Below are 65978 nucleotides of genomic sequence, written 5' to 3' on the forward strand. Positions count from 1 at the left end.
AGCGCAGGCCTGGGACTCGGAAAAGAGCGAGCAAGGCGGCCACAGCGGGTAGGACCCAACGGCGAGAACCCCGGAGTTCCCGGTAGAGCCCGGCCCCGCAAGCCCGCGCCTCGGCCTGCCGGCCCCGCCCCACACAGGGCCGGCCCCGCCCCGCCCCCGCCCCGCCCCGCCCCGCCTCCAGGCCCCGCCCCGACGCAAGGCCTCGCGGCGTCTCCCCAGCCACAGGCCCCGCCCCGCCCCGCCCCGCCCCGCCCCGCCTCCAGGCCCCGCCCCGACGCAAGGCCTCGCGGCACCTCCCCAGACACAGGCCCCGCCCCGGCCCCGCCCAGCCCCCAGGCCCCGCCCCGTCACAAGGCCCCGCAGCGTCTCCGGAGCCGCAGGCGCAGGCCCAGCCGAGCCGGCCGCCAAGCGGGTGCGGGTGTGGGTGCGGGCGCAGCGGCCATCGACCGCGCGGTCGCGCACCGGACACCGTGCGCACCGTTCCGGAGGCGCCCGGCGAGTGGTGAGTCGTCCCTGGCCCGAGCGCAGCAGCTTGGCCGCCCGCTCGGCCGCTGGGCCGGCCGCCCCCGCGCGGGCCCTGCGCAGCCGAGCGGCGTCGCGGTGGGTCAGTCGGTAGGTCCCGCCGGGGCGCACGGCCCGCTCGGCCGAGCGCGGCGGCGGGCGGCGGGGCGGCGGGGCGGCCGGGGGGGGGACGGGGGGCGGGGGCGGCAGCGACGGGACCCGCGTCCTGAGCGCCCCCCGACCGGGCAGCGGGGCCCAGCCGCCCTAGGTGCGGGTTCCGTGGCTGCCGCCCCCACCCGCCTCGCCGTCTCGCCTGCTTTGTTCCCCCGCACGCCCTCTGGTCGCTTCCATCCCCCACACACCCCCGCACCCCGCTGTTCCTGGCGTACCCCCCTGGCAGGCACCCCGATAGCCGATCCAGGCCTGCTGCCCCCCACCTTGGGAGCGGGGGACAGTCGGGTCTGCTTTTGGACAAGGGTCAGGGCTCTCGCTGCTCACAGATGGCCCGGGGATTTCCTGGGATAGAAATAGCCGCCGGCTCGGCCCCTTAAAGCTGCTTAAGGGGAGGATGGCGAAGGGGAGGGTCTGGGCACACCCCCACACCTCCCTGACCGCGCCCCCAGCCCCGACCCGGCTGAGCTCTGACCCGGGAGACGCCAGCATCCGTCATAAACGTCCTGCAGCTGCTCCTAAGAAACAACCGAAACCGAAAATCCTGAAGCTGACGAAGTCATCGTCTTGCCCGTCCCCTCCTCCACTTTTGGGGTCGTCTTAGAACGGCCCTTCCGAAGCCCCACGCCTAGCTAACGGGTCCCCACTGGCGCTCCTTGTCCTTCTGCTTGCGGGTTGCCAATGGCCCTGGGGGCAAAAGTCGTGAATGCCCCCCTTTGTGTCCTGGTTCCCTGCAGCAGGTGGGGCGGGGCCGCGGTGGCTGGTTCCGGGGACTTGTCACTGCAGGGCTGACTTCTCTTTCTCTCCTCTAGGGGGAGACTGCAGAATTTGAGGCCATGCCCCATGAAAAGAGTTTCTTGGTGTCTGGGGACAGCTATCCTCCCCCCAACCCTGGATATCCTGGGGGACCCCAGCCCTCCATGCCTCCCTACCCTGGGGCCCCTTACCCACAAGCCCCGTTCCAGTCTTCTCCATATGGGCAGCCAGGGTACCCCCAGGGCCCCAGCTCCTACCCCCAAGGGGGCTACCCTCAGGGCCCCTACCCCCAAGGGGGCTACCCTCAGGGCCCCTACCCTCAAGGGGGCTACCCTCAGGGGCCATATCCGCAGAGCCCCTTTCCACCCAACCCCTATGGACAACCACAGGCCTTCCCGGCACAGGACCCAGGCTGTGAGTAGTAGGGCGGAAGTGGGGGTGGGGGACAGGGGCTCCAGGCGCCCTTCCGTGTTGCTGACCCAGCCCACTCTGCTCCTCAGCACCTCAGCATGGAAACTACCATGAAGAGGGTCCCCCGTCCTACTACGACAACCAGGACTTCCCTGCCACCAACTGGGATGACAAGAGCATCCGCCAGGCCTTCATCCGGAAGGTGGGCGAAAGAGGCTGGGAGAGGGGGAGCAGGGACCCCGCTGGGCGAGGCTTTGAGCTGGCTCCCACCCTAGGTGTTCCTGGTGCTGACCCTGCAGCTGTCTGTGACGCTGTCCACTGTGGCCGTGTTCACCTTCGTTGGGAAGGTGAAGGGCTTCGTCCGGGAGAACGTGTGGACGTACTATGTGTCCTATGCGGTCTTCTTCATCTCGCTCATTGTTCTCAGCTGCTGTGGAGACTTCCGGCGAAAGCATCCCTGGAACCTCATTGCCCTGGTAACCCCAGCCCCTGCCCCCCCCAGCCCCTGTGTCGTCGCCTCCTGGCTCGCACGCACGCTCGCTCACTCGCTCGCTCGCTCGCTCCTCCCGCGGGAGGTGGGGGTGGGGTGGGCGCGGCCCGCCCCACGAGGCCCGTCTCCCCGCAGTCGATCCTGACCGTCAGCCTGTCCTACATGGTGGGCATGATCGCCAGTTTCTACAACACTGAGGCGGTCATCATGGCCGTCGGCATCACGACCACCGTGTGCTTCACGGTGGTCATCTTCTCCATGCAGGTGAGGGGCCCCTGAAGGCTGGGCTGCCGGCCCCGAGGGCCCAGGCGCCTCCCAGGGGCCCGGCACCCAGGGCCTCCCGTCCCTGTGCCCGCAGACCCGCTACGACTTCACCTCGTGCATGGGCGTGCTGCTGGTGAGCCTGGTGGTGCTGGTCGTCTTCGCCGTCCTCTGCATCTTCATCCGGAACCGCATCCTGGAGATCGTGTACGCCTCGCTGGGCGCCTTGCTCTTCACCTGTGTGAGTGGGCTGCTGGGCGGCGGGGCCAGGGCGGGCGCAGGGGCGCGGGCGTTGGGCCCGTCCCTCACCGGCGCGGCCCGTCCCTCCAGTTCCTGGCAGTGGACACCCAGCTGCTGCTGGGGAACAAGCAGCTGTCCCTGAGCCCGGAGGAGTACGTGTTTGCCGCGCTGAACCTGTACACGGACATCATCAACATCTTTCTCTACATCCTCACCATCATCGGCCGCGCCAAGGAGTAGCTCGCGCTCGGCCCCGCTCAGGTGGCGTGGCCGGCCTGGGCCCTGCGCCTGCTGTGGCAGTGCCGTCACACCTCCCCTCGCGCCCCCCTGGGCACGGCCCGGGACCGAGGGGCCCCTCTCCGACCCTGCTGTGCGCACACCGCAGATACTTCTGTTCGGACCCGCTGCGGCCGGCGTGGCCCCTTCTCGCCCTCCGGCCCCGCCAAAGGGCAGTGGGGTCCGGTTTCCAGGCACCCCCCTGCCCACTCACTGTTGCATGAGCCCTGTCTGCCAGCCCACCCCAGGGTCTGGGGGCAACACCAGGTCCCAGGGGAGAGGGGTCGAGCCAAGAGGTGAGGGTGCACGTCTCCCCTCCTGTTCCAGCCCCCCTCCCCAGCCTGGCATAGAGTTCCCCCTCCCCCCTCCCCCCTCCTTCACCCTGGAGTGCTTCCCTCTGGGGGCCTGAGGGGTGAGGGCCTTGTCCCTGTGCTGAGCCCTGAGGGCATAGAGGATGAGACTATTTTGGGGGGGAGAGGAGGCCTTCCTCTCGTCTTGCTGTCTTTAAAATTCCAATAAATGGGACCTTGTGCTCTCTGCGTTGTGACCCCTCTCCTGGCCACTTTTTCTGGGGCCTGGGAGGAGGCTCTGGGCATCAGCAGGGTAAAGGGAGTGGGAGCAGGTTAGCCTGCTGGGAGGGGGTCAAGGACAGGGGGGCAGCTAGGCCTCTTCCATGCGCTCCACCGCCCTCCCTGCCGCCGTCCCGCCCTTCCATAAGGAACCGCGAGGACGGAACAGGGACCCGAAGGCCTTGGAGCTTCAGGACGTGCCTGCTTCATACGGTGGTAAATGGCCTGACTTGGTCTGCCACTCACGCCTGGGGACCGCACAGCATGGCACCATCTTGCCCTGGGTCTGGGGACAGCGTAGGGCACCGACCCACCCCAGAGCAGACTCCTCTACTTGACTCTGCCCAGTAGTGAGCACCTGACATGCTACCCGGGCCCAGCTCGGACACAGCCCTGCAGACCCTTCTGCCCTCCCCATGAGAAGCCTGCGGACCAGAGCCTCTGGAGGGAAGCTGGACAGAGACTCTGAGGGCTTGGTCATTTGGGTCCCTCTAGCACCTTCCGCCAGCCTCACCTCAGTCCCAGCCTGTTCTGCGTGCCCTGGCCTCTTGCTGCCTCACCCTCCCTGGCTCTAGGGGTGCATTCAGAGGCCAGCCAGCTGTCCATATCCTCACCCTCCCCACAGAGGGGCTCCTGCATTGTCCAGGGCCCAGCTCTGTCGGAGGACCTCCCCGCCCTTGGCTCACTGCGGCCTTCCCTCTGCGGGACCCTCCATCTAGTGTGGCTTGAGAACCCTCTCCTAGGGCCCCTCGTCCCGCCCCCATTAACCCAACCCTGTAACTGCCCTATCACCCCAGCATCGGTGAAGGGACTCACACACACCCTGCGGGCCAGCATCCCTGCCAAGGTCTACAGACGCCTGTGCTGTGACCCACCTGCCTCCTCCTCCCAGCAAACCTGCCCCTGCACGTCCTCTCCATCGGTGGTCTCCACCCTGGCCGCCCAGGCCAGAACCAGGGCTGTCCGCTCTCTTCCTGCCCGCCTTACCCTGCACAGAAAGCCTCACGCTCACCTATGCGCTCTTACCCGCCAGGCCTCTGCCTGCTAGGTGTATTAACAAGCACGGATCCCACCACCCGCCTGCTTCAAACCCGCCGACAGTTGCCAGTGGATGAAGTGCACGTTCCTTGCCTGGCACACGGGCCCTGCCATCTGCCCACTGGCTGCTTAGCTGGCCTCCCACTGTCCCCTCACCGCTCAACTCCTGGGCCTGACCTTGCAGAGCCTAAGACCCAGGCAGGTCCCACTGCCCGGGGCATGGATACACGCACCCCAGACCCTTCCTGGAGTCCAGCTCGCCTTGTGCCGTGGCTGTCTGTGGCACTGTGTCCCTTCTCACTGCTGTGTCCACCTGCTAACCACGAGGCAGGCAATGCAGCTCCCCTCCCCTCCCCTCCCCTCCCCTCCGTGGCTGGCTCCTTGGGCAGGTGCAGCTCCCTGCCCAGGACTCCCTGCCCTGCCTGCGCTCTAAGCATGCAGGAATCTACTCGGTGTGAGCTCACAGACCCATCAGGGTTCCATGCAGAGCAGGAGCCCCAGAGTGTTCACGTGGCGAAGGAGAACAGCGGCTGAGGTGGAGGAAGCCAGGAATAGTCACTGAGTGCAGCTCACAAGGACGGTGTTTTCTCAAGGAGCTCCAGGAACACGGGCTCTCCGCGAAGCTAGCCCTTGGGGGAGGCTCCCTGAGGACGGCTAGGGTCTGGAGGTGTGGTGCTGGGGTGCAGGGGCACGGACGAGGGCCAGGAGGCCAGGGGATGGAGAGAAGAGGCGTCTGCTGCCAGAGGGAAGGAGCCTGTAGATAAAGGCCAAGGCCCTGGAGCTAAAGGGGACTCCAGATGAACCCAGCCACAGAATGTGCAGGAGAAGGTGTGAGGCGCGAACAGGTGAGGCAAGCGGGGAAGGCGCCAAAGAGCTGTGCCGGAGAGGAGCTGGAGCGGCCACAGCGGGGCCCGGGGTGCAGGCGTCAGGAGGCGGCCTGCAGGGCACAGAGGGACCAGGCTGGGCCCAGGGCAAGGCTGGTGGAGCATCTTTTCCCTTCTTTCTTTCTTTCTCGCTCTCTTTCTTCTTTTTTTGAAGTATTTATTTTCTTTGCAAGAGAGAGAGAGACAGAGACAGAGAGTGGGCGGGGCAGGGCAGAGAATCTCACGCAGACTCCTCGCTGATGATGGAGCCCGACAAGGGGCTCGATCCCATGACCCTGAGATCACGACCTGAGCCGAAACCAAGAGTCAGACGCTTCACCGACTGTGCCGCCCCCGTGCCCCTGGCTGGGCATTTCTGCCAGCGGAACTTGGCCTGCTCACTGCTGCGTCCGCCCAGGTTAGAGGAGGGGCAGCTACGCTCCGACTGGGTGGAGAAGCATGTAGAAGCCTCGCCCGCTGATTTGGGGAGCAATTGCGAGTGAAGCCTCGTGGCTTTTCCAGGTGAGGAAGGAAACAGCCTCCAACATCTGGGGGCTGGCCTGGTCCTCTCAGCAGAGCCCTAGTGTTGCTAGGAGAGGGCCCGGCACTCAGATCCAGGCGTTGGTGTTCTCCTGGCTAGATTACAAACAATTTTATACAGCACCAGCATCAGACAAGGCCGCTTGATGACTGGGATGGGTCAAGGCAGAAACAAGTCCCCTCCATGATCATGTGTGGACATAGACAAGATACGGGCAGCGTCCAGGCGTCAAGGAGACCAGCGGTTCACCGTGCTGCTTACTGACAGCATTACCGTCTCTGGTCTGTCCTCTTTCCAAAGAAGAGGTGTTGAGACACCCAGTCACAGGACACCCCCTTTCCTGAAAACATGCAATCCAGAGTGAAATCCTGCTTCCTTAGCCTTCCCCACTTCACCCAAGTGAGCCAACCCCCCAATACACCCTTTCTAGCACCAGTCCTGTGACTTCCCTGGCTCCCCGTCGCCTGAGGTCCCCTCACCGCAGTGAGGGAGGAGCCCAGCCTGCACACCTGCACTGTGTCCAGTGGGCTTCCACCGGAGGGCACTGAATGGCTACCAACTATACTAAGGCCAAAGCGGGTTAATGTAGTCTTCAACCAAAATGTTTATCTCCGTCGGCCACCGTTAAATCCATCCTCATTTCCAAGATGATAAGACACCAAGGGTCACACCTCCCTCACATTCCTTGCCAAGCAACACTGCCGGTGACTATGGAGAGCCATACTGAGGGGCTGGTGCAGGACCCTGGCTTGCTGAACCCCCAGGCCAGCACCCCATCCAGGGCCAGGCACACCACAGGTGTCAAATGTGGAGTGAATGAACGAACTTCATGTCCCAGGACCAGGGACAGAGTGTGTTTAGACTTCAGGACTTTGGCTCAGCATCAACGTGAGTGGGAAGTCATTTCAGGAGTGTGGACAGCAAAACTCAAAGCCCAGGAGAATGCACGGAGGCACATCTGGGGAAACCAAGTGGAAGAGAGAGCGGACACACGGAGAGTCATGAGTGGTCAGGGCCAGGAGTGGAAAACCGAGGATGGGCAGCTCCAAAGTCTGCGATCATCCAGAGAAGAGCCTGGGAGCGGTTTGAGCAAAGGCAGGAAGATCAGGATGGACTGCCCTGACGGTGCAGGAGGGGAGAGCCCTGAACAGAGAGATGTACCATGTTCATGGATCAGAAGACTTAATAATGTCAAGATGTCAATCGTTTCCAAATTGATGTAGAAATTCAACACAATCCCAATCAAAATCCCAGCAGGCTTTATTGTAGAAATTGACAAACATTTGAAAATATGTATGGAAATGCAAAAGATGTAGAAAAATCAAAACAATTTTGAAAAAAGAACAAAGGTGGAGAAGCTGCACCCCTTATTTCATGACTTACTGTAAAGCAACAATAATCATACGGAGGAGAACATAGGTCAGTGAACAGAACAGGGAATCCAGAAACAAACCTAGGCACACGTTTTTTAAACAAATGGTAATGGAAAAATTGGATACCACTACTAAAGAAAAAGAAAGAACCTCGACCCTTACCTCACATCACACACAAAAATTAGCTTGAAGCGGATCATAGACCCAAATGTAAGAGCTGAATTTATAAAAACTTTCAGATGAAGACCTAGGTGAACATCTTCATGACCCTAGAGGAAGCAGATTTCTCAGATAAGACACGAAAAACATGAACCACTAAAAAAAATCTTTGATAAACTTAAAAGCTTTTGTTCTTTAAAAGATACTGCTAAGGAAATGAAAAGGTAAGCCACAACTTGGAGAAAGTATTTGCAATACACGTGTTTGGCAAAGGCTTGCGTCCAGACCAGAAAAGTGCTTCTGCAATTTCATAATTAGAAGACGCTCAGCCTAGTTTCAAAAATGGTCAACAGACTTTAGGAAGCCCATAAAAGGAGATACACAATGGCCAATAAACACACAAGACTGTTTTCTTTCTCTTTTTTTAAGATTTTATTTATTTATTCTACAAAGAGAGAGAGAGAGCACAAGCAGGGGGAGCAGCAGAGGCAGAGGGAGACGCAGGCTCCCCACCGAGCAGGGAGCCCAATGCAAGATTCGATCCCAGGACCCTGGGACCATGACCTGAGCCGAAGGCAGGCCCTTCACCGACCGGGCCAGCCAGGCGCCCCACACATAACTATTTTCAACATCGTGTGTCATCAAGGAAACGCAAGTGAACCTACAAGATACCAGAGTCTACGTGCACTGGAACAGCTGAAACGAAGATTTACAGTAACAAACACCGGCAAGGGCGTAGGGCCGCTGGCGGGAAGGCAGAATGGTACAACCATTTCAGAAAACAACTTGGCAGTTTCTTCGAATGTTAAACAGATACTTACCCTATGATCTACCAATTCCACTCCTAGACTTGTATCTGAAGATTTGTATGGGGTCGTTCCTAGCAGCTTTATTCATAATAGCCAGACATGGAAACGACTGAAACGCCTGTTAGCAGATGAGCAGATAAACCCGTTGTGATAGTCATGTGATGGAATAAGCAACGTGCTAATCCCACATGTAGCCACGTGAATGGATCTCAAAACTGCTGTGCTGAGCAAAAAATAAAATAAAATATTTTTTAATTATAAAAAATTTTTATTTTAAGTCAACTCCATGCACAGTGTCAAGCCCAACACCGGGCTTGAATTCATGACCCCAAGATCATGACCTGAGCTGAGATCAAGAGTTAAAAGTTTAACCGACTGAGCCACCCAGGCACCCCCCAAAATAAAATCTTAAAAAAAATAAATGAATGTGGGGCTCCTGGGTGGCTCAGATGGTTAAGCGTCTGCCTTCGGCTCAGGTCATGACCCCAGGGTCCTGGGATCGAGTCCTGCGTCAGGCTCCCTGCTCAGCGGGGAGCCTGCTTCTCCCTCTCCCTCTGCCTGCTGCTCCCCCTGCTTGTGCTCTCTCACTCTCTCTGTCAAGTAAATAAATAAAATGTTAAAAAGAAGAAAAGAATTTAAATAAATAAATAAATGTGAAAAAATAAAAAATAAAATAAAATATGAATGTGGGCAAAAGGTTAACAAAACCTTCCTGTCCTGCTGGAGTCTGACCTTTGGCTAACGTCCAGCTATGCTCCTCTGGTGACCAGGTCAAGGCAGAGCACCCACAGCTAGGCAACGCCGCTTACGGTAGCAAGTGCCCATACTGCCGAGCTGCATGTGGACAGGGGGTACACGGCGACGGGGAGCGCCGGAGAGGAAGCCCTAACTGAGCTCCTGGAGGACAATGACACTCCAAACAGGGCCCTGGAAGCTTCCTGTGCGGAATCGTCATGAGACACGGTGACGCCCATGAGGCATAAGCTTTGGAGACCGGGGACCTGTTGCCCTGCTCGGTGTGGACCTCAGCTCCTTGCACGTAGGTCACCTGCAGGTCCGGGGACATAGCTTGCCGGCTCCGTGGCTCCTTCAGATGAGCTGTGGCGCTGGCCGGTTACATTTCCCACCCTCTGAGCAGCCACCAAGGTGGCCTTCGGTTATCTTGTGGTCGAGACTGGGTGTCTCACGGACGAAAAAGACCCCTCGGTGGACACTGCAATGGGCGTGCCACGGAAGAGGAGCAGAAATGGCCACGAAACATATAAGGACAGGTCCAACCTCATCAGTTATCGAGGGAATGCAAGTCCCGTTCTAAAGCAGGGCCTGGCACAGAACATGCTCTCGATAAGTGTTTGTTGATTGACTGAATGACATCAAGACCGCGATGAGATACCAGCGAACATCCCTCGGTCGGAAAAAACGAACATGTCTGACAACAGCAGGTGATGGAGGGGACGCCCAGCAGCAGCACCGGGTCCACTGCAAGCGGGTCAGTAAATCCAGTTGGCATTCTCCTGTGAAGGGGAGAACCCATGCTTCTACAGCCCAGGATGCTGCCCGAGACACACTTGCCGGCGTGCACGCCTGTGGGCATGTGTGCGAATGCTCACAGTGTCTTCGTTCACGGCCGCAGAAGCCGGTAGACGCCCCCGATGTCTGCCAGTGGGATTGTGCTGTTCCCGCAGAAGACAAGTGTCGCCCGACCTTGTTCTCGGACCACAAGGTGGTACAATTTAAAAATTAACAGTAGGGGCGCCTGAGTAGTGCAGTCGTTAAGCGTCTGCCTTCGGCTCAGGGCATGATCCTGGTGTTCTGGGATCGAGCCCCACATCAGGCTCCTACGCTGGGAGCCTGCTTCTTCCTCTCCCACTCTCCCTGCTTGTGTTCCCTCTCTCACTGTCTCTCTGTAAAATAAATAAATAAATAAATAAATAAATAAATAAATAAAGATTAACAGTAAGGTAATAAAAAATGCATTTGGAAACCAGAATACTGTTTGCTGGGGCCCACTGAAGGTGTGGTGTTTCTCAGCAGGGACACTCCCTCGTCTGGGTGGGATGATTGTGGTGCCCGCCGCCCAGCACGCGCAGGGAGGCTTAGCGCCTCTGCACCGATACCCAAGTCCTTGTGAGGACAGAAAAGGCCCACACAGAGTTCCAGCCCCTGGTGAGAGCCACGGCCCCGCCACGGCCCCGCCACGGCCCCGCCACTCGACAGGATGAGATCCATGTTTCGATAGGACCTCAAGGCCTCTGCTGCCCCCCCCCACTTGCCTCCCACTTGTCCCCACTGCACACATGCTGGCAGCCCCTCACTCCCTCTGCTCCGGGTCCTGGCACGGTCCCCCTCCCTGTGCCCACCTGACATGCCTTTAACCTGGATGGCTCCTCCTTCCCCAAGAGGTCGTGAGAAGTCATTCCTCTGGAAGGCTCCCCTGACCCCCACCAGCCAGGCCCACATGCCCTCTGCCCCGACTTCTTTTCTTTTTTAAGATTGTTTATTTATTTATTTGACAGAAAGAGAGCCAGTGAGAGAGGGAACACAGGCTGGGGGAGTGGGAGAGGGAGAAGCAGGCTCCCAGCGGAGGAGCCTGATGCGGGGCTCGATCCAGAACGCTGGAATCACGCCCTGAGCCGAAGGCAGACGCTTAACGACTGAACCCCCAGGTGCCCTATCTCTGCCCCGACTTCTCCCGCAGAGCCCTTGCCCACCGCGTGGTAGCTGCCTGTCCGTTGGTCCGTGCGTCCGACTGCACTGTAATTCTCTGTAGCGTGCGGGGTACGACCGTTGCCACCGCGATGCCCAGATGACGTTCGGCACATGACTGGCGGTCGCTGTGCGGCAGAGCGAGTTACAGAGCGCGCGGCTCTCGCTGAGTCCCATGTGGAGGTGCATGTGGGAGTGAGGAAGACCCTCGGAGGGTCTGGGACACCCAGAGAAGACAAAGCAGCCTTCCCACAGGTGACTCGCTCCCGGACGCCAACCTTCCAGGATGAGTTTTTTACCTTGTGTGAAAGAAGATGGTGGTTTTCTTTCTGTGTCCCCGTTCGAACTCACAGCGCTACGGCCCCGGTGGAGAGCCGTGTCGCCTCCCGCTGAACCCCCAGGAGCCTCTCAATCCCTCGCCTCCCCATCTCCTGTCTTGAGCCAGACGTACGCATGACGACCTCACTCCCAGCTTACAGCCCTCCAAGAGCCGCCTGTGGCCTGCGCTAGTCCAAGTCCCACCGGGCCAGCCCTGCCTCAGACCTTACGGCGCCAGGCGCCTCGCTCTGTGCGCTCACTGGGTGGCCGCAGGATGGCTTTCCCAAGGCTGGCCGCACTGTCCCCTGAAGACAGGGAGCTGAGGGCCTGTGTCCCCAGCCCGTGCCACGAGAGCTGCTCAGTGCAGGGTGCTTGGCATGAGACGTGACCGAGAGGAGGCCTGGGGCACTGGAGGGGACCCCAGTTGCTCTGACGCTCACTCCCACCGGCGTCTGACCAAGCACCGGTCTGGCCTACCCCTGGGTGTGCCATTTCTAACAGCACTCCCAAGTACCTGTTGTCCGTCTCCCCTTGTCCATCTGCCCAACCGCCCCTCCACCGTGCCCCTGGGAAGGTCCCACTCACCAAGCCTCTGTGCCCCTCCTTTCCTTCCTTGTCCCGACTTCTGCGCCCCCCCGCCCCTTCCCACCCAGGCCTCCTCCCTCCGAGACCCAGCTCTGGGGTAGGCACCTCCCCTCAGGATTTCATTCTCCTTCAGGTGCCCCTACCTGTACGTCCCCAAAGCAAGGCCCAGGAGGCTCCCCTCAGCCTGCGTGCTCTGGGAACGGACAAGACCACTTTGCTGGATCACGCACCCCTCCTGTCTTGCCCACACTGTGTGCCTAGGGTTTCGAGCACATCTGCACGCAGCTGGGACATGCCCAGGTCATGGGCTGCTGGATGGACAGATAAGCAGACCCGGGAGGCAGGATGAAGGGGGCTGGGGCACAGGGGAGGAATCGACAGCTTGCGGCGGTTAACTGACCACCCGGAGCCATGTGGCAGGTGGGGTGGGGGCTGAACAGCCAGTAAAACCCAAAGACTGGTGAGAAACACAGGGCGAGAGGCAGAGCACCCAGACCTTCCTCAGACACCGATGGCAAGAGCCTAGCACACATGCCAGCGGCGCGGCCCACTGGCGCACGGCGCTGAGGGGTTAAGAGGTGCTGACGCTACAGCGGGAGTGGTGTTTCCTGGAAGCTGGGGGGGGGGGGGCGCTGGGCAGGGGCGGGGCTGCCGCCTGTGCTGCGCCTGGTTGGGTTGGGGAAGTTGTGACAGCAGGCAGGGTCAGCACCCAGTGACAGTGACGCAGGGGCACGGCCGGCCTCTGAGGCCAGGGCGTTTGGTGGTCTGTTCAGCGGGGTGCGATGTTGGCTGTTTTCACATTTCTCTTGGACGTATTTGCACATAAACCAACAAAACCTGCCTTATGCTCAGACTGTTCCCAGACGTGTCGATCCCTCCGAAACGAATGCACCCCTGACCACTTGTTGAGGTTTCTCTCGTCCAACCAGCTGCTTGACACCACGACAAACTAAGGGTCCCAACTGCACCGCCGCTCACCTGCGTCTGAAATCGTAGCGCGACATTCGTCAACGTGAGGCCCAGGGACCCAGGCAGGCTGAAGACGGGTTCCGGGGGCCCTACGGTGCCCGTCCGACAGCGGCCCCACGCTGTGGCTGAAGAGGCTGACGGGAAGACGTCTTAGGGCGTAAGCAGGTGTCCAGCCCCCCCCCCCCCCCCCCAGCAAATGCGCTTAGATCGAGGAAGATCATGTCGGGAAACCCAGGCCTCCACGGGACATTCGCAGGAGACGGGGTTTGAGGAGGTCTGTAGTTTTGATGCAGCGGAAGGAGGGACAAGAGAAGACGACAACCTCTAAAACCAGGCAGAAAAGGCAGCAGAAGAAGACGCTTCCCCAGGGGCAAGCCTGGCAGGAGTCCAGGCTGGGGACAGGCAGACCGGGAAAGCTGACCCCGAGACCAGAGCCCAGACGCCCACCTTGGGACTAGGAGGCAAGCGCGGGAGCCAGGGTGGCCCCTGGGCCCGGGGAAGGGAGATGTGGGCGCTGCAGAGGGGCCGGGCTCTCTCTCGTCCTTTGCCGATCCTGGTATCTGACACTAGGTCTGGTGACCTTCTCCGGACAACCCAGTGTGTGTCTGTCTTGAGACCGTCCGGCCCCCGCACACGATGAGAGCCGCCTGTCCTCCGGCAGCACCAGGCTCAGGTAGATGGAGTCTGGGGCCGTGACCAGGCATCGAGGGACGTGTGCAAGCTCTGATCTCAGCACCGACCCTCAGAGATCATCAGTCCCTCAAGACGAAGCGAGGGTGGGTGTGATGGGCCCCAGCCCACAGAGGAGATGGCCCGGCCTGCGGTGACCACACACTCCCAGGGCCGCCCGGCCAAGAGAAGGCAAGCTCCGACGGGGCCTAAGACCAGGCCTCCACGGCTGACCACGTCCCTCTGTGTTCTTGGAGATTCCTGGTGAAAATTCCTTCTGAAGGATCTAGTTCCATTGTGCTAAGCGAAATAAGGGCCGGGGCAAAGGCCGATTCAGCCATTCACTCAGGAACCCGGTCTGCCCTGGGCTGGGGGGCCAGACTGCGGGTGGGCAGGCTCATGGGCCGTGGCCCCGAGGAGACAGGTGGGGGGTAGGGAAGCACCAGTGGGAGGGGCTGGGTTCCGTAAAGCCCATGGGGAGCTGCTGAGGGGCTGGAGGTGCAGGAGATGAGGGGCTGGCACAGGTCAGACTCTTCCTGGGGGCTGAGGGAGCAAGGCGGGGTCCGTGCACGCGGAACAGAGTATGCTTACCTGTCCCGGGACACCACCCGGACTCTTCTCTCTGAGCAGAGCCGACATCCCGTGGGGGGTCCACTGTGGGAGCGGCTGCACCAGAAGGGGTGAGGCTGGAGGCAGGAAGAACAGGCCAGACACCAGGCTGCCCGCACCAAGCCCCCAGCCTGAAAGCTGGGAAGGTAGGAAGACCGGAGTGGCCACGGGGACCCAGGGGCCCGGGGTAGAGAGCAGGCGCAGGACACAGTGGGCTGTAGGAGGGGGTGACTCGTACCGTCACAGAGACCGTTACCACAGTGCTTGGCATACAGTGACCACCCACGAAGAGCGGCCACGGCCCTTTCATTGTCTGGAGTGAAGGAGAGGGGAAGGAAGGCAGGCGTCCATGCCGGCATCCAGGCGGACACCGGCGGACTGGGCAAATCCCACCCGGAGCTCCTCATCAGCCGCAGGATGTGACGGACGTTGCGAACGGCCACAGCAGGCAGTGTGGACACGAGGGCACAGCCAGGACGGCCAGGACGGGCACTGGCCAGGGGCACCGTGGCTCCTTCCAGCTCCTGCCCGAGGGGCAGCACACAACAGCCTGTCCGTGTGGACAGAGGCAGAAGGGGTGTGGACAGAGTTCCAGGTTAAAGGTCCCTGTTCTTTGACAAGGTTTTGCCTTGAAAACGTGGCTTTCACAAGGAAACTTACAAAGAATCCCAAGCCAAGGAGGGAGCAAAGTTTCCCAGAGGCTCGCAAGCTGAGTCTGAGCTGAATCTCAGGAGGAAGATGTGAATGGGGACAAAGTGCAGAGCCCATGACCTGAGGCCAGAGGTGGGAGCGCCTGGCTCAGCACAAGCAAGTGGGGACAGTGTGTGCGCAGTGACCCCCTAAAGAGCCTAGGAGGGACGCTGACCGGAGCCTGCGTGGGGTCGGAAGTGACGGCTGGGGTCCTATTGCTCAGACGGAAGAGCAGGGAGAGAGCAGAGGAGGCAGCGCATCACCTCTCCCTCCCCAGACTCCCGCGGCCCAAAGGCCTCATCCCAGGGAGTGTGGATAAAGCTTTGGGCGAAGCTCTTGCTCTCCGCAAACATTTGCTCTCTATAAAATCCGGGCCCCAGAGATTTGGGCACCAAAAGGTGCTTCGTACACGACAGAACAGCAACCACAGCAAGATAAGAAAATTGGAAGAGCGTCCGCCTTCGGCTCAGGTCCTGATCTCAGGGTCCTGGGATCGAGCCCCACGTCGGGCTCCCTGCTCAGCGGGGAGCCTGCATCTCCCTCTGCCTCCTGCTCCCCCTGCTTGTGTTCCCTCTCTCTTTCTGACAAATAAATAAAATCTTAAAAAGAAATTGGAATGAAGATGAGAGAGGCGGGAGCAGGTGAGCGCAGAGCCGGGAGAGGAGCCTGGGCTCACCAAGTCCTCTGCCCCAGCTGTGCTCAAAGGAGAGGCTTAGGGCAGAGGCGCGGCGCCCGGGACGGACCGGGCGGTGGGGCCGCAGTCTGGGAAGGGGATGGGACGCCAGCGCCCCTCGGCAGCACACACCCAAGCCTGACGCAAGACCTCTGTGAAGCTCCACTTCCTCCCTCCCGAGCTGGCGTAACCAGCGGCTCCACGCTCTTACCAGAAGCCTGGGGGCTGTCCCCGGTTTTGCCCACGCCCAAATCCATCTGTCCAGTGCTCACTAAACCTTCCTCAGCTCTGCCCAGGCTCCCCACCTCCACGGCACCGCCCGTGGCCACTTGGGTGACCACAGTGGCCCCCTTCCTGCCTGCTCGGCAGCTCTTTCCCCACCGACCCATCCCCGCACTGCCTTCCTGACAGCCTGTCCAGGACTGCGCAAGGCCCTAGGATGAAGACCCGCCTCGGGGCCACGGCCGGGACCTGCCCCTCCCCCACACTCCGCCCCTTCGTCTCGGGCCCCACCTGCAGCCCCTTCTGTGGGGCACCCTGCCCTGCAGGGCCAGAGAGCTCTTCCCACCCCAACCCCTCGTCCACCAGCGTCCACCTCCCCACCGGGCAAGGCCCCGAAGGCAGGGACAGCACCTGAGCATGACCAGTGCTAAATCCCCAGTTTCTTTTTTTTTCCTGTTCTATTTTTTAAATGTTTTATTTTAATCCCAGTGTGGTGAACGCACAGCGTGCTCCCAGCTTCGGGCCTACAATACCGGGACTCCCACGCAGGGCCTGCCGCACAGCCGGGCTCAGCAGTTCGGGGAGGACAGGAGCCCCAGTACCCAATACAGATGGGCCAGTCAGGTTTCTCGTGTGTGAAGAGACTTATTTTAAGGAACCGTCACATATAATTATGGGGGGCCGACAAGTCCAAATCCACAGAGCAGGCCAGCGGCCTGGACACTCAGGCAGGCTCTCGGGGATGGCCCTGAGGCCAACGTCCTCCTTCCCTGGAAAACCTCAGCTTTCTGCTCTTAAGGCCTTCAACTGATCAGACGAGGTCTGTCCACATGATTGAAGGTAACTTCCTTGACTTAAAATCAACGATTGTAGATGTTAACCGCCCTACAAAGTTCTTTCACAGCAATGTGCGAGCGAGTGTGTGACAAGCACCTGGGCACCACAGCCCGGCCACGCCGAGCCATCGACTCAAGCAGCCCAGACGCATCAACCCATGGAGAGGCCAACGGTGAGGCAGGGCTGGCTGGTACAGGCGACCGGGAAGGCCATGAGAGGCTCGTTCTCCCACGCCGGAGGATGTCCTATAAACAGCAGACGGTGGTGAAGAGACGTCGGGCCAGGCCTCCGGGGCCGGGGTCACTCAGCAGGATTACAGTCTGGGGTGTCGGAGGGGGTGGGGGCAGGCCCCATTGTGAGGTCCAGGTAGAATGCTCACCTCAGGCTGACTCCAAGCCCATCCTCACCCCCGCCTGCCTACCAGGAGCGCGCCCTCCGCCTTAGACCTGGGCTTCACTGTCCTCTCTGTCTGAGAACAGACGCCTGCAGAGCCAGTGGAGACCCCTGGGATGCTGGCGCACTTGACTCCCAAGGTCAGGCCCCCCAAGATCTCTGTGTTGATAGCTCTTAAAAAGGGAGCGTGGTGAGGACTCACAGGACTGAACTCTCGGAACCTGACAACCTGACGAGGGGCATGTCTTGGGTTCTCGAAGGACCACAGTCAGGAAAATTCAAGGAGTCGGAGAACGGAAGTGTGGGCACAGAGGGCTGCCCTGGGGGAGTTGGAATAGGGGACCCTAAGTCACCAGAAATGGAAAGTCCAAGCCCTAGGGAGCCAGGTGCTTGGACAAGGGAGCCCCAGGATCGGCAGTCAGAGAAAGGCTTTGAGCACCTCGGTTGGAAGAAAGTCTGCCCAGTGTCCAGCTATCCAAGGTAGAATGTCCCCAGGACGAGGCTGACAGGCTAAATCCACGGGTGTCCAGCCTCCCAAGGAAAGGGCACCCTGGCCAGGAAGGTGGGCGATGAGCTTTCACTCAACAGCTATTCACGAGTCACCGACCTGCCAGGCACGTGGGCCCTTTGCTGGCTGCTGGGGAGGTGCCCGACCCCCAGCCTCACTGTAGAGGGAGCCGAGCTGCACAGAGCCGGGTAAGCGCTACGGTAGAGACACGGCCGCAGGGAAGCCTAGAGAGCAGAGATGGGCTTGCTGGGTGGCAGGAGGCTGGACAGAGCAGGCATCCGCAGAGCAAAGGGGGCCCAATAGAGGAAGGGTCAGTGCACTCCAGGCCAGGGCAGGACCTGGGCACAGCCTGGAGGCATGGAGAGCAGAGAGGGCAAGGAGGAGGGCACAGCTCTGACCTCACAATACCCAGAGCCCCCTGGGCCAGGCTTGCGAGTCGCAAACTCTGGCGCCCTCCTCCAACCCGGGCAAGGCCCGGGGCCCTGGGCAGCCTCCAGGTGCAGTGCCCTCCCTCGGGCCCCTGTCCCGCTGCCCCGGGGCATGTCTCTACTCACCAATTATGAGGGCCTTCGGCATCAGATCGAGAGGCTGGTGAGGGAGAACGAGGAGCTGAAGAAGCTGGTGCGGCTCATTCGGGAGAATCACGAGCTCAAGTCGGCGATCAAGACACAAGCAGGTGGCCTGGGCATCAGCGGGTTCAGCTCGGGGCTTGGCGAGGCAGCGGCCAGCCCTTCTCAACGCCCGGGAAACTGTAAGACGGCGGGAAGGGAGGGTGGGGTCTCGGGAAGCCCCGGAGAGAGGGCACAGTTCCTACCTGCTGGGACGGTGGCCCCAGCAGATGAGGGGAGGCCAGGTGAGCACACAGACCACAGGGATGGAAGCCCCACCCACCCCGATGGTCGCAGCCCGGCCGCTCCTCTCCCCTCAGCCGGACTTCCAAGCAGCCCCAAAGACAGAGAATTTCCTAGCTCTGGAATCCAAATGAGCCACCCTGCCAGGTCCAATGTGTCACGCCCCCTCGGCCTCCCTCCCCCTCCCCCACCCTCCCCCTCAGCACCCCCATTCCTCTGCACCTAGAGGTGGCCAGGAGGCAAACGACAGCCCAAGTCCAGGGGCCAGGGTCAGAGGCCAGGACTGAAGCTGGGGTCTGGGAGGCATGAGTGTGTGACCGAGCCCTGCGGCCACAGAACACCTACAGGCTGGGGTGACTCAGAAAAAGCCAAGAAGCAGCAGGTGTTTGCAGAAAAGCCACTGAAGTGGTGATGTGTGGGGACTGAACCAGGACGGCTCCCGGAGGCCAGCAGGCCAGGGACGCTGCACAGCTGCGTGCGGTGATAGGAACAGGGAGGTGCGGGAAGGCTGGAAAGCAGGGGGCAGAAACCGGTTGGCACTGAAGATAACAGAGGGCGACTGGCGGTGGCCACGCCACTGCTGACAGCGCGTGGGGGAAAGTCACACAGGGCTAGCAGGTGATAAAATTCTGTGGTTGTCACACCACACCCTCCGCTCCCTACAGCGCCCTCCCTGTGCCAGAGAAGCCCTGTGCCCTCCGTTCCCGTCATAGGCCCTGCACCCCGCCCTCCTGAGGGCCCTTCTGGCAACAGGCCGGCCTGGAGCTGCCCTCCTTCCCTGAAAGGAGGACTCCGCTCTTTGACTGTCTCAGCCAACTGGGCCTCTGCATGAGTGTGAGTGTGGTTGTATCCCTGAGTGTGAGGTTGTATCCCTGAGTGTGAGGTTGTATCTGTGAGTGTGTGAGTGTGGTTGTATCCCTGAGTGTGAGGTTGTATCCGTGTGAGGTTGTATCTGTGAGTGTGTGAGGTTGTATTCGTGAGTGTGAGTGTGAGTGTGATTGTATCCGTGAGTGTGAGTGAGTGTGGTTGTATCTGAGTGTGAGTGTGAGTGTGAGGTTGTGTCCGTGAGTGTGAGTGTGAGTGTGAGGTTGTATCCGTGAGTGTGAGTGTGTGTGGTTGTATCCGTGAGTGTGAGTGTGAGGTTGTATCCATGAGTGTGAGTGTGAGTGTGAGGTTGTATCCATGAGTGTGAGTGTGGTTGTATCTGAGTGTGATTGTGAGTGTGAGTGTGGTTGTATCTGAGTGTGAGAGTGTGAGTGTGGTTGTATCTGAGTGTGAGTGTGAGTGTGAGGTTGTGTCCGTGAGTGTGAGGTTGTGTCCGTGAGTGTGAGTGTGGTTGTATCTGTGAGTGTGAGTGTGCGAGGTTGTGTCTGTCAGTGTGTGTGTGGCTGTATCCGTGTGAGTGTGAGTGTGGTTGTGTCTGAGTGTGAGTGTGAGGTTGTGTCCGTGAGTGTGAGTGTGTGGTTGTATCCGTGAGTTTGAGTGTGAGTGTGAGGTTGTATCCGTGAGTGTGAGTGTGAGTGTGTGGTTGTATCTGAGTGTGTGAGTGTGGTTGTATCTGAGTGTGAGTGTGTGATGTGTCCGTGAGTGTGAGTGTGGTTGTATCTGTGAGTGTGAGTGTGAGTGTGGTTGTATCTGAGTGTATGTGTGAGGTTGTATCCGTGAGTGTGAGTGTGCGAGGTTGTGTCCGTGAGTGTGTGTGAGGTTGTGTCCGTGAGTGTGAGTGTGAGGTTTTATCCGTGAGTGTGAGTGTGGTTGTATCTGTGAGTGTGAGTGTGCAAGGTTGTGTCCGTGAGTGTGTGAGTGTGGCTGTATCCGTGAGTGTGAGTGTGAGGTAATATCCGTGAGAGTGAGGTATCCGTGAGTGTGAGGTTGTATCCGTGTGTGAGTGTGGTTGTATCCGTGAGTGTGAGTGTGAGTGTGGTTGTATCCGTGAGTGTGAGTGTGTGGTTGTATCCGTGAGTGTGAGGTTGTATCCGTGAGTGTGAGGTTGTGTCCGTGAGTGTGTGAGTGTGAGGTTGTATCCGTGAGTGTGAGTGTGAGGTTGTATCCGTGAGTGTGAGGTTGTACCCATGAGTGTGAGTGTGAGTGTGAGGTTGTATCCGTGAGCAGGAGTGTCTGTGCAGTTGTACCTTGAGTGGGGGTGTCAGGGCCAGTGAGCGGTGAACAATGTGGCTGACAAGGTCAGCAGAGGTCAGTTCAGCAAGGACCGCAGGTGACCTCCTAAAGGCAGCCGGCAGGGCCGGGAAGTTTCTGGCAGGGCAACCATGCTTATGCTGCAGAAAGCTCAGTCCTGCTGGGCGGGAAAGGGATCCGCAGGAGGCCAGAGCGAGGCAGGGAGCTGGTGGAGGCCAAGGCTCTTGCACTCATCCAGGTGGGAGGCCATGTGGGAACCAGAGGTAGAGAAATCCCTTGAGTTACTTAAGAAAACGAAGTGGGGGACGTGAGGGACAAAAGAGGATGTTCTGGCAGAAGTGGCTGGGTGACGGGCGCCGTGACCTCCCGAGACTGCAGAAGTCTCCGTCCCCTCGTCCAGCCAGGAAAGATCCCTGCGGGGACCTCACAGGAACCTTCTCTGGCCACTTCCTCGTTCTGCCTGCTCCCTGGCCCGCTCCTTATGACTCGCCTTCCTCGTGGAATCAGGCTTCTGTTCTTGATTTGCTCTTGTGAACTCAACCTCCACTTCCTCTTTCTGGGACCCCCTGTGTTCTGGGTCCTCGTGAACCCTGCAGTTCCCAGCTCTGCACCCCTCCCCGCCAAGGGCCGCAAGAGGACACACAGCCTGGGCTTGTGGGTGCTCACGACAGCGCGGGCCCACTCGGGCTGGGAGCACACACGACGCCTGCGTGCGGCAACTGCTGAGCTGAAGCTCCAGGAGACATCAGGGCCGGAGAGAGAAGATTCAAGAGAGGTCAACGCTGAAGCCACAGGAGGGAGGAGGCCAGCTGGGAAGGGGCAGCAGAGCCAGCACAGGAGAGAAGCAGAGACAAAACCTCAATGAGTAATGTCACGGAGGCCAAGACACAGCTATGAGGGGCAGCACATCAACGGAGTAAAGGCTGCGGAGAGGTCAGGCAACAAAAGTGCTAAAGACGTGGGGGCCTCCGATGACCTGGTGGGAACAAGCTTGGTTAGACTTGAACCCCACCAGACACAAGCGGCCCAGGCCCTGAGGGCAAGAGCCAAGTGTGCCAGAGGGAACGAGACGACAGGGGCTTGGACCTAGTTCCTCAAGTGTGGCCACAAGCAGGCAGCTGCTGGACCACAACTTGCAGCCAAGCTTCTCGAGACGGCAGATACCCGAGTTCGTTACCTTCGGGAGGGAAGACACTGGGGAAGGCGTGGAAGGTGCCGAAGAGAACAGGGGCACTTCCCGGAGGGGAGGAGGGCAGCCCTGCCCCTGTCCTGGAGGCAAGGAAGGCAGGGGGCTGCAGAAGCTCCAGAACCAGGGCTTCCGTCTTCCCTGTAAACTCGACATCCTCTGCGAGCGGAAGACGAGGAAGGTCTGCGACAGAGTGAGCTCGGAAGGAACTGAGAGAGGAGCCCGGCACCTGCATCTGGCTGTTCCTGGCTGTGGCTCATAAAAGCAGCCACCAACCTGCCCCAGCAGCACTCGCCAGGGTGGGGACGGGGAGGTGGCAGGGACGCTCACTCCCGCTCGCGTCGCCCGGCAGGCAGAGCTAAGGGCAAGTTTGGGCACCTCACAGAGGGAAACAGGGACGGCCGAGCTGTTGATGCGGAGAAAAGAAACACGGCAGCGTGCTGGAGGTCAGCAGGGACGTCAAGACCAGGTGCCGGGTGTTCTTCTGAGCCGGGCACGGGCACCACTTCATGGTCAGCGTGGGTCAGCGGAGCAGCGGGAGGTGACGACACCGTGGCTGTGGCCGCATTAACTTCACAGGGAAAAAACAGGTGCCAAGAGGTTCAGGCCTTGGCCCGGTGAACGTGGCAGGTGGGAGGAAGAGCCAGGATGGGATTAGGACTTCAAGGCCTCCTGCTCCCGAGGGCTCGGGCGTGTGCTCAGAGCCGGGCGCTGGGATGCATCAGGATGGAGGGGAAGTCAGGGCTGTGGGAGGAGCGACTAAACGAGGCCACACTGAGTGCTCAGGTGACTAAAGTGGACTGCCCCTGCCCCCACTGGTCCGCCTGGCTCCCAACACAGACGTAGTCAGGACAGGACAGGCCATCAGGCAGGGCAGCCGGGGGTGGGGGCTCTATTGCTCCTCCTCCTGGTACCTCCCCCCACTCCTCCTTCACCTAAGGCCATTCTGTTCCCCAGCCCCCACTGCCTGCTGCCCTCCTCCCTGTCCTCTCTTGGGGGCTGCAGGCTGCCAGAAGTTCCTGAGGCAGGGGGCAGCCTACATCCTTTTCCCAGAAGGGCTTTCACCACCCCTGCTCCCCACCTCCCTGCCCCTGCGCTTCCCCCAAACCAGGGGCTTCCTTCCCGCCTCAAAGTCGGTCCACCCTCTCAGGGTCTCCTCTGACCTTCCCCAACCCCTCGCCCCAGGACCCATCCCTCCATAAGAACCCCAGCCAGCCCCCCAAAACTCTTCTCACACCCCTCAGGACCAGGGTCCCCAGGATGCAAACCCACCCCAGGAGCTGACGCTCAGCATCCTAGATGTGTCCTCCCAGGACCTGTCCCCCTGGAGACCCGTCCTCCTCCTCCTCAGGCACCCCACCGGCGCCCCGGACCCGCCACCCTCAGGGCCGGTCCCCTGTCTCAGGACCTGTCATCATCCCCCCTCGCTCTTTCCCCCTTTCCTGCCGCCACAGCACTGTTGGAACCGTGGGCTGGAGCCCCTGAGCTCACCCGTCTCCCCGCTGTGCTCCCAGCCCCCCTCTCCATCCTCCCGGGTCCGAAGAAACAGCCCCCGGAGCTCTAGCCCCGCCCCCAGGCAAAGCCCCGCCCCCGCCGCTGTCTCCCACGGGAACCTGACTCCTCCCGAGCCCGCCCCTGAGCGCCAGGGGCGGGGTTCGAGGCTGAGGGCCGGGCGGTGGGCGGGCCGGGGGCGGTGTCCGAGGCCCGAGGGTAGGCGGTAGACGGGGGGCTGGTGAGGGGCCTGGGGCAAGACCACCCCCAACCCCGCCGCCATCCCGTCCCCTCCACCTCCCTCCCCCCCAGCCCGGGACCCCAGTGGGGAGGCAGCGCGAAGCAGGGATTGCCGCTGGGAGGAGCAAGTTGGGGGGGGGGCGGTCAGAAGTTCAGTTAAGCAGTTTAATGCACCGTAAAAGTGCATTTGCAAATCTAAGACATTTGCTTGTCTAACTTTAATCGTCCCATGTAACAAAACTTCCTGGACCCTAAATAATTCTTACATGTAAAATAAATACAAACGCAGTGAATCCAAAACTCTTTAAGGTTCTAATACTCTAAACCTGGCAAGATTTCAACTCACAAATCTAAACCAATTAAATATAAATTATAAAAAGACGCAAGGGGGCCTGTGGCTAGCTGGGTGGTGGAGCATGTGACTCTGATCTGGAGGTTGTGAGCTTAAGCCATGACATGAGGTGCGAACAGGGGTCCCCAGCCAGCCTCCGCTTAAGAGATTTCAGTGTCAATAGCATCTGATTTCACTCATATGTAGCATTTAGGAAACAAAACAAATGAGCAAAGGGGAAAAAGAGAGAAAAAGAAAGAGAAAGGCAAACCAAGAAACAGACTGTTAAAGATAGAGAACACCCTGATGGTGACCAGAGGGGGAGGCATCTTAAACAGGGGATAGGGATTAAGGAGCCCACCTGTCGTGATGAGCACAGGGGGGTGTATGGAACCGTCGAATCAGTGTGCTCTACACCTGAGACTAATATGACACCATATGTTAACTAACTGAAATCCAAATTAAAACTAAACAAGATATTTCAGTCCCAGAGCTTTGTATTCTAATACAAAATGTACATGTGATTATTTAATCTTTTTATAATTTGCATTTAATTGATTTTTAAAAAGATTTTATTTATTTATTTGTTTGTTTATTTATTTATTTACTTATTGGAGAGAGAGAGCGAGCACCATGCACCCATGTAGGGAGGAGCAGAGGGGGAGGAGGGGCAGAGGGAAAGAATCTCGAGGGGACTCCTCCCTGAGCAGAGCCCCACACAGGGCTGGATCCCACCACCAGAGACCATGATCTGAGCAGAAACCAAGAGTTTGATGCTTAACTGACTGAGCCACCCTGGGGCCCCTGATTGTTTTTTTTTTTTTTTAACCTAAATGCCTGTGACCCCAGTGAATCATTTTTAAAATAACAGTTTTATTGAGATATAATTCACATACCACACAACTCACCCATTTATAGTCTGTGATTCAGTAGTTTTTCATATATTCACAGGGTTGCACAAACATCACCACAATTTTAGAAACCTTCATCAGCCAGAAAGAAACCCTTTAGCTATGATGCTCCTACCACCTATCCCTCTACAGCTCTCAGCAACCATTTATCTACTTTCTGTCTTTATGGGTTTGCCTACTCTGGGCATTTCTTATAAATGGAATCATATGTATGTGGCTTTTGTGTCTGGTTTCGTTCACCCAGCACAATGTTTTCAAGGTTTATCCATGCTGTAGAGTGAATCAGTACTTTCAGCTGGTTATTAGAATGTGTTGTTGCTGTTTCATGGATGAATACTATTTCGTTAATGGATACACCACATTTTGCTTATCCATTCATCAGTTAATGGACTTTTGGGTGGTTTCCTCTTTTTGGCCATTGTGAATAACACTGCTATAAACACCCATACATGAGTTTTTGGATGGATTTATGTTTCCATTCTTCATGGGTATGTATCTAAGAGTAGAACTGCCGGGTCATATGGTAACTGTACATGTAACTGTTTGAGGAACTGCCAGATTGTTTCCCAAGGTGGCTGCACTATTTTTCATTCCCACCAGCAATGTACGAGTGTTCCAATTTCTCCATATCCTTACCCATACTTATTATCTGATTTTTTTTATTATAGGCATCCGAGTGTGAAGTGGTTCTGATTTGCATTTCCCTGTTGCATAATAATGCTGAGCATCTTTTCTGTGCCAATTGGCCTTTTGTATATCATCCTTGAGAGTGTCTGTTCATGTCCTTTGCCCATTTTTAAGTCGGGCAACTTGTTGTTTTTTTTTTATTATTGAGTTGTAAGAGTTCTTTATAGATTCTGGGTACAGGTCCCTTATCAAATGTATGACTCACAAATACTTTCTCTCATTCCATGGGTTGTCTTTTTACTTTCTTGATGGTATCTTTTGAAGCACAGATGCTTTTAATTTTGATGAAATCCATCTCATCTATTGTTTCTTTTGTTGCTCCCAGTTTTGGGGCCACATCTAAGAATACATGGCCAAATCCAGGGTCATGGAAATTTACCTATGTTTTCTTCTGAGAATTTTACAGTTTTAGTTCTTACATTCAGGCCTTTGGTCCATTTAACTTTTGTATATGGTGCGAGGTAAGCATCCAACTTCATTCTTTTACATGTGGATTCCAGTAGTCTCATCACCATTTTTTGAAAAGATTATTCTTTCCCCCATTGAACAGTCTTGGCCCCCTTGTTGAAAATCAGACCACAGATACATGGGTTTACTTCTGGACTCCCTATTCTACTCCATTGACCTATATGTCCCTCACTATGCCAGTGCCACATAATCTTGATTTCTGCAGCTTTGTACTAAATTTTGAAATCTGAAACTAAGTTCTCCAACTTTCTTCTTCCTCCCTTCCTTCCTTGCTTTCTTCTCTCTCTGTCTTTCTTTCTTAGGTAGTGTAAGAGGGAGAAGTGCAGGGTGGCTAAGTGGCACCTGTAACAATGGCTTCTCTCTTTTAAAATGTGGCTTTGGCCATTCTGGGTCCCTTGCAATTCTTTGTGAATTTTAGGATCAGCTTGTCAGTCTCTACAAAGAAGTCAGTTTGGATTCTGACACGTTGTATTGAATCTGCAGGTGAACTTGGGGAGTATTGTTACCAACAATATTAAATCTTCCAATTCAGGAACATGGGGTGCTTCTCCATTTATTAGATCTTCTTTAATTTCTTCCAAAAATGTTTGTAGTTTTCCTGAGGCGCCTGGGTCGCTCAATCAATTAAGCATCTGCCTTCGGCTTGGGTCATGATCTCAGGGTCCCGGGATGGAGCCCCACATCGGGCTCTCTGTTCAGCGGGAAGTCTGCTTCTTCTTCTGCCCCTCACCTGGCTCATGCTCGCGCTCTCTCTCTCTCAAATAAAAAAATTAATTTTTTTTAAGTAAAGTTTTGGGATATCTTGCCACATATTCTGTAGAGTGTCCCAAGGGCATAGATTTTTTTTTTAAAGATTTATTTATGTGACAGAGAGACAGCCAGCGAGAGAAGGAACACAGCAGGGGAGTGGGAGAGGAAGAAGCAGGCTCCCAGTGAGGAGCCCAATCCAGGACTCTTCCCGGAACGCTGGGATCACGCCCTGAGCCAAAGGCAGACGCTCAACGACTACGCTACCCAGGCGCCCCAACTGAGGGCATAGATTTAAACAAGCCCAGGGACTTCCAAAGGAATGTCAGGATGTTTCTGAGGGTCTTAGGGAGGTTAGATTTAGCAGTACGCATTAAGGACCACTAGAATGTCTGTTTTCAGGGGAAAGAACCAATAATAAAGATTTACATAGGTATCATGGTCAATATCACTCATCTTCAGGGAAACACAGATCAGAACCACAATGAGCTATTACCTCACGCCGGTAGGAATGGCTAAAATTAACAACACAGGAAACAATAGATGTTGGTGAGGATGTGGAGAAAGGGGAGCCCTCTTACACTGTTGGTGGGAATGCAAGCTGGTGCAGCCACTCTGGAAAACAGTGTGGAGGTTCCTCAGAAAGTTAAAAATAGAGCCACCCTATGACCCAGCAGTTGCACTACTAGGTATTTACCCCAAAGATACAAAAACAGTAATTCAAAGGGATACATGTACCCCTATGTTCATAACAGCATTATCTATAATAGTGAAGATATGGAAGCAGCCCAAGTTCCATCGATAGATGAACAGATAAAGAAGATGCAGTGTGTACATACACACACATACATAGCGTGAAATATTACTCAGGCATAAAAAAAGAATGGCGGGGGGCTGGGTGGCTCAGTCATTAGGCGCAGGTCATGATTCCAGTGTCCTGAGATCAAGCACCGCATCGGGCTCCCTGCTCAGCGGGAAGCCTGCTTCTCTCTCTCCCACTCCCCCTGCTTGTGTTCCCTCTCTCGCTGTGTCTCTCTCTGTCAAATAAATAAATAAAACCTTTAAAAAAATTTTTTTAATGAAATCTTGCCTTTTGCAACGATATGGATGGAATTAGAGGGTATTATGCTACGCAAAATTTCACTCATATGTGGAATTTAAGAAACAGGCAAATGGAGGGAAGGAGGGAGGGAGGGAGGGAGGGAGGGAGGGAGGGAGGGAGGGAGAGACAAACCAGGAAACAGTATCTTAACTCTAGAGAACACACTGATGGTTGCCAGAGGGGAGGAGGGGGTGGGGGAAGCAGGTGATGGGGATTAGGGAGGGCACTTGTCCTGACATAATGAGCACCAGGTGACGTGTGCAAGTGCTGAATCACTATATTGTACCCCTGAAACTAATATTACGGTGTATATTAACTACGCTGGAATTAAAATTAAAAAGCTAATAAAAAAAAGACCGATGTAGTAGAATTATTTGTCATTGGGAAAATTGGAATCGATTTGCATGCCCAAGGATTGGAAGAGGCTCCGTGAACAGCCCGAGCCTGGCCGGGGAGCCCGGCAGCCACCCTGAGCACTGTTCTGAGAAGGGTGGTGCTGGAGGCGGTCCAGGGAGAAGACAGGGAGGACCTAGGGACGTGGAGGACAGATAAGGCTGCCCCCTGTTGGTACGTGGCCCTGGAGCTAAGCACGAATTTTACCTTTTTAATGGTTGAAAGAAAATCAAAAGACTACTATTTCTGGACATTCCAAAAGTACAGGAAATTCAAAGAGGAGTGTCTGTGAATGAAGCTCTGTTGCCACGGACCCACGTTGGTCTCCATGTTGTCTGTGGCGGCCCCGCCAGCTCAGCGGCCGGGCTGAGTTGTTACAACAGAGACCCGATGGCCTGTGAAACTGGAAACATTTACCACCAGCCCTTCATGGAAAAGGTTCGTCGACCCGTGATCTATAAAACGCGTGGAGAAAGTCTTCAAGGCAGCACGGAGCTTCGTCGTGACGAACAGTGGGGCAAGAGGGCTACCCGCGTCTTCTAATCTTACGCTCACTTTTCTGCGGCTCAGCCTGTGGGGCTTTAGAACGAGCGTAGCAGTTCCCTGCACCCTCCCCCAGCTTCTGTGCCCCCAGGGGCCTTCTCTCCTACAACAGTGGTCATTCAAGGGCACTGTCCTCAGGAACCCAAGGAAACGGCTGTGAGGCCCCGTCACAGGGACCCATGAGTGTGAAGACGAGTGTCTGGGCCAACCCGCCCTCCTGAACCCACATTTCCTGTTCCCAGAGACACTGCCTGTTCTAGCCCCGGCCTCCCCGAGGGCCCCCACCGGGGGAGGCTAGGCTGTCCCCACAACAACAGCGGGCAGGAGGCCGGGACCCACTCCTCCCCACCAGGGTCTGGATGGGTCAACTCGGCAACCTGGGGGACCAGCCACCTGGAGACCCTCCTCAGTGAGGGTCAGCAGCTCAGTGCTGTGGGCACATGGAGGGGTGGGCAGCTGGGGAAGGTCCCTATGACTCGGGGACGGGTGTGCAGAGAAGTGAGCCTGGAGGAGCAAGGCATCCTCAGAAGACAGAGAGACAAAGGGCCGGACCCTCATGGGGGATCTGTGGAGGTGCCCCCCAGACCCCCCAAAGGTAGAGGGCCATTGTCTGGCCCACCTAAGAGATGAGGCTCAGAGCTGGTCTGCTCATCAGAGGCAGGCAAGCAACTTGGCCTAGGCCCCTTCCTCGCTGGGCCTGCCTGGGGTCTCAGTGCTTTCTCTGTGTCCCCCAGGTGTCTTCCTGCCCCCGTCCCCGGCAGCAGCAAATGAGCCTATCCTGGATGAAGCGGGGATTATGACTCTGGCGCCCCTGGCCGACATGCTAAACAGCCCGCAGCCCAGCCCCGCATCAGGCCCCATCGTGAACCCTCTGACGGGCCCCCTCAACACAGTGCTGCCTGGCCCAGGGTCCATGTCACAGAGCGGCCCGCTCACCAGCCTCCTGACCGGCCCCATGGCAGTGTCCCCAGGGGGCACACTGGCCAGCTCCCTGGGCTTGCCCTCAACTGGCCCCCTGACTCCGAGCGGCCATCTGACCGGCCCCATGGCAGTGTCCCCAGGGGGCACACTGACCAGCTCCCTGGGCCTGCCCTCAACTGGCCCCCTGACTCCGAGCGGCCATCTGACCGGCCTCATGGCAGTGTCCCCGGGGGGCACACTGACCAGCTCCCTGGGCCTGCCCTCAACTGGACCCCTGACTCCGAGCAGCCCCCTGATGGCCCCGATGACAGGCACAGTGGCCGTCTCTCTGAGCAGCCCCCTGCTCACCTCCACGGCTGCTCCGCTAGGTGTTTCTCAGAACCTTCTGGCCAACCCCATGAGCAACCTGGTGCTGTCGGAGGCCCCGAGGGTGCGGCTGTCAGAGCCGCTCCGAGGATGCCCCTCCGGACCCCATCCCTCGGCTGGAGCAGGGCCCGCCACCACCAAAGGTAACTGGCTCAGGGAGAGGGACAACAGCCCCCTTTCCCCCCGCCAGGCCTGTCCTTGGTCCTGCCCTGACCCTCCTTCTCTCCTTTCTGCCCCACCGCGGCACTAGTCCCAATCTCCACTGAGCATCCCCAGCCGACCCAGGACCTGGAGCCCTTCAGCATGTCGTTTGTGGGTTCACCCATCCAGGCCTCCACCCCTATCGGGACCAGGGGCACGCCTGGGCCCATGACCACCTTCTCCTACAGCAGCTCAGATGCCCGGACCCAGCCCAGTGCCCCTCAGGGACAAGTAGTTCCTGCATCTGTCCCTACCACCCCAACTGTCTCTCCAACTGCCACAGTCCTTGTCCCTATCCCCACTCCTGCCCCCCAAGCTACCACCAACTACACCCCCTCGAGCACCACCCACATTGCCCAGGGCCCCCCCCAATCTCCCACCCGGGCACACCACCCTCCCACCCAGCCCTCGCCCACCCCGCACTCCCCTCCACGAAACCCCCACTCCCCGCCCCGAACTTCATCCTCCCCGGCTACAGTCAACGACAGCCGGGGCCCACGTGGCACAGAGACCTCTCGGAAAAGCATCCTCGAGTTGGAACGGAAGCTGGCCCACCGAAAGACCAGCAAGTTCCCTGAGAGCCCCCGAGGTCAGTTACACAAGTTCAGCACGGGGCGGGGGCTCCCCTGATGGCCTTGTAGACCTCCCTGGCACTAGCCTGGGCTGCTGACCATGGCCACCGACCACTCCTTCCACCCCTTGTTGTCCCCAGAGTCAAAGCAGCTAGCCTGGGAGAGGCTGGTGGGGGAGATCGCCTTCCAGCTGGACCGTAGGATCCTGTCCAGCATCTTCCCCGAGCGTGTGCGTCTCTATGGCTTCACTGTCTCCAACATTCCGGAGAAGATCATCCAGGTATGTGGGGCCCATCTCCCACTCAGAGGGCCTGCTCCTTTCACCTGTCAGGGACGGGGAGCATGCTGGCCTTGGAGGAGCTGCTGGGGGATCCCGCACTCCAGCCTGGCCAAGCACACCAGGATCCGAGGCCCCCCTGGGATGAAGGAAGCACGGTGTTCAGTACAAGCGGCCAGGGCGTCTGGCATGAGGAGCCCGTGCCCTTAGCCGCATGCCTCCCCAGGGGACAGGGCAGGGGAAAGTCCTGAGCGTGGTCAGGCTTGCACTCTTCTCCTTTGCCACTGTGATGACCTCCATAGGGCCAGCCCTCACTACCAGGGACCCTCCCCAGACTAGCAGAGCTGATGTCTTCCCCACCTCGTTGGTACCCTCAAGGGTCACTGGGGTGCCACAGGAAGGGCAGGTCCCAGAACCTCTGAGCAGCTGATGGCCTCATGGCCAGGGGCCTCAGGCCCAGGCTCATTCCAGTATATTCTTGGCATGCCATTCCCTGAGCCTGCTTCTGTTGAGGGACACGGAGGACAATGCTTCCCAAAGGTGCTTGGGCACGTCTCCCTTGCCACCATGCATGGGAAGCTCTCCAAGGCAATGGGAGGGGGAGCAGGCATGGGATAAGGGCTGTGCTTGGCGGGATGCCAGAAGTGGCTGTCCAGAATGACAGCATGTGTGCCCCTCCCCCACCAATGCGCCAACTCTGGGTGGGACCCCATGCCTCGGGGTGGGGGAGGTGGGCCGTTTAGGCTTTCTTTGGGAAATAGCCCTCTGTGCACCCAGCCACGTTCTCTCAGGCGTCCTTTCCAGTAGACCATAGACCTGGTGTGCGATCCACAGGCCTAACTTCTGTTCGAGTGCGCCCCTTTGTACCCGGGCTCGCACCTGCCTTTTCTCTTCCTTAGCGTGTCCTTTGGTCGCGTCATCAGAATTATCCACTTTTTCCTTGATTGCTTGCACTTCTCATGTCTCACTGAAGGCTAGAGCAGTAGAGGGCAAGGGAGCTGCCCAGCCCTGCCTCGGTCCTCCCGCCCGGGCCCACACGTGTGGGCTCTCGGGACTGCCACTCGGACCCTCCCCAGCCCACGGCACAGTGACAGCCTGGGCACCTCTCTTCTTCCGGACTGTCTCTGCTCCTTTGGGCCCTTCACTCCTCACCGTGAATTTTAGGGTCATGAGTCAAGTTCCAGGACAAACCTGGTTCAAAGGTGCAGTTTTGCTGGGAAGTTTCCTTCAGTGTCGGTCGTTCTACGCACCTGCCGTTTCTGCGGCTCGCATATGCGGCGCCCGCTGTGGTCGTGTTTGGTGTGACGACCCCCGACTCACATCCGGGGACCTGGGCCGCCACTGCTGTGTCCCGAGCATACACCGGCCATGGCTGTTTGAACACTGGCAAACCACGAGGAGAAGCACAATGTTATGTGTCTAAAACGTCACATCCGACGCGCAAGGGGCGAAGAAGACATTTAATCACAAGCACAAGTCGAGCTCCCACGTGAAGTTGGGTAGGAAATGGTGGAAGGGGTTCCCGACTGTTGGAGAACGCCCGTTGAGACGGGAGCTGATGAAGACGCGGGGCCACCGCTGTGGGGGTCGGCGCGAGAATAACGGCCTAGGCCGCGGAACGAACAGTCACGGCACCAAGCGGCCTAGAGAGGAGGCAGGAAGGTGAGAGCAGCGGTTTCTTCCGGCATCTGGGGAAGTCGAGGAGCTGGACACCCTCAGCCAGGGCCCCGGCTGCCGTCTTGGGACCCGGGCCGGGGGTGCTGTGGCCTTCACCAAACACTCATCTGCCCATTCTGCTCCCCCGCCACCATTCCAGAGCCACCGGCCCCTCACCTGCCATCGGCAATGACCCGTGCTGCCTAGGGCCACACCCTTGCCGCCCAAGCTCCTGAGAAGCGGGTCTGCGGGAGCCCACCCGCACAGAAGTCGCCTTCGGGGCCGGCAGACACCGCCTGGCTCGCCCTCTGCAGAGCCCGCTGCAGGCTGAGGTCTGGTGCCACGTGAGGAGCATAGAGACCATCCTGCTCTCAAGGCCACCCGCGCCCCGTGGCCCGTTTGCGGGTTCCTATCAGCACGCACCCCCGCTTTGCCCAGATTTCTATGTCCTTCCTCAGAACCTCTTGTGCTTCTGCACGTTGAACCCCAGCATCGGCTGTTGCTAGAATCCCTCAGTTCTATCCAGACCCACTAAACCGGCTCCAACCTGGTGTCCAAACCGGGCTCGTTGGCTTCACAAATGCTGTGCGGGTTGGCCGCTGAAAAGCTTTCCTAGAGCCCCACTGCTGAATGAGGGCTCGTGGACAATCTCCACGGAATCCGGCCATCTTCTTTAAAAGTTCACGGTTACCTGCGCCATCTTTTTTTTCTTTTAAGATTTTGTTTATTTATTTGATAGAAAGAGAAGGAGAGCACAAGTAGGCAGAGGGGCAGGCAGAGGGAGAGGGAGAAGCAGGCTCCCCGCCGAGCAGGGAGCCCTATGTGGGGCTCGATCCTAGGACTCTGGGATCATGACCTGAGCCGAAGGCAGACGCCTAACTGACTGAGCCACCAGGGCACCCCCAGCTGTGCCACCTTTTAAGCTCTGATTCCGATCCTAAACCACTCTGCATCCCCGGGGGTTTTAATGCCCTGAGATGCTGTTTGCGGTTATTTACGACGTCCGTAACATCGCTACTGTTGCGGAGAACATGCCCAGCTGCTGTGACAGACCTGCAGCCAGGTGTCCACTTCTCCCACAGGCTGTGGGACCCTGCTGTCCAACCCCCAGCGGCAACAGGGTCCAGGGGTCCGGGACTCGGCCCAGGGGCAGAACTCACAGTCTCGGTCTCGTCCCATTGGCTCGGGCTTAGTGACGTCAGGCCTTGCTGCCGGGGGGCGGGAGCGCGGTCCCCTGGCATTCACTCCTATTATGGGGCATTCAGTGCATGCCAAGTTCATACCAAATAGACAGTCTCTGCCCTCGAGGAGCTCACCCACTCCCCGGAGGCCTGCAGTAAATAAGAAAAGCCATAAATATTCATGCTAGAGGTTTAGGGGGTGATACATGCTATGAGGGGCAGGAGACTTTGAGGGTGAGAGCTGGCACTCAGTTGGCCTTGCTGTCTCCCCCCACACACCCACCTATACTCTGGCCAACTCCAACCTCCTGGGAAAGCCCCTCCCTCCTCTATTCCTTTGAAACACAATTCTGCTCAATGTGAGAGCCCACTGATGTGACCTGTAGAAATGGGAGCCCCTTGTGTTGGTGCAGACCAGCACAGACACTGTGCTCAGCACCCCCTAGAGACATTTCTTTTCATCTTCAGAACAGCTGTCAGGAGGTCTGGTTTCCTGCGCGTCATAGCAGGGAAACTGAGGCTCAGATCCAGTATGGTGATAGGAGCGGCCATTGAAACTGGCTCTCCGTGGGGGCCCCTTGCTCTGTGCTCTGCCTCCCGGCACCTTCCATGCCACGCATGCTGTTCCTTGTCCTGGAAGTTCCTTGCCCCTGTTGTCCTCATCCATCAGACATCAGCTCTGTCCCCTCCCTCCAGAATGCCCCCCAGGCCGCCTGGTTGCTCTCCGTGGCAGCACTCACAGTCCTGTCCTCCTGCTAAGCCTTATCTCCCCTGTGAACTCAGAGGACTGCTCACGCTTGAATCCCATCACCTGCTACAGTGCCCTGCACAGGGGAGGGCTGAGAACATCCGTGGGAGGATGGACAAGACGCCCACCCTCTCTTGCCAGCTTCTGTCCATCCTCTTATATGGTCAGCATGGTCTTTTAAAGCCACAGCGCCAATGGACCAGAGATCTCGGACCCTTTAGGACAGAGCCCTCCGCCTTGCTCTGCTCAGCCCTGCCTGCTTCCCAGTGCCTGCAAGGTGCGGCAGGGACTCACGCCCATGGCTCCCTGGCTTCAATGGGGTGCCTTCCTGCTCCTCCCCACTCATTCCCCTCGCCTGCCCCTCCACTCTCAAGGGGTCACCTCTTTGGGGCAGCCTTGGCCTTGTCTCTCAGTGTAAATGGACCCGTGCCCCTCTCTGCTGTCCACCACCCTGGCAGGGTAGGTGCAGTGAGCTCCATGCACCCAGTGTGGCACAAAGCAGGAGCTCAGCCACAGCCCCAGAGTGAGCAGACGATGGGTCCTGACATCCCCACAGGGGGCCGAGACTTACAGCTATCGACCCGCCACGCTCTGCGCCATTCAGCATGGAGACCTGCAGGTTCACCTGCTTACCCACACATGTTGGCCGAGCTCTGCAGTCTGGCTGATGTGGGCACAGGAACCGGCAAATGGAGGGAGAAGGCTTAGGGGCCAAGAGGAACCTAGAATCAAGGAGACAGGCTTGTTCTAGTGTTGACTGTGCACCCAAAGTCCTGAGCATAGGGCCCTAGGTGCCTCTCCCAGAGGTCAGGGGTCACCTAGCTGAGCCCAGCCATGAGTCCAATGCTCTGTTCGCATGACCAGAGGAGAGGACAGAGGATTTTCCTGGAGAAGGTGAGGCTGAGCAGCTGGTTCTGGAGGCTTCAGAACCAGGCTGGTGGGCACCCAGGGAATGGTTGGAAGGGGTGAGCACGGCCAGATCAGGCCCCAAGAGGTGGAGCAGTGGGAAGTGCGGGAGGGCTCAGGCAGGGAGAGACCCCCTCCAACTACTTCAGACCTGTCAGCCCGTGGGTCTGGGCACAGCTGCACCTCTGACAGCTACATCATTCACAGGACTCAGTGCAAATGAAAATACAGGGCTCCTTGTCCAAAATCATAAAGAACTTCAAGATGGCTACAGCAGAGCCTTAGCGGGGTGTGGGCCCTTCACAGGGGGCCTTGAGTGAATGTGCAGGTCACATGCCCAAGAGGCAATGGCAGGAGTGCAGAGGAGGCGCTGACTTCCTGCTTCCTGGTGAGACGCTGTGGGATGCAGTCACTGCCTGGCTGGGGGGACAGGCAATGAAGAAGTGGGTGGAGGGGCGCCTGGGTGGCACAGCGGTTAGGCGTCTGCCTTCGGCTCAGGGCGTGATCCCGGCGATCTGGGATCGAGCCCCACATCAGGCTCCTCCGCTATGAGCCTGCTTCTTCCTCTCCCACTCCCCCTGCTTGTGTTCCCTCTCTCGCTGGCTGTCTCTATCTCTGTCAAATAAATAAATAAAATCTTTAAAAAAAAAAAAAAAGAAGTGGGTGGAGACCCACCTGTTGCTGCCAGACCCCAGGTACCAGGAGGGGTCACCACAGGAGCAGCAGGACCCCCAGTGCTGAGACCGAGGGTGCTTGGCTCAGGGCCTGGGGTGGTCAGTTCAGCACGAGGGGAGGACAGGGCCTCTCTGAAGGAGGGGCGTGGGTGCTGGGTGTTGAAGATGGAGCTCAGCGTGACAGAGAGGGGACCTGGAGAGAGGGCGGAGGTCTCAGGGCAGGGAGCCAGGAGGGGGCCTGGGAAAGCCCCTGAGTGGTATGGGCCGGGCACCCCCGTGGCCATCAGGGACCCCTCCTCTTTCCTTCACCTCCAGACTCCCAGCCATGCACTGTCAGCATTTCCTAGCCTCAGCTCAGCCAAGTCCCTGCTGGCAGGTGGAGCAGGCAACAAGGAGGGGGTCTGGGGAACTCTCCCCTCCAGCTCAACCCGCTAGGACCTCCAGGACACCTCTCCCTGCACCCCCCCCCCACGCACAGCCACACCCCTCCACCACATTTGTCCCTCTCTCGCCTTCGTGCCAGTGCAGGGCGGAGGGACCCTGATGGCGGCTCTCCCCGCAGGCTTCCCTGAACCCCAGCGACCACAAGCTGGACGAGGAGCTGTGCCAGACGCTCACACAGCGCTACGTGAGCATCATGAACCGGCTGCAGAGCCTGGGCTACAACGGGCGGGTGCACCCGGCGCTGACCGAGCAGCTGGTGAATGCCTACGGCATCCTGCGCGAGAGGCCGGAGCTGGCAGCGTCCGAGGGCGGCTCCTACACCATGGATTTCCTGCAGCGCGTGCTGGTGGAGACGGTGCACCCCAGCATGCTCACCGACGCGCTGCTGCTGCTCTCCTGCCTCAGCCAGCTAGCGCATGACGACGGCAAGCCCATGTTCATCTGGTGACACTGGCTCGCGCCAGCCCAGGTCCACCCCGCCGTGCACCCTGGTGCAAAGCCATTAAAGCTTCCCACAGACGCTAGCCCCTGGGCCCGGGCCAGAACTCGGGTAGTGCTGTGTCCTCTGGGGTATCCGGCCAGCTCCCCACTCCCCTGCACCCCTTTAACCCTGCCTGCTCTGGGGCTCCATGCCCACCCCAGGGCTCTTGGTGAAAGCCCCAAGGCCAAAGCTTGCCAGCAGTTTGGCTAAGGGAGTGTGTTCAAAGGTCTCAAGGCTTCCCTCACCTGGCAGTGGGAGCAGCAGGAACCCCCGAGACTTGGAGACTTGGAGGGGAAGAGCAAGAAGCTCGGTGCCAGCAGCCTTAGTGGTGTGCCTGGGGCTGAAGCCTGGGTGCAGAGTGCAAGGCAGAAGTGGGGAGGAGACAGGATGTGGATATGGGAATCCTTCCCTCGTACTAGGCCAGGAGCGGGAGGAGCGAAGCAGGAGAGGGGGCAGGGAGGGCTTTGGACCCTCTGTTGAGGGCAAGAGGATGTTAGACGGAGGGGAGGGAACCAGGAGAAAGTAGCCTCACCCAAACCTGAGCCAAGGGGCAGCCCAGGGAGATGTGGCCAATTCCTAAGGCACTGCTGGCCCAGCACGAAGAGGCCAGCTTCACAGGGCTCTGAGGCTGAGCTGGAGAGGGCAGCACCTACCTGCTGCAGGGACCGGGCAAGGCCAAATGGGAAAGGGGTGGAGTGGGGGTGGGGGCTGTAAGACAGGACACCGGGAGGGGTAACCTGTAGACAGAGGGGGAAGGGCCTGTGGACAGTGCAGGAAACCAAGCAGTGTAGGCAGGATGCTAGTCCTTTCGAGGGTGTGTGTGCGAGACGAGAGAAGGGCAGTGGGGGCAGCCCACAGAGTGGCCTCTGGCCCACAAAGGGAACAGGAGAGGACCTGTCTGAGGAAGGGAAGGAGGCTGGAGCTGCAATGGGAGGCAGAAGGTGGGCTGAGGAGGTGGGAACGAGGACCTCAGCAGAGGAAGCTCCTGGAGAACCAGCAGGAGGAATCAGGTCAGCAACCAGCGGGGAATGCAGGGAAGGAGGGGGCTGGGCAGGGGGGGGGAGCAGGAGCTCCCTGCCTCTCTGCCCTCCCCCATCCCAGGCCTGCTACTTCTGGGATCCAGCCAGACCCCTGGGAATGGCAGGGAAGGACTCCACATACAGATAAGTCGAGATCTATAGATAGAAATATAGCTCTGTCTGCTACAGAGAGAAGGCCCGGCATCAAGATGCACCAGGAACAGGGAACACAGCCAGCACCAGCTCTTGGTTTCCAAAGGAGCTCAGGGATTCCTGCAGAACTGGGAGTGGGGGAGGCTGAAGCCCCCCTCCAGCTCCCTGCCAGTAGGGTTAATGGCAGCCCTGACTCAAACTACAAGGCAATTTAAGAGGCAACCAGGACAGCTGTGGGGTCTGGTTCACAGCTCAGATTGGAAAGGTGGGGGCCCAGGCAGCACCTGAGGGAGCCGAGGCAGCACAGTCCGGGGAACCAACGGAGCAGGTGCGAAAGGGCTCCCGCCATGGGGGGCTGGTTTCCACGTGGCTCACGTGCCCCGGGGGCGGGGGGGGGGGGGGGCGGCACAAAGCCCAACCAACGGTCCCTTACCCCCAGATTGGAAGCTCCTTGGGGTAGGGTCACAGAGCCGTCACCACGGGGGTCAGGCCTCTGGGGGAAGCTCTGCGGAGCGCTGGTTAGGCCGCTGGGAGTCCCCCGTCCCTCCTCTGGGGATGTCTTTGAACTCAGTTGCTGGACACTGCAACCCAGACAGACGGGTGGGGGTGGGGTAGACCCTGCAGTCTGGGCAACGGGAGGGCCCTGGCAATTAGGCCGCTGACTTGCGGGGAGAAGGGAGGGAGCTGGACACAGTACGCGCCGCACTCCCTTCACCAGCTAAAAAGGATCTTTCTCCACTTGGTGCAAGCTGCACCCCAGGCCCCCGCGGGCAGGTCTAGGGGTTCTCCCTGCAGCCTTGGGGGAGGGCGGGATGGGGCGAGGAAGATCTGAGGCGTGGCTGCGAAACCAGAGTCTCTTTCGCTTTCCCTTTTGTTCTCCCCAACGGCCGCCAAGACTCCGCGCGGGTGAGGAGAGCGCGGCTTCCCGGGCGCGCTGGTTTCCGCCTGCGCCCCCACTGTCCCGGAGCACAGCACCTTCCCGGCTCTGCGCACAGACTGCGCCACGTAGCCTTGACCCGCGACTCCCCTGCAGCTCCCGCGGACTCACCGACAAATCGATTCGCACGCCGGAAGCGACTGAGTCGCCCGGGCGTCCCGAGGCCAAGAAGCCCCGCGCGCCATGCAATCCACTCCCGACTGGCCCCCAACGCCCGGTGCCCTACGGCCCTCTCCTTTCCCGCACCCTGTATTGCACGCCCTCCACCGCCTGGCCCGAGCCCTGCTCTTTCCGGCTTACTGGGCCCTGGACCAGCTGCTGGGCTGCTGGGCGCCGGTGGCGCGCCCGAACTGCCGGAAAGCGCTGAGAGCAGCAGCGGGCGCCGTGGCGGCGCTGCTGCTGCTGCTCCTGGTCGGCCTGCCCCTGGCACTGCCGGGCCTGCTGCTCTGGCTGCCCCTGCAGGCTTGGCGCCGCCCCTTCTGCTACCGGCCCCCTCCGCAGTGCTGGGCGCCCCCAGCGCCCTGGCGCCCCCCAGCTGAGCCCGCGCGCTGCTTTGGCTTCCTCAGCGCCAACCTGTGCCTGCTCCCCGACGGGCTAGCGCGCTTCAACAACTTGCGGCACAGCCAGCGGCGGGCCGAGGCTGTGGGCGGCGTGCTGCTCGCCGGCCTGCGGCCCTCGCGCTATGGGACTACGGGCTGCAGTTCGCCAGGGCAGGGGACGCCGGATGGGGTGCTGACGGCCGCGGTGCCGGCAGGTCTGGACTTCGTGTGCCTGCAGGAGGTGTTCGACCTGCGCGCGGCGCGCCGCCTCCTCGGCCACCTAGCGCCCAATCTGGGCCCGGTGCTGTACGACGTAGGCTCCTTCGGCCTGCAGCCCGGGCCTTACCTCAAGCTGCTCGGCAGCGGGCTGCTGCTGGTCTCGCGTTACCCGCTGCTGCGCGCCGCCTTCCGATCCTTCCCCCACGCACGTCGCGAGGACGCGCTGGCCTCCAAGGGACTGCTTTCCGCACAGGTACAGGCCCACCGGCCGCGGCGCTACCTGGCTGGGGAGAGGGCTGGGCGTGGGGCCAAACTGGCGAGAGTTGCTGGGGCCGTCCACGGTGTTGCAGGCGCAGGTGGGCTTCCTGGACGGGCGGCGCATCGTGGGCTTCCTGCACTGCACACATTTGCATGCGCCGAGCGGTGAGCCCCGCGGACGGGATGGTCAGCACGTGGGCAAGCAGCCTCGCCTCTCATCCTGGCGCCGGCAGGTCCCAACCCTCGTCTGCATCTCCGCTTCCCCCACTGTTTGTTCACTGCCCGGAGCACCGGGAGCTGGGTGGAGTGCCCTGGTGGGCTCGCAGATCGGGGCGGGGCGGGGGAGGGGGTGCGCATCTGGGCTCAGACTTCCTCCCCCACCCCCGCAGGGGACGGGCCCTTGCGCTGTAAACAGCTGACGGTTCTACTGGACTGGATCGAGCAGTTTGAAGCCGAGAGCCGCCAGAGTGGCGAGGCCGTGGCCTTCAGCGTGCTTCTGGGTGACCTCAACTTCGACAACTGCTGTTTAGGTGAGGGGCAGGCTGCGAAGGGGCGGGGCTGGGCGGCCTGGCCCCGCCCACCGAGCGTTGGCCTCTCCCCGCAGACCAAGCTAAAGAGCAGGAGCACGAGCTCTTCAGCCAGTTCCGGGACCCCTGCCGGCTGGGCACTCGCCGGGAGCAGCCCTGGGCCCTGGGTACGGCGCCCGGGCGGGGAGCTGTCCTTGGGAGGGCTCCGGGGCCGCGGCTCCCCCCGATGACCGCCCTCCCCGCCCTCCCCCAGGCACGATGCTGAGCACTTCCACCCTGCGCTGCTCGGTGGCCTGCTCCCCAGAGATGCTGCGGAGGTGAGTGGCGCCCTGGGGGTCAGGCACCGCCCAGGACGGAGGGGAGCGCTGGCCGCGGTAACACCGCCCGTCCTCAGGGCCCTGGAGCAGGAGGAAGGGCGCCGCCGCTACCTGGCAGGCCCTCCCGGCGGCGGAGGCCCCCGGGCTAAGCCCTGGAGGGGTCGGCGCGTAGACTACGTCATGTACCGGGGAGTGGCCGGAGGCCCGCTGAGCCCAGTAAGTGCCGGAATTCCGGGCGCAGGGCCGGCTGGAGCTGGGGCGACCCCTCAACCCCTGACTCCTGCCCCCAGGAGGTGGAGCAGGTGACCTTCAGCACCGCCCTGGCGGGGCTCACAGACCACCTGGCCGTGGGACTTCGGCTCCGAGTGTCCGCGCCCTGCCGGCACGCGCACGCTGGCGACAGTTGCGAGGCCGGGTGGAAAGACGGACACGGACGCAGAGCGTGAGCCTGGCCAGTTGCCGCGGGGACAGGGCGACTTAAGAGCTGTTTATTGTGGGGGCCCTCCCTCACACCGCCTCCTGGGCTCTGCGGTACTCATAGACGCTGCCGCGCTCAGGGAAGGCCGGGGGCTGCTGGGGCGACCCCTGCGGCTGCGGGGCGGGGTCATCCGGGTCCCCGTAGCCCCCACCGCCTGGTGTGTGGAGGCAGAACACGTCCTGTGGAACAGAGGGGCAGGCTCAGGGCGGGCATGCCCTCCCCGCACGCCGCCTCCCGCTGCGGTCCCATTCCCCTGCCCCTGGGGCAGCGTGTCCACGGGGCCCACTGGACCGCGGAGGCCCACTGCGCGCCCTCTTCCCCTCAGAAACCAAATTAAACTACGCGTCTGGTCATCTTTGCAACTCTGCTCACCCTCTGTGGAATGCCGATCAACAGGGGCGGGCGGGAATGAGAGAGGACAGAGCTCGACCCTTACCCCGGGGTACACGGGCACCGACGTCTTCCCCCCCAGATTCACCGTCCGGCCGTCCTTGCGGATCAAAAGGTTTAGGCCACGGGCGCCGGGCTCGCCCCCTGCGAGAAGAGGCGAGGTGGGCGGAGCCCAGGAGGCCGGGATGGGAGAGGCGGAGGAGGTTGGTGGGGAGACCGGAGGTCCCCCGGCCGCAGGGGATCGCGGCTGCTCACCGTGGAGGCCGTAGGGCCGGAAGGCGCGGCGCTCGGTCAGCACAGACAGCAGCGCCTCCTCGCGGAAGAGCAGCTCGCGGACGACGCCGTCGCCGCCCCGGAAGCGGCCGCGGCCCCCGGACCCTAGCCTCAGCTCGAAGCGGCGCACGATGACCGGGTACCTGCGCGGGCCAGGGGCTCAGCGCCGCCCGCCCGGGCTCCCGTGCCCCCGGCCCGGCCCGGCCCTCGCCGCTCACCTGCTCTCCAGGATCTCGGGGTCGGTGATGCGCGTGTTGGTCATGTGGCTGTGCACGCCGCTGCGCCCGTGCCAGCCGGGGCCCGCGCCCGCACCGCCCGCCACCGTCTCGTAGTAGCCCATGTGGGCATTGCCCAGGGTCACATTGTTCATGCAGCCCTGCCAGGGGCAAGCGGCATTGGCTCTGGGCTGGAGGGACACCCCCCACCCCAACATGCACGAGCATGCCCACCCAGCCGCCGCACCTGCGAGGCCGCACAGGCCCCGAAGGCCCCTAGGATGACGTCCACCACGCGCTGTGACGTCAGCACGTTGCCGCCCACCACGGCCGCTTCGGGGGATGGGTCCAAGATGGAGCCCCTAGGAATCACAACGCGCACCGGCGCCAGGCAGCCCTGGGGGGGAGGGGCCGGCTCTCAGCGCAGCTGGGGAATACACCTGCCCCTACCACCAGCACCCCAGGACCAGTCCGTGGTCGGGCTGACCGGCCCCCAGGATCATTCAGGGTGACACGGTCCGCCCCCGTGCACCTGGTTGAGCGGGATGTCTCGGCCCACCAGACAGCGCAGGGAGTAGATGAGGGCTGACAGCGTGATGGCCCGCGGTGCGTTGAGGTTGCCAAACACTTCAGGCCCGGTGCCGCTGAAGTCAAATACTGCGCTGCCCTGCCCACGGGAGGGAGGGGGGAGAGGTCATCAGCAGCCGGGCGGCCACGCCTCGATGCCCTCAGCCCTGCCGCTGCAGCCTGACCTGACTCAGGTTGATCTGCACGCGGAGTCGGATGGGGGAACCGTCGTCCATGTGGTCCTCTGCCGACACCTCCAGGGGCAGGCCTCGGGCCTGCCGCGAGGTTCCAAAGGCCCGCAGCATGTCCCGCACGGCCAGCTCAGCGTTTGCCTGGCAGACAGCATGTTCACCCGGCAGCCATGCCGCCGACCAGGTGGGGCGGGTGCTCCCCACCTCCCCACCCAGCTGCCTGGGGGCAGGCACAGAGCTGCCCCCCTGCTCCTGCCCCCTCGGCCCACCTGAATATGGCCCATGTAGGCCTGCACCACATCCAGGCCGTACTGCCCAATGAGCTCTCCCACCAGCTGGATGCCCTTCTGGTTGGCTGCCACCTGCGCACGGAGGTCCGACAGGTTGTCGTGCAGGTTCCGAGTCCCGCTACAGCCAGGAATCTTGCCTGGAGCCCGCAGGGCCTCAGTTACCGCTGGATGGAGGAGGTCACCACTGAGCCACCCTGGGCCCCTGGGGCTGCCTGGTGCCCTGCTCCCCACCTACTTCACCTCTGCTGGGCACCGTGTGGGGCACCCCATGTTGGCCCTTCACTGGCTCCCCCACAACCCTGCTGACTCCCCCAGCACTCCAAAAACCCCCAGCCTCCTCCCACCTGCTCAACCTTCTCCTTCGCACACTCCAGCCCCCCAGGGCACCCTAGACTAGGACAGATAGCTCTGCCTGTGACCTCACAGGAGCTGGGAGGTTCCCCGGGGCGGGGGGGGGGGGGTCCTTCCCTCAGCAAACTCTGCTCCCGCCAGTGAATTCCTCCTGCCCCACCTCCCCACCTCCTGCCCCACTCCCTCCTGCCCTTTCTGGGCTTCCCTCCCCTCTCACACCACTTCCCTTGACCCTCCCCCAATCACACTGCCCCCAGGGCCCTCTCTCAACTGCTGTGAAAGGCCATCAGCTGGCTCTCTGTGCCTCCTACCCCCCCCCCCAAACAAATCTGAACTAGGCCTCTACACCCTGGCAAGCCCCAGAAAGCCCCAAAGACTGAGGGAAAGCCTCTCTCCCTAGTCTGGGTCACAGTACTCTCTCAGGCTCCCTGGGCACCGCGTCCTCTGTCACGCGCCTGCACATGTCCCTCCCATGATCCCTGCCCCTTGCCCTCTGCTCCGTCCACCCTGACCAAGGGAGCGGCCAGGCCTGGGTCATTCTGTTTGTGTCTTCAGCACCCACAGCAGCCTGCGGCTCTGTTACCCAACGCTCCATCCTGCCCACGCTACCTACCCTCACTCTGGGATGCCCCCTGGGCTCCCAGGCCCCTGCAGCCTCACACCAGCTCTGAATTTTCCACTGCCCCTGTCTCCTGGACCACACTGCAACTTCAGCCCCAACTTCCCTGCAGCTGCTCTGAGCTCGGTGCCAGAGCCTCCCTCCGTCCTCTCACCATCCAAACTTGACTCCTCACCCCCACCCCCAAATCCCATCAAAGGCTAACCTTGATCTCCAAGACAGCAGTCCCTACCCCCACTTCTGCTGCCCAGCTCGGGGGTCAGCATCATGCAGGGCAACCACAGCCGCCCCCCACCCCACTCAGCCTGGCCTCTGGGCCACCCTCCAACCCCCCCATTCACTCAGCACATAGGCTGAAGGCTTTCATGGTGTGTAGGCAGACCGGTGCAGGCCCACTGAAGCCCTTCGTGGCCACCCCACTACCCAATGACTCAGACCCAAAACCAAGAAAGTTCTCTAAGAGCCTGTGTCCCTGGCCCCCATCCTCACTGCTTCTCTGAAGCCCCCAGACCCAGTGCAAACACAATGCAGACCGTCACCACCACGAGCAGCTGCCTACCTTGCAACGGCTCCTCTCCCTGCCCCATGCCACCGGTGTCCTGGCCAGTTCCCCACCCCCAAAATCACTGAGGCCTTCCTGGGCCCAGGTAGAGTTTGCCTCAGCTCCTCTGGTCATCTCTGAGAGATGATCTGCAATCACTGTGGGGTCGCCAGCTGGCTCCCCCAGGCTCAAGGCGGGCCCGGGCCAGTAGGCTGTGTCCCAGTGCCCCCCTGGCCTTGCTGTAAGGAGCAGCCATGTGTGCCAGCCCACCGAATCCTCCTCCCTTCCTCGCCATCGCCCCGACCCCACCTCCACTCACCCTCCTCCTGGAATACTCCCCCCTGGACGAGTTTGAAAGACAGAAAGACAGCGCCCTCCTGCTGCAGTGTGGTGGAGTGGGGGGGCATGGAGCCTGGTGTGATGCCCCCGATGTCTGCATGATGCCCGCGGCTAGCCACATAGAACACAGGCCGAGCCTGACCTGGCCAAAACACCTGGCGGTGGAGAGCAACTGTCAGCTGGGCCAGCCACCCTTGCCCCCCAGAGACAGCGGGCAGAGGCGCTCACCGGTGTGATGACAGTCAGGTCTGGCAGGTGGCTGCCCCCGGCGCTGGGGTGGTTGCTCAGCAGCACGTCGCCAGGGTGCAGGTCAGCCCCCAACTGCTGGATCTGAAGCCAGGAGACGGTCCCGAGTTGGAATGGCGGAGGTGAGGGGCGGGGTAGGGGAAGCAGACAGGGGACCCGCCAAACCTGGAACTGCACGGTCTCCTGCATGGCGCCCAGGTGCACAGGGATGTGGGGGGCGTTGGACACCAGCCCCCCGTCCGGCCCAAAGAGGGCGCAGGAGAAGTCCAGACGCTCCTTGATGTTGGTGGAGATGGCTGTGCGCTGCAGGATGCGGCCCATCTGCTCTGGGGGCACAGAGTGACCAGGCACCCGCTGGCCCCACCCCACCCACAGCACAGCCCTAGACTACGAAGAGGCGGGACCCGCTGCCTTCAAGGCCCCAAGGGCGGTGGTGGCTCACCTGCACACAGTGAGGCCGGAGCCAGGCCAGGCCTTGGCTGGGGGAGGGGCACCCCCTTCCCCTCCATCCCCGCCTGGAGCCTCACCAAGGACCTGGAACCCCACACCGAGCCTCCAGCTTGCCCAGCACAGTAAGAAGCTGGCGCTGAGGCACAGGACTCAGGGCCCCCAGCAGGCCCCCGGCCCGACCCTGCACAGACGGGTTCGCTGTGCCGAGCCTGTTTCCCGCCCGCAGATCCCATGGCTGCCGGTAGGAGTCAGGTACGCGCACTGCCCAAGGCCCGCTGGTGCAGGGGGCTGGCCATCCCAGCGCCAGGGCCACGCTGTGCACCCTTCCCCTGGGTCACACTCCGCCTCTCTCCGCACAGCCCCGCCGCCAGCCACAGGGCCTGTGCCTCTGCCTGCCCGGTACGCAAGCCCCCCCACCCCGCAGGGGGCAGGGCCACTCACCAGCAATGCTCATGAAGCGGTGTGAGAAGATGGACAGGTGGATGGGGTCAAGCTGGGCGCCCACCGTGCTTGGGGCCTCTGCCCCCACAGAGATGCGGATGTCCCCCGTCTCAGTCACCTCGGCCTGGCAGCCTGGCTCCACCAGGATGGTGCTGAGGGTAGGGGTGCAAGAGGCTGCAGGCACCAAGCCAGAGCCCGCATCCCAAATAGGGACCCCGCATCCCCAGGCAGGGGGACACACCAACCATAAGGGACCCCGGAGTCCTTCATATTCCTGTAGCCTTGGGCAGAGAACCCTCCACCAGGACCCCTGAGCTCACCCGTGCCCTGGCAGCTGTGGCCCCAGCCCTCACTCCCATGGCCGCCCCCAGCCAGGCCTCAGCCCACCTGTTGCTGTCAATGATGAGGCAGGGCCCCTGAAGCTTGTGCCCGTAGCCCAGCTCTCCCAACAGGTATACGGGGGTTTCCTGGTACCCCCCCTCAAAGTAGCACTGGGTCATCTGAGGAGGGTGTAAGAGGAGTCAGGTTCCTAGGCCCAGCTCCCTCCCTGGGTCTCCCCATCCACACCTGTCCCCATGTCCCTGTGGCTGTGGGTGGGCAGGCAGAGCCAGAGCCACCCACCTTGTCTACCCGGGGAGGCCCAGTCTGAGCTCTGGGGACATCTTCAAGGCGAAGGCCACTGCGGCCAGTGCCCCTCACACGCACGTCGTCTACCACCACTGGCCGCTCGGGGATGACGAAGCCAAACTCCCTCATGTACCTGTATGTCCACCGGCCCCGAGAGGACTCTCAGGGCAAGGTGGCCGGGCTGGCAGGCCCCCCACCAGCGCTCCCAGGACACGGAGTTCGCGTACCTCTCCACAAAGGCTGCCCCAAAGTCTCCGGCCCGGGGCGAGCGGGCAGTGGCCGGGTGCCGGTGGGCAGACACCATCAGCGCACAGTCGGTGCCCTGGTAGCGCAGATGCAGGAAGCTCTCAGTGCTGATCTGGGACCTGCGGCAGTGGGGCAGGAGGGGCACTCACACGGGGCCCCCGAGAGGACTCCTGTCCTGCCTCCCCAGGCACGCAGGAGTCCAGCCCTCCTTGACCACTGCCCACTGCAGGGGCCCCAGCACCGTCTGGGAAATCAGGCGGTAAATCCAACTGGGGGTGGCTGGGCTGCTGCAAGCCCTCTGCGTGGCCAAGCTCACCCAGCCCCTTGAGCCGCACCTGGGAAAGCCCTGGGTCCGCAGGGCGTCCACACACTGCTCCTCCAGGCGGCTCAGCCTCTGGTCCAGCTGCACGAAGGTCTCAGGCGCGTAAGGCAAGGAGCATGGCTCCTGCGCCTCGTGCACCACGTCTGCCAGGGCCAGCCCCAGTGCCGACAGCAGCCCGCTGTGCCTGCGGGACAGGGGCCTCGGCAATGTGGGGGTGCCTCCCGAAGCCAGCCCCCCAGCCTAGCACACGGGGGCCACTCCCACACATACCTGTGAATGTGCACAGTGTCCATGCCCAGGGCCCGGGCGATGGCACAAGCATGCTGCCCACCAGCTCCCCCAAAGCAAGCCAGTACGTGGGCTGAGGGGTCATGGCCTCGTGCCTGGGAAGCCAGAAGAGGGGGCAGTGGGCATACCCTACCCTGTCTGGCCCCCGACCGCCCCCCCCCCACCGCCGTTCGGTTGACTGAGTGGGAGGTGTGGGTGTGGGGAGCAGGGCTGTAGGGCAGGGCAGGCAAAGGAGAGGGCAGGGCAGGCGTACCTGCGTGAGCGCACGGATGGGCCGGCACATGGCCTCGTTGGCCACACGCACGAACCCCATGGCTACCTCCTCCAGGCTCAGCGGAGAGGCCGGGCAAGGCCCGTTAGTCAGGAAGCTGTTGACCTCAGTAGCCACAGCCTCCAAGGCCTTTCGGGAGGCTTCAGGGGACAGTGGCTGGTCCTCTCCCGGCCCAAAAATGCAGGGGAAGGAGGCAGGCAGTAGGCGTCCCAGAACCAGATTAGCATCCGTCACTGTCACAGGACCCCCTGGGAGGTGTGCACGGTGTGGGGGTTGGGGGCTGGAGACGGGGTCCAGTACTAGGCAGCAGGAGCAGGGCCGAAGGGGTGGGGTGGGGCTGGGCAGCATGGGAAGGGGCCTGGTGGGGCAGATCCCAGTTCTTACCTTTACGGTAGCAGGCAGGGCCAGGATGGGCTCCTGCAGACTCAGGCCCCACCACAAAGAGGCCGGACCTGGGAGAGGGAGGACTGGACTTAGAGGTGTGTTGGGAAGCAGGGCTAGGGGGCCCCAGCCCAGGTGCAGGGGCTGACCTAAAGAAGAGGCGGGAGCCCCCACCAGCTGCCACTGTGTTGATGTCCAGCTGGGGGGCCTGGAGGGTGACACCAGCTGTGCTGGCCTCAAAGACATGCTCAAACTCCCCAGCATAGCGGCTCACGTCGGTGGATGTGCCTGGTGGGGCAAGGGGTATGAGGAGTCAACTCACGGACCTGGATGCCCGGCATCGTCTGGTCCTACGGGCAAGACTCCTGACCCCACCCTCAGCCTTCATACCTCCCATGTCAAAGCCGATGACGGGCTGGCCGCCCTCCACCCGGTAGGTGGTGGCTGCATAGCCCACCACACCCCCAGCAGGTCCAGACAGCACAGCGCGGGAGCCGCTGAAGGAGTCCATGGGTGCCAGGCCACCATCAGAGCGCATGAACAGCACCTGCACGTCCTGGGGGCAAGCAGCTGGACAGTGAGGGGCTGGGCGGGCACATGGTGGGGGTGGCTGGGAGAAGGCAGTCACAGGCGCCTCACCTTGAGCTGGCCCTGGAAGCCGCGGCGGAAGCCCTGCACGTAACGCTGTATGGTGGGTGTCAGGTAGGCGTCAGCACAGGCCGTGTGCCCCCGAGGCACGATGCGAACCATGGGCATGGCCTCCGAGGACAGTGACACGTGTGTGAAGCCCAGCTCCTGGGCCAGCGCGCCCACCTGCTGCTCGTGCTGGGCCCACCTGTCACAACGACCCAGTGGTCCTCCTGCCCACAGCCTCCCGCCCACCACCCAGAGCCCCTGGCCAGCCCGCACTCACGCGTAGGAGTGCATGAGCACGACGGCCAGGCTGCGGATGCCTCGGGACAGGAGCCCCTCCAGCTTCCCTCGCAGACCCCCGAGGTCCACGGGCTGTTGCACCTCCAGCAGGTCCCCTGTGCGTCCTGCCAGGAAGCCCGTTACCACCCGGTCAAAGGCCCGGGAGGGCCTGCTGCCCCCACACCCCGACACCCCAGGCACCGCACCTTTGACAGGTGTCCCTGCGCCCGGCTCCCCGCGATACAGCACCACGCGCTCGTCCACCTCCAGCACCTCTTCATACAGTACCTCAGGCATGGGCACGGCCTGGGGGCAGGCAGAGGCTCAGAGAAGGCCCAGGCCTGAGGGTCCTTGCTGGGGTCCTGCGTGGGCGGGGCAGTGCAGGCGAGGGGATGTGTCCCAACAGGCCAGTGAACAGGCCCAGGAGACCTAGTCAGACAGGGCGGGCCCCAGCAAGGCCCACCCAGGGGGCAGCTCTCTGCCCCAGGCACCTGAGTGCAGCCAACTGCCCCACCCCCACAAGGGCAGCTCCCTCTGGGAATGCAGCAGGGCCAGTGGGGGAGGGTCGGGAGGGAGCGCTCCTACCCCTTACCCCAGATCAGTTTGTCTTGGGTCGCTCCACGCCCGGAATCCAGGACAGGGCATGGCGGCAGGCAGGAACAGGACTACCTGTGACACTCTGAGGGCTTGGGGGACACCGTGCCTGCTGGGGGTGCTGGAACCTCCCCTCTGCCTATCAGCTGGTGGCCTTGGGCCGGCACAGACCCTTCGAGGACTGCCCTCCCCGAGGGGCCACGGCGTCCCTGGGAAACCAGGGGCAGCTGGACCCAGCACCAGCTGGGGTGGGTGAGCTCACCAGATCGAAGAGGTCCTCCCGGGCCTGAGTGCCCACGTGCAGCAGGTCTCGGAAGCCACGTGTCACCAGCAGTGCCACCCGCTCCCCCCGCCGCTCCAGCAACGCATTGGTGGCCACCGTGGTGCCCATGCGGATGCTGGCAATGCGACTGGTGTCCAGCGGCCGGTCCCGGGGCAACGGCACGCCCCCCTCCTGGGAAGCACATGGTTAGTGTCGCGCCTCTGGTCCCAGGGCCCACCCCAGCCCGCCGCCCTGCCCTGGCCACCTGCTCCAGGATGCGGCGGATGCCCTCGGTCGGTGCGTCTACATAGTTGGCAGGGTCCTCTGAGAGCAGCTTCAAGACCCTCACGTGCCCCCCGGGGCACTGGGCAAAGACATCCGTGAAGGTGCCTCCGCGGTCCACGGCAAAATGGAAACGCCCCTCGGGGCCGCCCATGATGAGGGGGCTGGCGTCCAGCAGCGACTCTTCGGCCGGCAGTCCTGGCAGAACTGCACAGAGACTGCGGATCAGGCCCCAGGCCTGGGGTCATCCACGGGTTGGCAGCCGGGGCAGAGCTGGGGTGGGGAGACGATGGGGGTTCCGGTCCAGAAGGGGCCCCGGGCAGAGCGGGAGCTGCAGACCCAGCTCCGACGGCTGCCTGAGGGGCGGCCAGAGCGGGGTAGGTGGGGAAGCCAGACCTAAGGCCCCTCATTACCCGGTTCCCAGTGCCCCGGGCTGCGGCCGAAAGCCCCGGGCCCGGAACAGGTCTTTCGGAGGTGGACGCGCCACGGAAGCCCACGGGCTGGTGGGTCTGGGCTCTTTTAGCAGGAAGTGGCCCGGGGGGCCCGGGGCGGGCGAGGGAAGCCCCACTCGCAGCTGCTCGACCTTCGGGCCCAGGCCCTGTGGGTCGCGGGACGGGGCGGGGCCTGCGCAGACGGCGGGGCGGGGCCGGCGGCCGGGGGGCGGGAAGCCGCGGGGCGTTGGGGGCGGGGCGGCGCGGCCGAGGCGGGGTGGGGAGGAGAGGGACCGGGAGCGTCCTAGTGCGAGGCCCACCTGGCGGGTCGGCTCCGAGCCCTCGCTGTGTGTTCGCGCAGCGCTCCCTCCCTGCCCTGCCCGCGCCCGCCCCCGGCCCCGGCCCGGAAGCGGAGCCCGCCCCCCGCAAGACCGGTCCGGGCGCGCACGGCCCTCCCGGTTGCGTAAGGCTCCGGCTTGCCGGGAGCCATCCCGGAGGACGGCGGGGCGCGGGGCCGAGCTGGGCCAGGGCGGCGCTGTGCTGGCGCGCCCCCGGCCGCCGGGCACCCTAAGCCGCCCAGAGATCGCCGAGCCTTGGAGCCCCGGGACCCACTCTGGGTGCCGCGGGGCAGGGAGAGCAGGCTGCCCCGCAAAGAAATAATAGCCCAGACGAGCTCGAACTGCGCCCTGGCGCGAGGCAGTTACGCCGCGGGGGATGGGGGCCACCGGCGGGCGCGCCCTGCAGAACCCCCTTGCTCCCCTCGTGCTTGCAGGTGCTGTGGACAAGGGCCCCTCCACAAGCCCTCACCACCCCTGCTGCCCGTCCAAGGCCAACCCTGCCACAGCCTGGGAGCAGCAGGACCCTCACAACAGCAGGGCTGATGTCCCCAAAAGCCGTGGCCAGTGTCCTGACAACGGGGCAGATGGCTGTCCCACCCTGGCCTATTTCCCCACGGGCAGAAAGGTGCCCAAGCTTGGAGTGGGCTCAAACTGTGCAGGGCCTGGAGCAGGTCTTTTAGACTCCCTAGAGGGAACGGTGGGGATGGGGGGGGCGTCCCAAGCAGAGGGAACAGCAGGTGAAGGGGGCTTCAGCTAATGTGCCAGGCCAGATAGCCAGACCAGCAGGGCCCCCACCACACACACTTCTCCGTCCCCTATGAGCCTTGCCAGCCCTGGAGGTGAGCCTTGCCAGGTCCTGGAAGGTGAGCTAAGTCAGGAGCACAGGCTTTGGGCTGCACCCCAGGCTAAAACAGGGAGGGCTCCCTTCTTCGTGGTGGCCTCTGGCAGCCTCAGCACCCTCTTCTGTGTAGTGGGGGAGGGAAAGGGGACATGAAAGGAGACATGGTTTTGAAGAACTGTACCAAGAAAGGTACATGAGAGGGCAGTGCCGGGTCTATGACCTCTAACCCCACCTCACACCTTCTGACAGTGGCCCATGGCCTCCTCCACCAGCCCAGGCTCCAGCGGGTGTCTCCCCAGGTCCAGCCCTGCCTGGGCCAAGCATGGAAGACCTGAGCTCCCCAGCACATAGGGATTGGCCCTGGGATCAGGCCCACAGGACCCACGCCCCCAAGGATGAGCTGTGACCTGCCCAGATGACTGTGTACCCAGTGCACCCACTGGCAGGTGCCAGCCATGGTAACGCCCCCAGACCTCTACCACAGTGACCCCTTGTCAGCTTCCCATGCCTCACGTCCAGCGGGGCCCCTGGCTAATCACCGCGGCCACGACGGTGGAGCTCTACGTCCACCTGCTCTGAGCAAACCACGAGATGGTGGTCAGTAGCCCCACTTCAGTCAGGACCCCCACCCGCAGCCCTCACCATGTCTCCTAACATGCCCTAACAGCCCGCGCACCCTCCCACATGCCTGGATGATTGTCCCGCCCAATTCCCCACACGGCCTCTCCATCCTGGAGCTCGGCTGAGGGTCCATCCAGAGAGACTTCCACGACCCCCCATACCTACCACCACCTGGGGTGCTGTCCTCAGCCTTTTCACTGCCACAGGCACTGCCCCGCCCCCCACCCATCTTCACCCTGTGGCTGTGACTGTCAGCACACGACTGCATCTCTCTAAAGTTGCCATCCCCAAACCCTTCCAGCAGCTCCCCGCTGCTCTGCTCCTAGCCTGCAGCTCCTTGGAGGGGTCCACCTGCCACCTCCACTCGCCTCCTAACTCTCTTGACCTCACCTCCACTGAGGTCCTATCTGGCAAAACCAAAGAAGGCCCCGCAGCCACCCCAGCGCACAGTCCTCCTCTGACCGCCCGGGCACCCACCCATCCCCCGGCTGTGTGTTTGGAAAGCACCTTCCGCATTGGGCTCTTGACCCGCCTCCCCGACTTCCTCCTGCCGGCCTCCTTCACCACACCTTCTCGACGCATGTGTCCCGAGAAGTTCCCCTCTGCTATGGCCTGAATTGTGTCCCCCCAAAATGCGTACGTTGAAGCCTACCCCACAATATGACGGTATTCGGAGGCAGGACCTTTGGGAGGTGATGACGTCGTGAGGGTGGGGCCCCATAATGGGATTAGTGCCCTTATAAGAAGAGGCGGAAGAGTCTGCTCGTTCTCTCGTTCTCTCCGGAAGGTGAGGGCACGGCCCTAGAGTGGCCGCCTGTAAGCCCGCAATACAGCCTCACCGAGAGCCCCGCCCGCAGCCTGATCTGGGGGTCCCGGCCTCCGGAACCGTGGGGAGCGAACTGCTGAAGTCACCCAGCCGCGGTGGTTTGATACCGCAGTCCAGGCTGCGTACGTCCGCTCCGGTCACACTATCCCCCTGTGCACGCCTCCTGTCCCTCAGCACAGGGAGAGGACGCTGTGCCAGCACTGGCGTGGCCCTGTGGCCCCCCCATATCTCCCCGTGGATCTGCACAGCCAGAGGCGCCCCTGAAGCGTGGCTCCCGTCCCCGTGAGACCTGGGCTCCGTTGAGCCTGCCTACGCGGGGGCAGTGCCCTACTTGCAGAGCTGAGACCAAACCCTGGGAGCTGCCCTCACCCGCTTTCTCACCCACCACACCCAGCCTGCCGAAGGCCTACTGCTCACCACCTTCCGTCCCCTGCCCTAGCCAAGCCTGTTATTCCTCACCGGGAGGACTACCCACCACCCCCACCCCTTCCCCTCAGGCGGGGAGCCCAGGGGGCACAGACCAGGGGCCGATCCTGCCGTCAGGTTCCTTCTGGCCCGCAGGCCCTCCCGGTCCTCGTCCGCCCTCCCCTTCCCCAGCGCAGGCTGAGCACAACGCCTCAGCCCAGCCAACTTGCTGCCCCCTCAGGGCCTTTCACAGACTAACCCTCAGCCCGACCCCAGCCCTGTGGCTCCTTCCCTCGGGTCCAGCTCTGCTCCAGCACTGCTTTCTCCGGGCGGCATTCCTTCATATCACCCCTCAGCACCTTCAGCACCCGGCAGGCCGCCGCCCCAAGGGAGCAGGGCTTCCCCCCACGTTTCCTGCTCTTGGCACAAGTTGAATGCGTGAAGCCTCGTGGGCCCCTGAGAAGAGCGCCCGCAGGCCCTGGTGCTTCTCACCTCTTTCGGCATCCTTGAACTTGATGGTTCTGCGCCGGGACGGCCGGGGGCTGGCGGCCACTTCAGCCAGGATCCCGGAGCCACAGAAGCCCAGGCTGCTGCCCCGGTTCCGGAGCACCAGCTTCAGCTCCTGGTTCTCCTGGATGAGCTGCACGAGCCGCCGCAGCTCTTCGTTCTCCTGCGCCAGCCGCTGGATCTCCTGCCGCAGGCCCTCGTAGCTGCTGAGGAGGGACATGCCCGGCATTGGGGGCGGCAGCTGCCAGCAGCTGGCGGGCTGGCCAGGGACAGCGGACCGGACCCCGTCATTGTGAGGTCAGCGGCTGCCCCTGCCCCCGTGCCTCAGCCGCATTCCGGGGCCCAGCAGTTCCGACCGCCTTGAGCAGGGCACACCCGACCTCTGACCTCTTGTCCCTGGAGTCCCTCTAGGAAACCCCTCCTGGAGGGTGAAAGCTTCCTTTTTTAAATTTTTATTTTATTTTAATTCAATTAATTAGCACATAGCATATTGTTCATTTCAGAGGTAGAGGTCAGTGATTCATCAGTTGCATGTAACACCCAGTGCTCATCACATCAGTGCCCTCCTAATGCCCATCACCCAGTTACCCCAGCCCCCCACCCACCTCCCCTCCAGCAACCCTCAGTTTGTTTCCTAGAGTTAAGAGTCTTTTATGGTTTCTCTCCCTCTCTGATTTCGTCTTATTTTATTTTTCCCTCCTTTCTGCTATTATTCTCTGTTTTGCTTCTTAAATCCCACATATCAGTGAGATCATATGATAATTGTCTTTCTCTGACTGACTTATTTCACTTACCATAATACCCTCTAGTTCCATCCTGTCATTGCAAATGGCAAGATTCCATTTCTTTTGATGGCTGAGTAATATTCCAGCGTATATGCAGACCACATCTTCTTTATCCATTCATCTGTCGATGGGCATCTGGGCTCTTTCCATAGTCTGGCTCTTGTAGACATTGCTGCTATGAACACTGGGGTGCAGGTGCCCCTTCGGATCATTACATTTGTATCCTTGGGGTAAATACCCAGTAGTGCAATGGCTGGGTCGTAGGGTAGCTCTATTTTTAACGTCTTGAGGAACCTCCATACTGTTCTCCAGAGTGGCTGCACCAGCTTACATTCCCACCAGCAGTGTAAGAGGGCTCCCCTTTCTCCACATCCTCGCCAACATCTGTCGTTTCCTGACTTGCTAATTTTGGCCGTTCTGACAGGTGTGAGGTGTATCTCACTGTGGTTTTGATTTCCCTGAAGCTGAGTGATGTTGAGCATTTTTTCATGTGCTTGTTGGCTGTTTGTATGTCTTCTTTGGAGAAGTGTCTGCTCACTGGAAGCTTCTTTATCCCAGCCTGGCACAGATGTATTGCACGGAGAGGGAGTCAAAGATTCGGGCCTCCCCGTGGCCACCAGCTGCAGCATCTCCAGCCGCCCGTGCCAGGACACGGGGCTGGGTGACTGGGCACGGTCCCCGAGGTGGTCACAGCCAGCACAGCATCTGAAAGGGCCGGGAAAGTGGATGTTTGCGCTGCCTTGAAGGAGGGGCTCTTCTGGCCCAGCAGCTGAGGGAGCAGCACAGTGAAGACTAGGGCGGGTCAGAATTCCAGGGACATGGGGTGAGTCCGAGAGTGCATTAGGGTGGGGCTGGAAGCAAAGAGATGGGGCGGGTGGTGCCAAGCCTGGGGCAGGGGTTGGGGGGGGCAGCACACATGGAGGCCAGGCCCCCCCGGAGGGGGCAGTACAGACGGGGACACAACCTCATGGGAAAGGGCGGGGCAGGCAGCAGGGAGACCCTGCAAAAGGGCTGAGGACCTCAGATTCCCAGTGGCAGGGGAGCCACCCCTAAGGGTAGCAGTGGACTGTACAGTTAGGGCCCACGAAGGACTTCCGTCTCTCACCCAGTGCGCCTTCTAACCGGGCAGTTCTGTGCTGTTGCTGCCCTTTCCTGTCCTCTTCTCAGTTATGATTAGTATTTATCTCACATCATTTCCTTTTTGCTGGTCTGCTCAGTGCAGTTTCCACTTGTTAACCTGGGAACGGCAAGCTCTTGGGAGGGGGGGTCTTTGCAGTGGTGACCGTGGAGGGGGTCTCTGACAGCAGTGTTCCAGGAGACAGGGTGACACCTGCACTTAAGCTCGATGGAAATTATGACAATTTCAATGGTTCCTATAACTAGGAAATATCCTAATTCTAAGGATTATGGAGTAGGGCATTTCTGCAAGGACTAGAGATTTTAACTGAGAGGAATGACAGGCTCAGGGCAGTCAACTTCCAACTCAGACACTCTCAGAGGGGGGACTGTGGTAGGCAGAATTCTAAGGCCCCCACGACTCCTGTGCTGGGTACATGCCCTGCATAATCCCAGAATAAAATGGGTTTCACACCCATGATAAGGTTATTCATATGGCACGGAATGTGCGTGGCCTCTAGGAACTGACATTGCATAGTCAAAATACAAAAAGACGGGGCGCCTGGGTGGCGCAGTCGTTAAGCGTCTGCCTTCGGCTCAGGGCCTGATCCCGGCGTTCTGGGATCGAGCCCCACATCAGGCTCCTCTGCCATGAGCCTGCTTCTTCCTCTCCCACTCCCCCTGCTTGTGTTCCCTCTCTCGCTGGCTGTCTCTCTGTCATATAAATAAATAAAATCTTTAAAACAAACAAAACAAAAATACTAAAAGACAAAGAGAAAACCTCCAAAGTCACAAGGTAAAAATGACTTCTCACATATGAGAAAACCCAGTAAGATCAGAAACAATGGAGGGCAGGAAACAATGAGACGACGTATTCAGTCATTCTTTTAATGACTCAAGCAAGACTCCTAAATTCTGGAAAGTGATCTTTGGGGAATTAAGGTAAAATAAAGACAGTCCAAGACAAAGACAGAGAATTTCCTGCTAGAAGACCTGCCTCACAAGAAACACTGAAGAAAGTTCTTCACAGGATGGAGGCAGAGGAGATCCCGAACTCTTCTCCTTCCAAGGACACAGCAAATTTACAATGCATATGGAGGAATTCCTCCTGAAAAGGCCCTGAAAAGTGGATGAGCAGAGCCTCCACAACAAAGGACAACAAGGCAGCATTGAAATGGGTAAGAGTGGGGCCTCTGGCTCAGTCGGTGAAGTGTGAAGCGTCTGCCTTTGGCTCAGGTCAGGATCTCAGGGTCCTGAGATCTCAGTCGAGCCCCACTTGGGGCTTCCCTTGGGGGAAGTGGGCTTCCCCCACTTGCTTCTCCCTCTGCCTCTGCTGCTCCCCCTACTTGTGCACAAAGGAAACCATCACCAAAAGGAAAAGGCAACCTACTGAACAGGAGAAGATATTTGCAAGTCATACATCTGGTAAGGGGTCAATATCCAAAATACGTAAGAACTCAAATAACTCAACAGGTAAAAAAAACAACAAGCAACCTGATTTAAAAAATGGGCAGAGGATCTGAATAGACATTTTCCCAAAGACATGCAGATGGCCAACAGACGCATGGAAAGACGTTCAACATCCTCGTCATCAGGGACGTGCAAACCAAAGCCACGGTGAGATCGCACCGCACTCCTGTTAGAATGGCTGACGTCAGAAACACAAGAAATAACAAATGTGGGCAAAGATGCGGGAAAAAGGCAACCACTGTGGAAAACGGTGTGACGGTTCCTCAAAAGAATAGGAATAGAAATGCCCTATGACCCAGCTATTACACTTGTGGGCATTCGTCTGAAGAAAAGAAAAACACTAATTCAAACCGATATCCGCTGCCTTCTGATCACAGCAGCACTCTTCACGACGGTCAAGACGGAGGCACCACCCCAGAGTCTGTCCACGGATGACCGGATAGAGGCTGCTGCACACACACTGTCAAGTACCGCACAGCCAGAAAAAAAGAATAAAATCCTGCTGTTTTTCACAACAAGGATGGACCTTGAGGGTATAATGCTGCATGAAATAAGTCAGATAATACACGATTCACTCATGGGGAATCCGAGCAAAGAAAGGAAACATCAACAAACCCATAGGTACAGACAACAGACTGACGCCACCAGAGGGGAAGGGGACGGGGCAGGTGCGGTGCGTGAAGGGCACCCGGTGGTGGGGCAGGGGCATTCCTCTGGGAGAAGCAGCCTCCCCCAGACGCTGCCCCCAGGGACAGGCAGCCCGGACAGGGGGCTGACTTCCTCTGGGCGAGTGGGGCACGGTCGGAGACACGGAGGTCCTCGCGGTGAAGAACGGTGACAAGGCTCTCACCACAAACGTGGAGGCTTGAAAGAGCACACGTGTAATTCACGTACAGCCCTGGGGGCTGGGAGCTCAGGCAGAGTCTCATGGATTAAGATCACGGTGTTTATAGGAACGGCTCCTTCTGGAGGTTCCGGGGAGAGTTCGTTGGGTGCTGCGTCCAGCGTGCCGCGCTCCTGCGCTTGGGGCTGCGTCACTCCAGTCTCCGTCCCCACCGTCCTTTGCCTTCTCCTCTCCGGTAACCAAATCTCCCTCTGCTTCCATCTCACAAAGATACTCATGATTACACTGAGGGCCTGCCCGGGCATCTCAAACTCCTTAACTTAACTGTATCGGCGAGGTTCCTTGCGCCATACAAGGTACCATTCGTAGCTCTCGGGGGCTGGGATCTAGATCTCTGTGGAGGGTACTCTTCAGCCTGTGACACTGGCCGGACATGAGGCATTCTCCAACCCCACGCTGACCCATCAGCAAAGGGTGGAGCCTCACTGGCGGGGGCTCGAGCACCAGCTTCGGCCAGTTGGTGGACCGCCCCAAGCTGTGCTGACCCAGCCGGGACTCCTAGGAAGCCTGGCTTCAAAAGAAGACCTGGGGGCTGGGGGAGGGCTCTGAGTAGTGACAGCACAGACTGCACACGGGGGCGGGGAGACTTCCGTAACGGTCCGACAAGCTGCTAGATTGATAAACTAGCAAAGCAGCAAGGTCAACAAGCCCGAGGAGGGACGGGCTAATCACACTCCAGAGTCACTGTAACGGATCATCTAAACTGCCCAGTTTTCAACAAAAGCTCATGAGATGTGCGGAGAGTAGTGTAGCAGCTGCCCGGGGATGTGCGGAGAGTAGTGTAGCAGCTGCCCGGGGATGTGCGGACAGTAGTGTAGCAGCTGCCCGGGGATGTGCGGAGAGTAGTGTAGCACCTGCCCGGGGACGTAGGTAAGAGGAACTGTCTTGGAAGCCCAGATGTTGGACTTAAGCCACAAAGACATCAAAGCTTTCCTTAGCCAGATGCCCATGAGTGGGGGGGGGGAGTCCCGCACAGGTTCCACTGCTATTGCTGGACCCCCAAGCCACGGAGCAGTGACCCACCACCTCGGACCCCTCCACCTGGAGCTCCTCTGCTAGACCCTCCACCCAAGGCTCAGCCAATACCATCCTTCCCACTGGCTAGTGCTGCACCCTAGGGACCCATGTTAGAGCCGACAGCCTGTAGCAATGAGCTCATGACCTTGGGACTCACCCGTCTTCCCAAGTCCCCCACCAACCTAATGGAAAAGGGACCATCTGTGGAGGGTCCTGCACATTCCCAGATGGTTACTGGCCCCTCTGAGGCTGGGACACGGTTGGGATATGTCTGTGCTGTCTTCAGGGCTCAGGTCTCTGGGGACAGGCTCACTGTGAAGTCCTGAGGCTCACCCCGCATTCACACAGCCCCTTCTAGGGTGGGGCCTCGGCAGAGATCTTATTTTGTAAAGATCTCATTTTGTAAAATTTGCAGAAGTAGAATAATCACCGTCAGTTAAAGCTCTCTTCCCGCGGCAACCTGCTGTCAGTCACTCCCCCCTGCTGCATGGGACTGTGGGGGGCACTGCTCAAAACCCCGAGCTGGGGCTACATTCAGTGTGGGTTTAGCGGGAACAGCCACTTCCTGGAAGAGTTAAGCTATTGCCATCAATCTGGTGTGGAAATGGCTCCCAGGGACACACCGGTCCCCCTCTGTGCTGAGCGTCAGGACACTCTGGGCTGACGGAACTGGCTGATGAGTGTCGTCAGTTCAAGAAACACCCAGGGCCATCTAGTCACAAACGAGAAAACCACAAAGGCCCTGAAATCTGAGGGCTTATATGTAGAAGAAATGTGATAGAGGTCTCCTCAAGTTTAACAGTTCTAAAAACTTATACCATATCACCCACAGGAGCCATTATCTGAAAATAAGGTTTTTTTTTTTTTCTTTTTTTCTTTTTTTCGATTTTATTTATTTATTTGACAGAGAGAGATGGCCAGCGAGAGAGGGAACACAAGCAGGGGGAGTGGGAGAGGAAGAAGCAGGCTCCCAGCAGAGGAGCCTGATGCGGGGCTCGATCCCAGAACCCTGGGATCACGCCCTGAGCCGAAGGCAGACGCTTAACGACTGAGCCACCCAGGCGCCCCTGAAAAAAACTTTTCTAAGCTGTAGTAAAAATAAACTTTGATCAAACATGTTAGAAAAGACACTAGGGGCGCCTGGGTGGCACAGAGGTTGGGCGTCTGCCTTCGACCCAGGGCGTGATCCCGGCGTTATGGGATCGAGCCCCACATCAGGCTCCTCCGCGATGAGCCTCCTTTTCCTCTCCCACTCCCCCTGCCTGTGTTCCCTCTCTCGCTGGCTGTCTCTCTCTGTCAAATAAATAAAAAATAAAATTAAAAAAAAAAAGAAAAGACACTAAATTATCTTCTCTTCGTATATCACAAAAGTGTTGTCATCTTTTTATTTTATTTTATTTTATTTTATTTTAAGTCATCTCTGCACCCAATGTGGGGCTCGAACTCACAACCCAAGATCAAGAGTTGCACGCTCCACTAACTGAGCCCACCAGGCACCCCAAACAGCGTCATCCTAATAGGCCATCAGAGCATGCATCCAAAAAGCAGAAGGGAAACATGCCAGAGAAATATTTCAGGAAGATAATTCATGACATTATGTTGACTCTCTGTGTTTTGTGATGGTTGTGATACTGGTCAACTCTAAAAATTTATGTTGCATGTTAGGATTTCTTTTCTCACTCTATTCACCTAATTTCAGATATTTGATTTTGTCTTCTATTTCTTGAAAACCGCACTATGCAGGAAAGAGTTAACACAGCGGGGCTAGGACCGCTCTCTTTGGTAAGACGTGCTCAGGAGGTTAGCTGGCAACTGGGAACTTCAATTTCAGGAAGGCTCCTGCTGTTCCCTAAGAGTGGCTCACGGAGCCTCAGCTGTACAAACAAATATGGTTTATGCTGAACTCCTGCCTTCCTCCTGGGCATCTGGAATTGGCGTATGTGCCTCCCTGATCAGCCCCCATGAACGCCCTAGGTGCTGAGTCTCCATGCACACTGTCACCGCTGGCTGCTGGGGGGCGTAGTGTGTCCTGTGGAGAAGGTTCTGGAAGCTGTGCTTGGTTCCCTAACTTTGCCACATGAACCTCATTCCTTTGCTGATTTAGATCACTACCCTTTCTCTGTAATAAATCTCAGCCACTAGTTCAGCGATCTGTGCCAAACTCTACAAGCCCTGCAAGCAGAACACTGAATGCAGGAGTGGTTTGGGGATCTCAGACATACCTCTCAAATGTGTGTAAGTGTTAGGCCCCCAAACCTGGATCTACCCATGGTCACAACACAGGGTCAGAGAATCAAGGGGGCAGGGATGGCCGGCTAAAGTGGAGATGCTTCCATCTCCACTGGTTGGAGGTCTTAGTTCCCAGGGGTGGAGGGACCAGTCCCACCAACGGACACGGTAAAGGTTCCACTGATCTGGAGAGAACAGCTGCCACCAGCCACTTTGGACCCTGGGATCCTTAGGCCCAGATTCAATATTACTGATTGTCCTGGGTTACTAGTGTCCCTGCTATGCAACTGGGGCAGGACACATGTGGGGACACCTGTAGGGCTTCCGCCTGCATCAGCAGACAGCCACCGAAGTCTTGACCCAATTAGAGCAGGGACAACACGAGCTCAGACTGCTGAGGGAAAAAGGCCCTTTCACTCCACCAATAACCAGCTGGGTCCAGCCAAAGAACTGAGAGCGGGGAGACGGCGGGTGGTGAGTCACAGAGGATGCGGCCATCACGGCCTCAGACCAGGAGCAGTGGCAGGACCATGGCTGGCTCCTGGCCCTCACGCTGCGCTCATCTGGGAGACGGGTACCTCGAAGGATGCACGGTGCCGGCAGGACTCGGGTTCTTGCCTGCTACGGTGTGTCCATTCTACCCGCTCTTATGGCCTGATGTTAATCTTGAGGGGCAGGGTCCACGGCCCTCCCCCTGATGCTGGCCAAACCTTTCTGATTGCCTTACCCCATATCGTCTGGTGGGAGTAATACTATATGACTTCTGAGTCTAGGTCTTAAAACACCAGACGTGCGCACCTTGTGGTCTTTTGAGGTTACCCTGGAGTCCAGGTGCCATGTTTCCAGGAAGCAGGGAGGCCATGGGTAGGTGTGCTGTCTCGCAGACCCAGGCGAGGTCCTGACCAGCAGTCAGCATCAACCACCAGAGACGTGAGAGAGGAAGCCCTCAAGACCGCAGCCGTCGCGATTTGCAGTGACGACGGGCAGGAAAGATGCTAAGTGCACACCACCTGGATGAGCCCAGGCAACGCTCAGGACCGCAAGACTTAATAACATAATTATTTTTTGTTATTCAAAGTCACTAAGGTTATGCAGCAAGAGATAAACAGACACACACACCCTACTCAATCCCTTTCTGGAAAGGCCTAGGGTATCTTCATTCTGAAAGGGAAAAAGAAGGCCCATTTTATTGCACTGTGGGAGCTGGATATAAAGGGGGGGCATACTGGAACACAAGCCTGTGCACCTTCTTAGGCCCCCAGGGCATGTCACCTCCTCTCAATGAGTGTTGCAATCTTTTAGGCTCCTCTTCCCACATTCAAACTGAAGCATGGACTCTGATTTCCAGAGCACTGCAGAGGGGCAGAAGAATGCAGCTGGTAGGGGGGAAATGAGCCTCCCCCTGGGGACCTGGCCACTGGGAAACACAGATACCTGGAGACAGGAGAAACCCAGGGAGGAAAGCCCTTCACTTCTCCCCCCTGTAGGCCCACTGGCAGTTCCGTTGCACTGGATTGACATGAGACACTGGAATACATCAAGCCAGGATATGGGAAAGAGTGACAGGAAGGAAGCAATACTTGGGACTGGCAAGGATTATGTGAGAATGTAACACTCTTGGTGGGAAGAGAGGGGGAAAAGGAACTCTCACATTCACTCTTCATTCAGCACATCTCTATTGTGGGGTTCTATCCCCACAGCATAAGCCCCTAGATACACCCCTACTGCCCTCAATGGGGCAGCAGCTGGGATGCTCCTGGCACATCCACCCCGTGGATATCAAGCTGCCAACCAAAAATTAATGAGAGTTCCACAGGATTATTCGAGCAGATTTCATAAGGTGTTTTTTGAGTGAAAACCGGAAAAGTTTGTATAAAATTATCTCATTAAAAATAATAACCAGAGTTCCAAATGCTACATGGCTGCACAACTGCACGTACGTGCGCCTGATGCATACGGAGTGTGGAGAAAAACACGGAAGGAACCCTCTACTACAGTAAGGAAGACGATGTGGGGGCTGGGTGGGCGTGGGCAGAAGAGCCAAGCCAACGAGGAAAAGAAACTCTTAAATGCCCTATTGATGTGGGAAACAAAGGCAGAAAAAATTTTATTTTTTAGAAGATTTTATTTATTTATTTGACAGAGAGAGAGAATGCACAGGCACGGGGAACAGAAGGCAGAGGGAGAGGCAGGCTCCCCGCTGAGCAGGAAGCCCGACGCGGGGCTCAATCCCAGGACAGACGTCCAACTGACTAAGCCACCCAGGCACCCCCAGAAGAAAAATTATTAAATGTCCTTACTTCCTACAGCCCATCGACAGGTCCTTGAAACAGGCAGAGTGACCTTCCTCCAGGAGCTCAGCTCTCTCGATGTTGACACTTTGCTAAGGGCAAAAGGCAATCTTAGCCAGACCTCCCTGCCCCCCGCCCCCAGGATCCTGTAAGGATATTTTACACATAAAAATTCCTTTAGAAATTTCCTTGATCTCTAAACCCCCAAGATACATGCTGGCAATCACCCCCCCCAAACATACGGCCCACTAATATACATGAAGGGTCTCATGACTCAGGTTTTATTAGACGGTAATAAATGACCTTTTCCCAACAGTAGCTAGCCCCCTCAAGGTCCTGGAAACCTTGCTTCCAAAATTCCTTAGAAACTTAAGTTATCCCTAACCCCCTCCCAGCTTGAAAGTATATCATGGGCCACTCCTCATGACCCCAGAGCAGCTCTTTCTGCCCACAGGTCCTGCCCCCCGAGCTTTCATAAAAACACCTTTTTGCACCCAAAACATCTCAAGAATTCTTTCTTGGCCGGGGGCTTCGAACCCTAACATCTTTCCTACATCACTATCTAAAGAGAATATGAGGGGCGTGGGGGTGGCTCAGATGGTTAAGCATCTGCCTTTGGCTCCCGTCACGATCCCTGGGGTCCTGGGAGTGAGTCCCGCCAAGGGAACCCCACCCAGCAGCGAGTCGGTTTCTCCCTCTCCCTCTCCCCTCTGCTCGTGCACTCCCTCTGTCAAATGAATAAATACAATCTTTTAAAAAATAAAATGAAAAATAAAAAATATGAGCATGCGTGCGTACAATACAAATTATGCGTCAATATTTTTAATGGACAAATGTAAACACTAAACGGTAAGGAAAAAAAAAACACAAGGTGTGCCTCAGCGTGGGAGAATGGACGCATTTATGGCTGCGGAAGAACTAGAAACCATCAGAGAAAGGACGCCGCTTCCTTCCAGCCCGAGCTGAGCTCGCCCGCCGGACCCGCAAGGACCCTCCTGGCTGGCTCAGCGGCGGAAACTAGCCAGCTGGCGGGCCAAGGCCGGCGGGGCGCAGGTGCAAGGGCGGGGCGGGGCGGGGCGGGGCGGAGCTCGGGCGCAGGTGCAGGCATCGGGCGGGGCGGAGCCAGCGGACGCAGGCGCAGGGGCTCGGTGGGGGCGGGGCCAGCAGGGCGCAGGCGTGGTGGTAGTCCTCAGAGCTTTGGGACCTGGTGTAGGCGCGTGCTGTATAAACCAGGGAATTCCAGGGGAGCATACGGGCCTCCCCCACGACAAACCCAGGGGGGCGCGACCGGGGGATTCTTCCCCGAGCCGGTCCCCACCTTTGGCAGCCGTGGGACAGCTCCCCGAAACGGCCGCGGGCACAGTCTTCCTCCCCTGGGTCAGCACCGCTGAAGATTCCCGGGGCCGGAAGTGAGGGGGAAGCGTAGGTTCCCACGACCGGAAGTAGGGAAAATAGGGCCGTCTGGCACCCTGGGGGAACTGTAGTTGCCCGAGGCCGCAAGT

General features: G+C 59.7%; 4 protein-coding genes and 1 long non-coding RNA gene across 9 annotated transcripts; 3 read left to right on the top strand and 2 right to left on the bottom strand.

Moving 5' to 3' along the window:
- The first annotated feature begins 346 nt into the window (after positions 1-346).
- GRINA (glutamate ionotropic receptor NMDA type subunit associated protein 1) lies at positions 347-3653 on the top strand. 4 transcript variants are annotated; one of them, XM_026488791.4, is made up of 7 exons: positions 347-502; positions 1485-1842; positions 1929-2041; positions 2115-2315; positions 2465-2593; positions 2688-2831; positions 2921-3653. In XM_026488791.4, the coding sequence occupies exons 2-7, from the start codon at positions 1509-1511 to the stop codon at positions 3068-3070; spliced, it is 1071 nt and encodes a 356-aa protein (XP_026344576.1). In that variant the 5' UTR covers positions 347-502; positions 1485-1508; the 3' UTR covers positions 3071-3653. The 4 variants fall into 4 exon arrangements, with proteins under 4 accessions (XP_026344576.1, XP_026344577.1, XP_048068607.1 ...); XM_048212650.2 differs by having other exon boundaries at positions 356-502; positions 1125-1842; positions 2267-2315; XM_048212648.2 differs by having other exon boundaries at positions 357-502; positions 1125-1842.
- A 12685-nt stretch (positions 3654-16338) lies between these two features.
- Positions 16339-40992, bottom strand: LOC130543299 (uncharacterized). The gene is made up of 3 exons (XR_008958542.1): positions 40145-40992; positions 18192-18386; positions 16339-17861 (listed from the first exon to the last, which is right to left on the bottom strand). It is a non-coding gene; the product is annotated as an uncharacterized LOC130543299 (long non-coding RNA).
- Positions 18114-37117, top strand: SPATC1 (spermatogenesis and centriole associated 1). Its single transcript, XM_026488874.4, has 5 exons — positions 18114-18388; positions 29458-30153; positions 30261-30800; positions 30924-31063; positions 36788-37117. Exons 1-5 carry the CDS (start codon positions 18178-18180, stop codon positions 37115-37117), a joined length of 1917 nt encoding a protein of 638 aa, XP_026344659.3. The 5' UTR covers positions 18114-18177.
- On the top strand, positions 39185-41565 carry LOC113247627 (sphingomyelin phosphodiesterase 5). The gene is made up of 7 exons (XM_026488872.4): positions 39185-40270; positions 40368-40440; positions 40665-40805; positions 40880-40969; positions 41056-41119; positions 41197-41335; positions 41410-41565. Exons 1-7 carry the CDS (start codon positions 39443-39445, stop codon positions 41563-41565), a joined length of 1491 nt encoding a protein of 496 aa, XP_026344657.2. The 5' UTR covers positions 39185-39442.
- Positions 41563-51321, bottom strand: OPLAH (5-oxoprolinase, ATP-hydrolysing). Of its 2 annotated transcripts, none has more exons than XM_026488870.4 (27): positions 51109-51321; positions 50679-50902; positions 50414-50605; positions 49764-49863; positions 49559-49682; positions 49285-49480; positions 49036-49201; positions 48795-48933; positions 48649-48716; positions 48247-48512; positions 47976-48088; positions 47719-47889; positions 47365-47502; positions 47132-47270; positions 46898-47010; positions 46511-46662; positions 45785-45945; positions 45602-45703; positions 45354-45528; positions 43503-43687; positions 43228-43374; positions 43008-43142; positions 42723-42872; positions 42479-42636; positions 42243-42403; positions 42034-42131; positions 41563-41776 (listed from the first exon to the last, which is right to left on the bottom strand). In XM_026488870.4, the coding sequence occupies exons 2-27, from the start codon at positions 50847-50849 to the stop codon at positions 41627-41629; spliced, it is 3870 nt and encodes a 1289-aa protein (XP_026344655.1). In that variant the 5' UTR covers positions 50850-50902; positions 51109-51321; the 3' UTR covers positions 41563-41626. The 2 variants fall into 2 exon arrangements, with proteins under 2 accessions (XP_026344655.1, XP_044236144.1); XM_044380209.3 differs by having other exon boundaries at positions 50679-50968; positions 51109-51312.
- Positions 51322-65978: the final 14657 nt, after the last annotated feature.

Source organism: Ursus arctos, unplaced genomic scaffold (genome assembly GCF_023065955.2).
Source record: "Ursus arctos isolate Adak ecotype North America unplaced genomic scaffold, UrsArc2.0 scaffold_104, whole genome shotgun sequence".
Taxonomy (NCBI): Eukaryota; Metazoa; Chordata; class Mammalia; order Carnivora; family Ursidae; genus Ursus; species Ursus arctos.

Bases quoted from the DNA above. Each gene is read 5' to 3' on its own strand.
- SPATC1 (XM_026488874.4), top strand. From the start codon at position 18,178: ATGTCTCTACTCACCAATTATGAGGGCCTTCGGCATCAGATCGAGAGG. The intron at 18,389-29,457 runs GTAAGACGGCGG...TGTGTCCCCCAG, and splicing joins TTCTCAACGCCCGGGAAACT to GTGTCTTCCTGCCCCCGTCC. The intron at 31,064-36,787 runs GTATGTGGGGCC...CTCTCCCCGCAG, and splicing joins TTCCGGAGAAGATCATCCAG to GCTTCCCTGAACCCCAGCGA.
- LOC113247627 (XM_026488872.4), top strand. From the start codon at position 39,443: ATGCAATCCACTCCCGACTGGCCCCCAACGCCCGGTGCCCTACGGCCC. The intron at 40,271-40,367 runs GTACAGGCCCAC...ACGGTGTTGCAG, and splicing joins AGGGACTGCTTTCCGCACAG to GCGCAGGTGGGCTTCCTGGA. The intron at 40,970-41,055 runs GTACGGCGCCCG...GCCCTCCCCCAG, and splicing joins GGAGCAGCCCTGGGCCCTGG to GCACGATGCTGAGCACTTCC.
- GRINA (XM_026488791.4), top strand. From the start codon at position 1,509: ATGCCCCATGAAAAGAGTTTCTTGGTGTCTGGGGACAGCTATCCTCCC. The intron at 2,042-2,114 runs GTGGGCGAAAGA...CTCCCACCCTAG, and splicing joins GCCAGGCCTTCATCCGGAAG to GTGTTCCTGGTGCTGACCCT. The intron at 2,594-2,687 runs GTGAGGGGCCCC...CTGTGCCCGCAG, and splicing joins TGGTCATCTTCTCCATGCAG to ACCCGCTACGACTTCACCTC.
- OPLAH (XM_026488870.4), bottom strand. From the start codon at position 50,849: ATGGGCGGCCCCGAGGGGCGTTTCCATTTTGCCGTGGACCGCGGAGGC. The intron at 46,663-46,897 runs GTGGGCTGAGGC...CCCTACCCTCAG, and splicing joins CTCATCATTGACAGCAACAG to CACCATCCTGGTGGAGCCAG. The intron at 45,704-45,784 runs GTTTGGCGGGTC...TCCTGGCTTCAG, and splicing joins AGGAGACCGTGCAGTTCCAG to ATCCAGCAGTTGGGGGCTGA.